Here is a 72089-nt window from a genome sequence, read left to right as displayed (position 1 = left end):
TGTGGAATTGTCTCATGTAGAGATTAAACGTTGTTTGAACTTTGGCCGAGGTCATTATTTACTTTTAATGATGTTTATATATGAATGATGTTTATATTGGTTTTGGGTCATCCTTTCCGCATATCTCATGTGATTGTGAGTTGGAGAGATGGTCGTGATGGCGGGAAGGGGTTTGGAATTCTCTCAAGCAGGGATTCAACCCGTGTCCTTATAAAAGGTCTTTGTCCGAGGTCACCGAGTCAGATCGGTGCAGCCGTTTGTGCGGCACCCGGGAAAACAACATCGTCACAATGGAAACATCGACACAATGAACGTTATGCGAACGCGAATGTTATGCAGGAGTCGAAACCTGAGAATGCTGGAGACCAAAGCTGAAATTGGAAAAAAATAAATAGCCTATTTAACTCCTGGAGATCCCAGGATTACCCACCCAAAATATCGTTGCGATCTGTTCAGCCGATTTTGCGGTACCTTCGAACGTACAGACAGACAGACAGACAGACAGACGGACAGACATTTGGTGAATTATAGTAAGATAATCTCCATTGCGTTAAATGCATTATTTCCAGCGCTTTACTAAGGCCTGTATTTCTCTTGGAATTTTTTTTAATTTTGCCTGCTTGTGCAGCCATTCGTGCACCACCTCTTGGACCTCTTTGTCAGATCGGAAAGTTGTTCCACCAAGCACCTCTAAGTAGCCCAAAGATGTGGTAATCCAAAGGGGCGAGGTCTGGCGATAGGGTGGATAAGGAAGACACTCAAAATGCAGGTCTTCGATTGTTGCAGCTGTAGCACGAGCAGTGTGGGGCCGAGCATTGTTATGCTGCAGCAAAACAACAGTAGTGAGTAGTCCACGACGTTTTGATCTGATTGCTGGTTTCAGATGATTTTTAAGGAGGTCGCAGTATGATGCACTGGAGACTGTGGTCCCTCTGGCCATGTAATGCTCTTCAAGTGGGCCTCGGCTATCCCAGAAGAGTGTCAGCATCACTTTTCCAGCGGACGGCTGTGTGAATAATTTTTTGGGCTTCGATGAAGTTGAATGGCGCCACTCTTTGCTTGCCCTCTTCATTTCTGGCTGAAAGTAGTGGACCCAGCTTTCATCCCCAGTCACTACACGCTGCAGGAAAGCATCACCTTGTGTTTCGTAACGTCACAGAAGTTATTCACATGCGTCCACCCGCTGTTCATTCAGTTCGGGTGTGAGTTGTCCTGGCACCCACCTTGCAGACACTTTGCGGAACCTCAGCACGTTGTGAATGATGTGGTGTGCTGAACCATGGCTAATATTCAATTCAGAGAGCACTTCATCCAGCGACCAGCATAATGCGCCGGTTTTCCCTTAGCACGCGCTCAACTCCTGCAATCATTTCTGGTGTGTCGGCTGTGTGAGGCCTCACACAGCCGACATACCAGAAATGATTGCAGGCCATCTGCCACACTGGAGCGAGCACCATCTGCCACACTGGACACAACTGTTAAACTTCCTGTCCCAGTCGTACACTTGCTGCAGCGATAAACATGCATCGCCATATTGTATCTTCATTCTGCGACGGATTTCACGAGTACTCACACCCTCACTTCCCAAGAAACGGATGACAGAATGTTGCTCCTCCCTGGTGCGTGCTTCTTATGGAGCCGCCATCTTGGAACTGCTCTACTGGCGCCATATGCTAAATGTTGCCAGATCTAAAACAGGCAAAACATGACTCTTACCCAGAGATATACAGTCACGTGAAAAAGTAAGTACACCCCATGTAAAGTTTTGACTTTTTCAACATATTTCAACATACAGCTATTTGATCTTAATTTCAACAATATTGAAAGATAAAGGTGATATAATATAACAAATATCATGAAACATTTACATTTTGTAGTCCATTGTATAATTTAAATAAACATAAATGCAAATTTCGCATGTGGAAAAAGTAAGTACACCCTTGGCTCTAATAGGTGGTATTTCCCCCTTTGGCAGAAACAACCTCAAGTAGGCGTTTCTTATGACTGTCTACCAGTCTCTGACATCGACTGGGAGAAATTTTTGCCCACTCCTCCATGCAGAATTCTTTCAGGCGTGCGATGATTGAGGGGTTTCTTGCATGCACAGCTCGTTTCAAATCCCCCCACAACATCTCGATGAGATTTCGATCCGGGCTTTGACTTGGCCATTCCAGAACCCTCCATTTCTTTCTTTTCAGCCATTCCTTGGTAGATTTACTGGTATGTTTAGGGTCATTGCCATGTTGCAAGGTCCACCTTCGGTTGAGCTTCAACTTTCCGACAGATGGCCTCACCTTATCCTCAAGCACCCTCTGGTACAATGAAGAATTCATAGTGAATTCTGTGATGGTGAGCTGCCCAGGCCCTGACGCAGCAAAGCTGCCCCAAACCATAATATTTCCACCACCATGCTTTACAGTTGGTATCAGGTTCTTGTGGTCAAATGCTGTCTTTGGTTTTCGCCAAACATGTCTTCTGGTACTGTGGCTAAATAGCTCTATCTTTGACTCATCTGTCCAGAGCACATTGTTCCAGAAGTGCTGGTCTTTGTCTCGGTGTTCATTGGCAAACTTAAGTCTTGCCCTGATGTTCTTTCTGGACAGCCAAGGTTTCCTCCTGGCACACCTCCCATGTAGATCAAATTTGTGCAGCCTCTTTCTAATGGTAGACTCGTGCACTTTGACATCAACAGTGGCAAGAGCTACCTGTAGTTCCCGTGATGACATTCTGGGGTTCTTAGAGACTTCTTTCAGCATCTTGCGGTCTGCTCTTGGGCTGAACTTGCTGGGGCGGCCTGGCCTGAACAAGTTGGCAGTTGTTTGGAATCTTCTCCACTTGTAGATGATCTTCCGGACAGTCGAATGATTGATTTCAAATTGTTTGGAGATCTTTTTTAATCCCTTCCCAGACTCCTAGGCATCTATAACCTTCTTTCTGAAGGCCTCAGAGAGCTCTTTTGATCTATTCATGGTGATGCCGCACACTTCAACAATAAAGACCAAACCAAACTAAATGTCTGAGGTTTAAATAAGACAGGTTCCTCCAAGATCCTCTCTAACGATGTTCTAATCATTTGCACCTGAGCTGGTGCACCTCATTCTAATTTTAGGTATTTGAAGTTGTCATAATGTAGGGGTGTACTTACTTTTTCCACATGCGAAATTTGCATTTATGTTTATTTAAATTATACAATGGACTACAAAATGTAAATGTTTCATGACATTTGTTATGTTATATCACCTTTATCTTGTCAATATTGTTGAAATGAAGATCAAATAGCTGTATGTTGAAATATGTTGAAAAAGTCAAAACTTTACATGGGGTGTACTTACTTTTTCACATGACTGTAACATATGTCATCTACAACTACACACATTACATTCTCGAATTTATATCGCGATTTCAAGGTTACTCATTGACTGGCCCTCGTGTGTGTGTGTGTGTGTGTGTGTGTGTGTGTGTGTGTGTGTGTGTGTGTGTGTGTGTGTGTGTGTGTGTGTGTGTGTGTGTGTGTGTGTGTGTGTGTGTGTGTGTGTGTGCTGCTCTTGCGCCTTCTCTCCATGTGGTCATCATAACTACCAAGTTTGATGACTTTCTGTACAAACATTTAGGAGGAGGTAGTGTGACGGACGGACGAAGCCGATTACAATATCCCACCGTTTTTACTAAAAACAATGTGGGGATTATAAAAACTGTTCTTTAAGTCACAAAATATATCTGATTATTATATCTGTGACACTGGAATTGTAGTCAAAGCAGTGGCAAGCAAATAAAAAAATTTAATGGTAAATATTACTTTTGTACTGAGGAATCTTTGATCAAATAATATTTGTCATGCTTTTTTCCTTGCCTTTTTGGTGGTTTGCTTATCTCTTTGTTCCTTTCTAATTTTTATTTAGATTTGCATTTATCTTTTTTTGTCTTTTTAAAATTGATTTGCACTTGTTGGGATTTTAGTGATGGAGTCTGTTATTTATTTATTTAGATATAATATCATGCTGCTTTTTGATGTCTTTATCACTGTTATTTTGCAGAATATTATGGAAAATGTGGAGAATCGGAATTCCACTTCAGGATTCGGAACACCTGTACTAAAACAAAGCACTATAACTCATGCAGTGAGCCAGCTAACTCCACGACAGAGTAATGGTGTCCCTAAACCAAGCAGCATGCGATCACTTGGCACCTGGCCTGCTGGTAGTGATCTTCAGGTAGGTACACCTTGCCTTCCTTTCATATTTTACATTAAAATAATACTGATCATCAGTGCCTAACCGATGACTTTCTCCCTGCAATAACTTTTCATATTTCCTTGCAAACAATGATTTTTTTTATTATTAAGCTCGCATAATTGTAATTGCCTCAACATGAGTGAGTGGGAGGTTGTTGTTTTTTTTAATTCCTGTTTTATTTGGTTATGTGAGACAACATACAATTGCTTGTGTTGAGGTGTATCCTTGTCCAGCTGCTCCTTCTCGCACTTCATTTTTCTGCTCTTCCATGAGCTTTTATATATGTATATATATATATATGTATATATATGTATAATTGTATATGTATATATATGTATAATTGTATATGTATATATATGTATAATTGTATATGTATATATATGTATAATTGTATATGTATATTGTGAGAAACCACCGGTGAAACCACCTGTTCTCACCCAGATTTGGTGCCCCGCCCACCGCGTGACGTGGCCTCCTTGGAGCCTCACGCGATCGGGAGGCGATTCGGCACGCGATTGGGGGAGGGTCAGAGAGCGCGGTCGCCATCTTATGCAACGGACGCGACTGGAAGGCTCCGAGTGGGAAATAGATAAAGGGATTTCCCTTAATCTTCACGACAGCCGCGTTGGGCTGATCGTTTACCGTTCTGTATTTTACGAGTGAGTAACTCCGGAAGAGAACGAGTGATTCCCGGATCTCGTGGATTGGAACCGTGAGTCAGATATTGCCTGCGTCGTGTTGGAGCTGCTGGCCGACCGTTCCTGCAGGCCTTGTGCGGTGTATTCCACTCTGTTACCCTCCGAGTCCCGGAGATCGTCGATTGGAACCGCGAGTGATCTTGCCTGCGTCCTGTTTGGAGCTTCTGGGGCCGACAGTTCCTGCAGGCTTTGTGCAGTGTATTCCATTCTGTTACCATTTATGGTTTTTGTGATCGAGCCAATAAAGCATCGTGCCTTACCCCTAGAAGGCCGATTAAAACACAATTGTGTTTATTGAGTTCTCTCTGTCCACTCCGTGGACTACTTGAAGCCCGGACATTAACGTCCGTATTCCGTGCTGGGAACCATTTCACAGCCGGGATCGCGACAAATGGGTTGCTCGTCCTAGGATCATTCAAGTAAGAGACATTCGAATTGAGACGGGAATTCTGCATCTGCATCTTCTTTGCATCTGCTCACCAGCGGACGCCGTCTTGGAGGAGCCTTCTCACCAGCGGACGCCGTCTTGGAGGAGCCTTATCGCCAGCGGGCGCCGTCTTGGAGGAGCCTTCTCGCCGTGGGACGCTGTCTTGGGTGGTGCTTCACTGCCGAATAAGTGAATAGCTTCGGATCCCTCCAAACAACCGACAAAAAAAAAAAAAAAACGTGAGTATTTGTACGTGGTATTTTTCTCATTGGCAATTTGATGTGCGGTGGTGATATTGTGTAGTTCGTGTCGTATTTCCCCAACAGAGCGTTGTGTTTGAGCGTTGTGTTTTGTGCCTTGTCTTATGATAACTCGTAGCCAAGCTATGTCGACCAGAGAAGTGAGAGTTCAACCTGATCATGTTGACAGTCGCGTGGGTGGCGATGCGAGCGACGCAATCAGCCTTGACCCAGTCACTAAACCCGATATGTTAGGAAGCGATTCCATCATGACTAAATGCATGCGTTCGCCCTTCTGGACCGGGCTGACTCCGGTTCAACAACTTGACATGTATAACAGGGAGAATGACAGGGCAGAGGCAGAGCGTGCGGCAGCAGAGAGAGAGCGTGAGAGAGAGAGAGCGTGCGGCAGCAGCAGAGGCAGAGCGTGCTGCGGCAGCAGAGAGAGAGCATGCGGCAGCAGAGAGAGAGCGTGAGAGAGAGAGAGAGCGTGCGGCAGCAGCAGAAGCTGAACGCGTCAGAGAGCATGAGTTGCGAATGTTGACTGAACGACCGCGGGCAGAGGGGTCTGCTGCAAGAGTCCCGGAAACTGTTCATGTTCGTTTGCCGGACTGGACGGGAGACACGAAGCCAGAAGCGTATCTGGAGATGGCGGAGAAGTTGTTGGCTGCCGGTGGCATTGATGAGAGCTTGTGGGTCGGCCATCTTGTGAGCCATCTATCTGAGAGGGCGAGGGAGGTATATGCGAGGATGGCAACCGAGGACGCAAACAAATACAGGGCATTGAAGGCCGAGATTTTGAACGCCTATGCGGTGTCCGCATGTATTTATAGGAGAAATTTTTTCAGCTGGACTCGTGAGTCCAGTCAAACCTATGAGGAACATTCGCGGGCCTTGTTGGAACAGCTGCAGAGATGGTTCAAGGGGAGCAAGGTTGAGTTACCTCAAGCGGTTGCGGAACTCCTGGTGCGTTACCGTATCGATCAACAGCTTCCGCCTGACTTAGCATTGTTTCTTGTCGACAAAGACACTGTTTCCTTGGCAGACTGCGTCAACCTTATTGATAAACATGTTTTGGTGTGCAAAATGCTGCAAGTCACGCAGTCGCGTCGTAAGACGGAGGAGTCTGCGATCAAGACCGCCCCCCGTCTGCCCGGCGGCTGGATCGAGGGGAGGGGTTCTCCGATGCCCTCCACTGGTGGCGGTCGCGAGCCGCAGACCAGGGCAGGGCCCTGGTGCGATTTCTGCAAACGCGTGGGGCACGGTGAAAACCGCTGCTTCTCTAATCCCGCTAGTCCGGCCTACCGAGGCAACCCTCCTGTTAAGTCGGATGGAGATCAGTGGAGCTCATCCGCCGGGCCCTCGCACACGACGGTGGCATCGGTGACCGAGGTCACTGCCACCGAGGCTAATTCCATTCATCCACTGTACCAGGATTATTCAGGGACAGCCTTAGTGAGTGGCCCTGATTCGATGCTGAAGTTTGAGGCCCAATACCTTCGGGATACTGGGGCGACACGGTGTGTTCTCCGGGCGGGGGTAGTTCCGGCCTCTCAGATGCGTTATACCGGCGAGTATACCCTCCTTCGGGGCATTGACCGGGTTCTTGGCCGGTATCCCCTTGCCCTCCTCGAGGTCCGGAGTGACATTTTTAAGGGTCCAGTGACCTGTGTGGTGGTACCCTACTACCCGATACCCGGGGTCTCCTTGCTGATTGGCAATGATGCCATGGCCAGGGAGGAGTCATTGACTCTGACCTGTGGGGGGGTCACTAGATCCCAGAGTAAACAGGCGGAGAGAGTGGCGGAGTCAGACATATCTTCACTCTGGCCCGAGGAGCCTAGCGCCTCGACTCCAGTTCCCGACGGTGACGTTGCGTCAGCTGAAGTCCACCCGAGCCTCCCGTCAAGCCACCCTCAGGTGCCGTGCTCCTCAGGGACCGCTCCCGCCATGTCGCGATTCAGCAGGAACGCTAATGCTAAGGTATATGTGGGAAACCTGGGCGATGGAGCAGCGAAAGCCGAGCTAGGGAGGGTCTTCGAACATTACGGACCACTCCGCAACGTATGGGTTGCTCGAAACCCACCTGGATTTGCAGTTGTTGAGTTTGAAGAGCCACGAGATGCTGAAGATTCGGTCAGAGCCCTTGATGGAAGGTTAATTTGCGGATCGCGTGTGTGCGTCGAGATGTCGAATGGCATGTCGCGGCGGCCTCGTTTCAGACGCCCTTTGGTCCGCAGGCCTTTCGACCCGAACGATCGATGTTACCAGTGCGGTGAAAGGGGTCATTACGCATGTGACTGTTGTTCTCGACACCGGAGGAGTACCCGCCGCTCTAGGTCTCGGCCCGTTTCCTTCCTGTCAACGCTTCCCCCAACTTGAGTTTGGCCCCCTTGCCTCTCTATTGTGCTTTGTGTGAAGTGTAACTCTTGTAGGGTAGATATTAATGTGGTGTATGGTGTTAAAATTTGTGTGTGAAAAAAAAAAAAAACCAAACTGGTTCATTGTTAACCTGTTAATGCCTGTTAATTGCCTGTGCGTTAATAATTGCGTTATTGTTGCGCTATTGCGTTGCGTTGTATTGTTGCGTTGTTGCGTTATTGTTGTTAATAAGTGTTAATAATTGTTAATTGCGTTAATTGCCTGTTAGCGATTACCGCCATCATCTTGCCATGTGATTTGCACCTACTACAAATACTGGTTTTAAAAACGCCGTCTATTCGACGGGGTTTTTACTTAGGGGGGGAGGACTGTGAGAAACCACCGGTGAACCCACCTGTTCTCACCCAGATTTGGTGCCCCGCCCACCGCGTGACGTGGCCTCCTTGGAGCCTCACGCGATCGGGAGGCGATTCGGCACGCGATTGGGGGAGGGTCAGAGAGCGCGGTCGCCATCTTATGCAACGGACGCGACTGGAAGGCTCCGAGTGGGAAATAGATAAAGGGATTTCCCTTAATCTTCACGACAGCCGCGTTGGGCTGATCGTTTACCGTTCTGTATTTTACGAGTGAGTAACTCCGGAAGAGAACGAGTGATTCCCGGATCTCGTGGATTGGAACCGTGAGTCAGATATTGCCTGCGTCGTGTTGGAGCTGCTGGCCGACCGTTCCTGCAGGCCTTGTGCGGTGTATTCCACTCTGTTACCCTCCGAGTCCCGGAGATCGTCGATTGGAACCGCGAGTGATCTTGCCTGCGTCCTGTTTGGAGCTTCTGGGGCCGACAGTTCCTGCAGGCTTTGTGCAGTGTATTCCATTCTGTTACCATTTATGGTTTTTGTGATCGAGCCAATAAAGCATCGTGCCTTACCCCTAGAAGGCCGATTAAAACACAATTGTGTTTATTGAGTTCTCTCTGTCCACTCCGTGGACTACTTGAAGCCCGGACATTAACGTCCGTATTCCGTGCTGGGAACCATTTCACAGCCGGGATCGCGACAATATATATATATATGTGTATAATTGTATATGTATATATATGTGTATATATATATATATGTATATATATATATATATATATATATATATATATATATATATATATATATATATATATATATATATATATATATATATATATGTATATATATAACTGTGAGAAATAGTAGAAACTCCACAGTACGAGCAGTGCGTCTCATCTGCATTAAATAAATAATGGGGAGATTAAATCGGACGCGGACGTAGCTTCAGGACGTCGATCTTTAATTTTCAACATGCTTTCGACCATTCAACATGAAAAATGGCCTCTAAACGGTGGTTTTTTTTTTTTTTTTCGACCAACAAAGGTCTTCTTCTTAGTCTACAGAAACAACAGGCATGTATATCAGACAAGTATGTCTAGTGATATGTGTGTAAGATGTATATGTGTAGAAAATGCGTACAAAAGGAAGAGCCACGCTAAAGCTCACTCACCGTCCCCAAGTTCAACGGAAGTGAAGCGCAGCTTACAGTTACCGTTCGCATTACAGTTCGGTGCACGTGCATATACAAATATAGAGATCTGATTTCAGCCTTATGCTGAAATCGTTTAAATTCATTCTTTTCCCTCATCCATCTACATTCAATACCCCATAATGACAAAGAGAAAACAGGATTTTAGAAAGTTTTGCAAATTTATTAAAAAGAAAAAACTGAAATATCACATTGACATAAGTATTCATACCCTTTGCTATGACACTTGAAATTTAGCTCAGGTGCTTCCCATTTCTCTTGATCATCTTTGAGATGTTTCTACACCTTGATTGGAGTCCACCTGTGGTAAATTCAATTGATTGGACATGATTTGGAAAGGCACACACCTGTCTATATAAGGTCTCACAGCTGACAATGCATATCAGAGCAAAAACCAAGCCATGAGGTCGAAGGAACTGCCTGCAGAGCTCAGAGACAGCATTGTGTCTCGGCACAGATCTGGGGAAGCCTACAAAAAAAAATTCTGCTGCATTGAAGGTTCCCAAGAGCACAGTGGCCTCCATAATTCTTAAATGGAAGAAGTTTGGAACAACCAGGACTCTTCCTGGAGCTGGCCGCCCGGCCAAACTGAGCAATCGGGGGAGAAGGGCCTTGGTAAGAGAGGTGACCATGAATGGATGTAGATCCACAATGCCAAACAGGCAATCGCAGCCTTCGCCCTTGACATATCTCCTGCCTTCGATACGGTCTGGCACCCCGCCCTGTCACCAAACTCTCCTCCTATGGTATCCATGGAAACCTCCACACATGGCTTGCCAACTTCCTCTTTCGTCACAGTTAACACGTGGCCCTGAATGGAATTCTCTCATCTCCCCTTTCTGTTCAGGCTGGAGTTCCCCAAGGCAGTGTTCTGGGCCCTGTGATTTTTCTGGTCTTCATTAATGTTCTCTGCGACTCTCTGGAAAATCCTCTGTATCTCTTTGCTGATGACCCCACTCTCTGCTGCTCCATATCTCAACCCTCAGATTGGCAGGCAGTGACAAAATCACAAACGGGTCAAACAAGTGGAACATGTCTTTCAATCCTGACAAATCTCATACTCTCACTTTGTCTCTCCGTAAAGACCATCTGGACAACCCTCCCATCTACTTTCTCAACAATCCTCTTGAAGAAGTTCTGTCACTCAAGCTTTTGGGTCTCACTATCTGCCATGATCTTTCCTGGGAAAACCACATTTCCAAGCTGGCTGCCTAAGCCAGTCGCCGACTGGGCATCCTCCGTCATGCGAAGTCCTTTCTGGGCACTTCTGAGCTCCTCACCACATACAAAGCTTTCATCCGCAACTCGATGGAATACTGCTCACCCCTCTGGGCTGGTGGTCCTGCCTCTCACCTAGCTCAGCTCAGGCTGTTGAAACCAAAGCATTCAGAATCATTGATATTTCCCGTGATGAAGCTGAATCTGAGGGCCTTTCTCTATCTCACCGCAGACAGGTTGGTGGGCTTTCTGTCTTCTACCAACTCCTCTCCGGCCTAGGTCCCTAAAAATTTTAAAGGAGGTTGGGTGTGACAAGGACCAAATGATTAGGTTCTGGTGAAGATCCGGATCTGGATCCTGGTACTACTCCAATTTTTTAAGTGATTCTTCACCATTGGGTGATAGGGCTAAAACCTATTATATAGCTCGATGTCTCAAATAGTTATGGATGGATTCGGAAGAATCATTGTGGACAGTTTGGATCTGTGACAAGGACGAATCGATTCGATTTCGGTGATGATCCGGATGCGAGAATTGTTTCATTTTTAAAAGTGGTGCTTCACCATCGAGCGATAGGACCAAAAATGATAAATAACATGATGTTTCAAAAGGTTGTGGGGGACCTGTGACAAAACTAGGTGGATGATCTGGGTAAGTGACAAAAGCAAGCTGATTCGTTTTTGGTTTTGGTCCGGATGCAGATCCGATCTATCAGTGGGATACAAAAAGTAAACTGTTCAGCCTGCCGTAGGTATGCGCTCTACCGAGTGACGTTCTAGTTTATTCTATGCTTTCCCTTTTTTGATAATTTCTCATTTTTACTTGTTTTGATTCAATTAATGACTACTTTGCCATATAAGGCTCAAAAATAGTCCACCCGGCTTGCAGTACAGTTGTCACTGATGAATGATAATTGAAAAAATGTTTTAATGAATGCCCTTGATGAAACTAGTACTCCATGAAACTTTACCAGGAAACAAAATCAGATTAAAAATGCTAAATTGCCAAATGATGTGATTTGAGCATGATCACTACTTGCCTTGTTTTTTAGGTGGTTACGAACAAACTCACACCGAGGAAGGACGAGAGCTTGCTGTCCAAAGCGATGGAATACGTGTTTGGTTGGTGATGCCTTGCTGTTTAGGTCAGAGAAGCAGAACTCCCCATGTTCTTTTTGCCCTCATTATGTTTGAACATTTTCAACAGCTGAAGCAAATTTTTCCAACGCATTTGCGGGAGAATAGCGATTCCCATTTTGGCATGCATATTTTAATAACAGCTTCTTTGGGAGCTCAGATCAGTTCAGGTGTTTTACTGAACATGCTTTGTCCATATGCGGAGGTGTGATGTGCGCACATGCTGTGTTAAGCACCCTTTCAAGGTCCTATTTGCACATATAACTGCTCTAAGCCGCTGTGCTGAGTCGTTTTCTCGTCGTACATTCTGAATCTATGTATTTGAGATTGCGTAATTTTGGGGAAATGTGTACCATTAATGCTGGATGCTGGATTAATGCTATTTATGCTATGTTTGCAAAACGGTTGAATGTTTAGACCCTCTTTCTCTTTTCTATCTTCCCTCCAGCTTTTTCCCCAACTTAACTTTGCTTCCTTTTCACAATTTCCTTTCTCAGATCTTTTCCAATCATCTCGCCTTCTTCTGTACATACTTGTATGGATGGCTCCAATGCAAGAACATAATATATTTCCATGTCGAATTTTTTTCCCCTCTTTCATTGTTTGTGATGGTAAAATGATGGTATTTGGTGCTATCGGTTGTGGTCCTGATATATGTTGCCTTTATAAGGTTTATGGTTATAACATACAGGTTAAACGCTGCAGTTTGACAATACAGTACCAGCAGAAAGAAGAGGAATCTGGTGCAACAAATCGGTTGGATTATTTTCAGCAACATTGAGGATCACGCTTCTACAAATTGTCGGTTTATTGATTCAGAATGCAAAGACCACTTGTTTTAAAACGCTCACTTGCACCTTGTGTGTTGTCTTCATCTCATAACCCAATATGATCTCTGAATTTGCCAATTTTTCCTGGGTCTGTGTAAAGTACCCTTTAAAACTTGTTTTTAATCTTAAATAAAACGATGTACAATCTCGCTAGTGTAATGTGTGCAAACTGTTTTATGGAATTATGAATAAAGTGTTTTGGAAACATTTATTGTTTTGGCTCGTTTGTTTGTTTGTTTGTTTGTTTGTTTGACTTGTATGCACCCCTGAACCGCTGTATGGCATGAGTTGAAATTTGGTGCTTCTACTTTGGGTTTGCCCAGGTGGGTTTTAGGCATTAAAAAGTATCCATGGTTGCAGAGCTTTGGGCGGTGAGAGGGGGTGGGGAAGGGGTGAGAGAGATGGGGGTGTGCAAACTCTCTGTATAAATGTGTATCTTCTAGTGGCTCCAGGTGGTGGTGGGAGTATACGACAAGTCAGCTGTGGATATGACTTGCAATTTTGCATTGTACACATGGCATAGTGCAAGTACTGTACTTTACTGACCCATGCTGGGGGGGGAGTATTACACTCCCTTAGGCATGGGTGCTTCTAGGTTGCATACTTTATCTAAAACTCATTTTGGAGCTTGTACATGCATCATATGTCAGACAAGGGTAGTTGGGAAACTTGTCAGACCGACTAACTTGTGCAGGCCATTTTTAAACAGGTGGTTTGTAGTTGAATTTGTTATGCAATTTCATAAATGTTACCCATGCAATCATGCATGAGTAAAGTAATATATTTTACTAGCCAGGTGCCTGTGCTACGCACGGGTGGGAAGCAATGGGCAAACGGACAATGCGGAAACGGCGAATGCTAAACCATTAATCGATAAATTCCACATTCCTGTGCCACTTTTAGTCGAACGTCAGGCATCGACAGCCGGTTCATTGTTTCTGTACACAGTCAATGGCAAAATGGCGAATGTCATGGGTGGAAACCCTCACGTCATTTTCTCATTTTTCTTTAAACTCAATATCCCTATATTTTGATTCCAAACAACATCCTTCCAATTGGTTCACGAGTTATCAAACAGAGTGACCACTATATTCGTCATGGGTCTGTCTGTCTGTCTGTCCGCAGCATAACTACCCGATGATATCATCCGATCTTGATGAAACTTGGGTGGGAGGTTGATATCATGATCTAGTTGTGTCCTGCCTAAAGTGGGCGTATTGCGCCCATTGTGGGTGGAGCGACGCCCGAAAAAGATGTCTTTTTAGGGGCTAATCGAGCAAGCTACATCTTCTCCGAGGGAGTTGGTGGAATCCGACAGGAGTTTCGGTATTTGGTTAGGCCAATGTCATGTGTCTAGCCCCACGGAGCTCGATTTTTCATTTTCGCCCCAAGGTCAAGGTCACAAGGTCACGAAATTTAGAAAAGTCGATATTTTTGATGGTTTTATTACATTGTTCGCTTCCTGATAGGGTGAAATGTCGTACATGATCTTATATTATCACATACATCATGAAATACAAGTTTTCCAACAAATTTCTGAATCTTTGACCTTTGACTTTTGAAGGTCGCAAAGGTCAAATTTTCAAAGTTCTCGGAATCAAACCGAATTTTCTGTATTGTGCAGCTAACTAACCTCATAACTGATTATACATTATTTTCTATCTCATTTCAAGGTCAGTAACCTTCGTTTTGACATTTCAAGGTCACAAAGGTCAAATTTTAAAAGTTGGCGGAATCGAACCGAATTTTCGGTATTGGCTCTTAAAGGCCTGCACACACAGCGCATTGGGGCCCTTTGTAAATAAGCATGTACACCGCATGTCGGGGGCCGACACCTGCCACGTGGGCCCCCAACCCCCCAGTCCGGGCCTGTTTCGGTTATAGTCCGTCCTTTGTCATTGAATACCGCTCGTTCGTGAACCATCGTCGTCTCCTGACTTGTCACAATTTAATACCATACCATTAATGTAACAAAATACAATGTTAAATCACTATTGTATTGAGATATTATCAAACTTGTGAATTGTCATCTGTTCACTTCCGGATTGGGAGCAGGTTCATATCAATCGAATTTCAAAATCACAATAATTGTATTGAAGAATTTATGAAATGTCCTACCTACCTTACGACACCTGCTGGGACCCCAAAACATTCCACAGGTTTGGCAGGGCTAGCCCCAATACTGAGGGAGTAGTTTCGGGACCGACAGACACTCATGCGTTATAATTATTTGTCATAAAATAAAATAACTTTTAGTTGCAGTAAATGATCGACAGATCACCTATATATAATGGAGCAAATGTATGTATGTCTGCTCTTCACATAATGGTTGGACAGCTGGCCTGATGCCACCCATAATTGTAACCTGAATATTTTTTTGAATGTCCACCATTTTGGTAAATCGCCATTCCCTTCCTACAGGTTTTCTGTTTAGTATAAAACAAGATAAGCAACTTTTAAAGGATCATCAAGTATTGAAAGAATGGGTCTTGTGAAGGCGACAGTACATATTGGCCTCAAGTTTCAGGCCTCCGGTGTCAGCCTGTGGACCAGTATAAATGGAATTATCTGAGCTATATTCAGTGCCTTCAAAAGGTATTCAAACCCCTTGACTTTTTCACATTTTGTTTTTACAGCTTCAATTTAAAATGGATTAAATTGTTTTTTGTTTTTTTTGTCACTGATCTACACATAATGATCCCCATGTCAGCGAAATTTTTTTTTTTTAATTTTTTACGAAATCATTAAAAACTAGAACGGGCACTCGGTAGAGCGCATACCTTCGCCGCAGCTACTGTTCTGTACTTGGCATGGGAGTGTAGGGAACAGAACAACAAAAATACGATTTTGACCTTTTCGTGACCTTGACCTTGACCTTTGACCCGATTGCTCCCAAAATCTAATCAAATGTGTCCCGTATAATAACCAATCATCCCACCAAATTTCATGCAATTCGGTTGAATACTTTTTGAGTTATGCGAATAACATACACACACACAGACATACAAATAAATACACAGCGATCAAAACATAACCTTCCGCTTTTGCGAAGGTAATGAAATCCCAAAATATCTAATTTACATAAGTATTCAACCCTGAGTCAATACTTCGGAGAAGTGCCTTTGGTAGCATTTACAGCTTCGAGTCTTCTTGGATATGTCTGTATCAGCTTTGCATATTTGGATTTGGGGAGTATCTCCCATTCTTCCTTGCAGATTTCCTCAAGCTCTGTCAAGTTGGATGGGGACCATCGGTGAACAGCAATCTTCAAGTCTTTCCACAGATTCTAAATGGGATTCAAGTCTGGGCTTTGGCTGGGCCCTTAAGGACTTTCACGTTCTTGTTTTGAAGCCATTCCAGTGTTGCTTTGGGTGTATGCTTGCTGTCATTGTCCTGTTGGAACGTAAATCTTTTCTGCCGTCTAGGGTCTTTTGCACTCTGAAGCAGGTTCTCCTCAATAATTTGCCTGTATTTGGCTCATTCATTGTTCCCTCTATCCTTACAAGTGTGCTAGTCCATGCTGCTGAAAAGCATCCCCATAGCATGATGCTGCCATCATCATGCTTCACGGTAGGGATGGTGTTACAGGGGTGAGGAGCTGTGCTCAGTTTCCACCATACTTTGCACTTTGCATTCAGGTCAAAGAGTTCAATATTCGTCTCATAAAACCAAATAATGTTTTACCGCATTCTCTGAGTCTTTCCCGTGCTTTTTTGCAAACTCCAGGCATGCTTTCATGTACCTTTTTCTTAGGCTTGACTTCCTCTGGCCACTCTCCCATGAAGCCTACATTTGTGAAGTGCTGCAGAGACTGTTGTCCTTTTGGCAGGTTCTCCCATCTCAGCCAAGGAACTCTGTAGTTCTGTCAGTGTCAGTGGTCATTTGGTTCTTGGTCATCTCCCTCACCAAGGTCCTTGACCAGTTGCTCAGTTTGGTTGGACAGCCAGCTCTAGGAAGAGTCTGGGTAGTTTCATATTCTTTCCATTTTCTAATGATGGAGCTCACTCACCATGCTGTTTGGGACTTTCAACACTATAAATTGTTTTATACCCTTTCCCTGATCTATTCTTCTTCCAAATAACATCTCAGAGTGTTATGGACATGTCCTTGGATTTCAAGGTAGAGTTTCTGCTCTGACATGCAGTCAACTGTGGGTTCTTATATAGAAAGACGTTTCTTTCTAAATCATGTCCAATCAATTGAATTGGCTGCAGTTGGACTCTACTCAAGGATGATCAAAGGAAATTGGATGCACCTGAGCTAAATTTGGAGTGTCATAGCAAAGGGGTTGAATATTTATTGACATGACATTTCAGCTTTTTGCATTTCAAGTAGCGGGGAGGTACCCTCAGAGTGGGAGCAAATTCAATTACCAAGTTTCTTGTGGAGCGCTTGCCAAGTTTCTTTAATTTAAGCACTCAAGCAAGCACAACATTCAAGAACGTTATTGGCCTGAACGTTACAGGCAATTCCATGTAACTATGGACATGGAGGTAAAATTTCAAACATTACTGAGAGATCATTTGAGGTTGGAATCATAAACATATGAAGACTACCATATTGCATAACAAACATATTGCATAACAAACATATTGAAACAAAATATAACAAAATTATTAACACATCACTATTAATTAATTAATTTTAATTTAATTAACATTAATTAATTATTGACATAACATACAATAACAAAATTATATTATTAACATAGCAAACATAAACATATACAGTCACGTGAAGAGGTAAGTACACCCCATGTAAAGTTTTGACTTTTTCAACATATTTCAACATACAGCTATTTGATCTTCATTTCAACAATATTGATAGATAAAGGTGATATAATATAACAAGTATCATGAAACATTTACATTTTGTAGTCCATTGTATAATTTAAATAAACATAAATGCAAATTTCGCATGTGTAGGGGTGTAAGTACACCCCTACATTTATCACTACTTCAAATACCTAAAATTAGAATCGGGTGTACCAGCTCAGGTGAAAATGGTTAGAAAATCGTTAGAGAGGATCTTGGAGGAACCTGTCTTATTTAAACCTCAGACATTTAGTTTGGTTTGGTCTTTGTTGTTGAAGTGTGTGGCGTCACCATGCCTAGATCAAACGAGCTCTCTGAGGCCTTCAGAAAGAAGGTTATAGATGCCTACGAGTCTGGGAAGGGATTTAAAAAGATCCCCAAACAATTTGAAATCAATCATTCGACTGTCCGGAAGATCATCTACAAGTGGAGAAGATTCCAAACAACTGCCAACTTGTTCAGGCCAGGCCGCCCCAGCAAGTTTAGCTCGAGAGCAGACCGCAAGATGCTGAAAGAAGTCTCTAAGAACCCCAGAATGTCATCACGGGACCTACAGGTAGCTTTTGCCACTGTTCATGTCAAAGTGCACGAGTCTACCATTAGAAAGAGGCTGCACAAATTTGGTCTACATGGGAGGTGTGCCAGGAGGAAACCTTTGCTGTCCAGAAAGAACATCAGGGCAAGACTAAAGTTTGCCAATGAACACCGAGGCAAAGACCAGCACTTCTGGAACAATGTGCTCGGGACAGATGAGTCAAAGGTAGAGCTATTTGGCCACAGTACCAGAAGACATGTTTGGCGAAAACCAAAGACAGCATTTGACCACAAGAACCTGATACCAACTGTAAAGCATGGTGGTGGAAATATGGTTTGCGGCAGCTTTGCTGCATCAGGGCCTGGGCAGCTCACCATCACAGAATCCACTATGAATTCTTCATTGTACCAGAGGGTGATTGAGGATAATGTGAGGCCATCTGTCGGAAAGTTGAAGCTCAACCAAAGGTGGACCTTGCAACATGACAATGACCCTAAACATACCAGTGAATCCACCAAGGAATGGCTGAAAAGAAAGAAATGGAGGGTTCTGGAATGGCCAAGTCAAAGCCCGGATCTAAATCCCATCGAGATGTTGTGGGGGAGATTTGAAACGAGCTGGGCATGCAAGGAACACCTCAAACATCGCACAGCTGAAAGAATTCTGCATGGAGGAGTGGGAAAAAATTTGTCCCAGTCGATGTCAGAGACTGGTAGACACTTATAAGAAACGCCTACTTGAGGTTGTTTCTGCCAAGGGTGTACTTACTTTTTCCACATGTGAAATTTGCATTTATGTTTATTTAAATTTTACAATGGACTACAAAATGTAAATGTTTCATGATATTTGTTATATTATATCACCTTTATCTATCAATATTGTTGAAATGAAGATCAAATAGCTGTACGTTGAAATATGTTTAAAAAGTCAAAACTTTACATGGGGTGTACTTACTTTTTCACGTGACTGTATACCATAATATACTCAAAGGCAAAAGTTATTGTGACACACAAACAACAAACAGAATCAGTGTTAAACTTTTACTGCCGCGAATGAAATGTTATTACATGGAAAGACAAATGTTTCAAGGTATGGTAACGATCAACAGTCCATAAGAACAGTGCACCTGGCATATGCAAATGAGCCACAACACAAGAGGGGGTTCACAAGCAAGTTCACACAGTCAGTAGCGAGTGTGTCCACCTTGTGCATTGATGCAGGCCTGGCACCTTCGCCTCATTGAGGCCACTAAACGTCGATGAAAGTCCTTGGGAAGATCATTCCATATCCGAGGAAGGATTTGGTGGAGTTCCTGCAGCGTTTGTGGAGGATTCGGATGACGTCGTAAACGTCGCTCCATTTCATCCCAGACGTGTTCAATGGGTGACAAATGAGGGGATCTTGCAGGCCAGGGTAACACATTAACATTGTTCTGATTAAGATACTGCTGTACAACTCGAGCAACGTGTGGTCTGGCATTATCGTGTTGAAACGTCACTCTAGGGCCGTTCTGTTGCAAAAACGGTAAAGCGGCCATTTGCAAAATCTCGTCTCGGTACCTCACAGCATTCAAGTTCCCCTCAATCAGAATCATTGGCGTTCTTGCTGCAGCTGTTATCCCACCCCAGATCATAACGCCCCCACCTCCAAAACGATCCCCTTCCAGAACACATGGCCTGATGTAACGTTCACCTGTGCACCTGTAGACACGTGTCCTACCGTCAGCTCGGTGAAGCTGTGCCAAATGGTGTTTCTATGGACGTTGAATCGACGAGCAACATCACGCTGCGAGGTACCAGACTGAAGCATACCTATAGCTCTCCATCTGTCATTTTCCCCGAGGCGTGGCATGTCGAACTTATTCCAGAACGATGAATAGAGGTGTTTTTCTGACTTCTGCACTTCTTAAGGCTGCATTGAGTGGAAATGATAAGCGTCTGGTTGTCTGGCCTTTTAAAGTGAACATTGCTGGCCATTTTCTCGAATATGTCATGCTTCTTGCAAATTTCGTGCAATTCGAACAACAACTGCTTGGTTGCGTTTCTTCGACCATTTTAACACACTCTTTCTCTGGTTCAAATCCAAAAATTCATTCACAAGATTACCAATGAAAAAATTCCATGTCACAATAACTTTTGCCTCTGAGTATATATCCAGCAAATGCAACAAAACTTGCGTTTGCTGCGTTTTTGCCTGATGAAGAACTGCTGAAATCGATCTATCTGGGTTCCTCCCAAAATCTTTGTTCCTTTCACATTTCTTTCTACTTTTTCATATTTCTCTTTATTCATTTTAATTCGTGCTTCTTCTTTATTTCTCTCTTTCTTTATCCATCTGCCTTTGGAGAAGTGAATTCTTGCAGTTTTTTTTTTCCTGGAAGTTTCACTTTGCTGCGCCTGGATGGGTTTGAAGGTAGAGGAGTAGCGGCTGAAACCCGAATCCTATTCAGGTTCCTGCTGATGACTCCATCTTTGCTAGTTACCTTTTTTTTTTTTTTTTTTTTTTTGGTTCCTTCTGACGTCTCCAATGCAGTATTTGGTTTTCTGTTTCATATCAATTTATTTCAATTGGATAGCTGTATAATGTTAGGAACAATATAATTTTACACGACCGACGAAATATACTGGACAAAATAAGTTAGGGATTATAATTTTCATTTCATTAATTTTGACGTGGAAAAATATTTTATTGGTATTCTCGATACTAAAACATAACAGTTTAGGAGTTGCGGAAGGAGAGAAGACGAGGCCATTTCGTAGGGTTCGAAACTTGTTTATTTGTACAGAAATCTCCAGCACACTCTAAACGCGAACGGAAGTGTTACAGCTTTTATAAAGCCAAAACCCTCTCCGGAGGGCGTGGCTCCCACAACCGCGCGTGCGTCACGTCCAACAAACCAAAAGCCCCACAGGCCCGTGCACGTGGATTAGACCAAACATAAGGTAACCGTCACATGCGAATAAGGTAACCGCTACACGCGCCCCCCCCCCTCCCCCCAGAATGCACTCCACGGGCGTGTACGTAGTTCGCAGGCGCGCTCGGCAGTGCCGAGAAGGCTCGAGCAGTGCTCGGCCTCGGTACGCGCGAAAAAACGCAGCCGTGGGGTTGAGCCGACCGAGGGGCTGCTCAAGTCCTCGGGGGAGGCTGCCGAGGTCCCTCGCGGGCCTCCCGAGGTTGCAGAGTCGGAGAGGTAGTTGCGCGAGTTGCAGCTTTCTACACGCGAGCTGTAGCTGTAGTTGTAGAGTGAAGTTGCGCGAAGGTGACGAGCAGCAGTGCGCGCGAAGGTAACGAAGCAGCCGTGCCGCCAACGTCAGTGCACGCGCAAGAGATGAGCAGCAGCAGCGCGCGCGAAGGTAACGAAGCAGCCGTGCTGCCAACCTCAGTGCACGCGCAAGAGATGAGCAGCAGTGCCACCCACATCTCGTAACTGCGTTCCTTCGGAGGGTCCTGGAGCAGGCTCGCCCCTCCGGTCGTAGAGGAGCCGAGCGCGGTGCGTGAACCACATGGCCGCTTGTCGTTTCCAAAACTCCGGCAGTTCGATCGAAGCTGCCGTGTTCGTTTGCAGCCCCCGAATCCGTTCGGGGGCAGCCGGGGTCACCAGTTTAGGAGTTGCGGAAGGAGAGAAGACGAGGCGATTTCGTAGGGTTCGAAGCTTGTGTTTTTTTTTTTTTTTTTTTTTTTTTTTTTTAGGGTTCAGTGCTCGTGGATTAGACCAAACATAAGGTAACCGTCACATGCGAATAAGTTAACCGCGACATGCGAATAAGGTAACCGCTACAACAGAACAATTTGTTAATAACTTGAAAAAGAATATGAGCAAGTTCATCCAACCATAACGGAGCAATTATTCGTTTCATCCCCAAAAATCAATGTGAAATTCACTATGGGGCCAATAATTCAGTCACTGAAAATGTCTTGCTAACAGTTTCAATAAGCTGTGTGTCCACCATGGGCTCCCATAACAGCACGACACCGCCTCGACATGCTGCGAATCGGGTGCCGGAAGCTTATTTGTGGGATCCTTGGCCATTCCTCAAGAAGCGCAGCAATCAGTTGCTGACGATTTGCAGGAAGATGTATGCGATCAGAAACACGACGCTGTAGCATGTTCCAAACATGCTCTATCGGGTTTAGGTCCGGAGAACGGCTTATGGTCTCCCTCTCAAGGTAATGGTCTACAACCCGAGCCCTGTGTGGGCGTGCATTGTCGTCCATTAAAACAAAGTCGTGTTCCACTGCGCCGGCAAATGGTCGAACAATGGGATCCAGAACCTCGTCCCGATATCGGACACCGGTCAGCGTTCCCTCAATTACGTGCTGGTCCGTCCGACCTTCAATGCCAATGCCAGCCCATACCATAACTGAGCCACCACCAAAACGGTCATGCTCAATAACACAACAATTGGCATACCTCTCTCCTGATGAGCGCCACACACGTCTACGACCATCATGGAAGTCAACACAAAAACATGACTCATCCGTGAAAAGCACAGGACGCCAGTTACGCAGTTGCCAATTCACATGGTCATTGGCCCAGTGGTTCCTTGCTATGTATAATGGTCATTGGCCCAGTGGTTCCTTGCTATAATGGTCATTGGCCCAGTGGTTCCTTGCTATGTATAATGGTCATTGGCCCAGTGGTTCCTTGCTATAATGGTCATTGGCCCAGTGGTTCCTTGCTTTGTATAATGGTCATTGGCCCAGTGGTTCCTTGCTATGTATAATGGTCATTGGCCCAGTGGTTCCTTGCTATGTATAATGATCATTGGCCCAGTGGTTCCTTGCTATAATGGTCATTGGCCCAGTGGTTCCTTGCCATAATGGTAATTGGCCCAGTGGTTCCTTGCCATGTATAATGGTCATTGGCCCAGTGGTTCCTTGCCATAATGGTAATTGGCCCAGTGGTTCCTTGCCATGTATAATGGTCATTGGCCCAGTGGTTCCTTGCCATAATGGTAATTGGCCCAGTGGTTCCTTGCTATGTATAATGATCATTGGCCCAGTGGTTCCTTGCTATAATGGTCATTGGCCCAGTGGTTCCTTGCTATAATAGTAATTGGCCCAGTGGTTCCTTGCTATGTATAATGGTCATTGGCCCAGTGGTTCCTTGCTATGTATAATGATCATTGGCCCAGTGGTTCCTTGCTATAATGGTCATTGGCCCATTGGTTCCTTGCTATAATGGTCATTGGCCCAGTGGTTCCTTGCTATGTATAATGATCATTGGCCCAGTGGTTCCTTGCTATAATGGTCATTGGCCCAGTGGTTCCTTGCCATAATGGTAATTGGCCCAGTGGTTCCTTGCTATGTATAATGATCATTGGCCCAGTGGTTCCTTGCTATAATGGTCATTGGCCCAGTGGTTCCTTGCTATAATAGTAATTGGCCCAGTGGTTCCTTGCTATGTATAATGGTCATTGGCCCAGTGGTTCCTTGCTATGTATAATGATCATTGGCCCAGTGGTTCCTTGCTATAATGGTCATTGGCCCATTGGTTCCTTGCTATAATGGTCATTGGCCCAGTGGTTCCTTGCTATAATGGTCATTGGCCCAGTGGTTCCTTGCTATAATGGTCATTGGCCCAGTGGTTCCTTGCTATAATGGTCATTGGCCCAGTGGTTCCTTGCTATAATGGTCATTGGCCCAGTGGTTCCTTGCTATAATGGTCATTGGCCCAGTGGTTCCTTGCTATAATGGTCATTGGCCCAGTGGTTCCTTGCTATAATGGTCATTGGCCCAGTGGTTCCTTGCTATAATGGTCATTGGCCCAGTGGTTCCTTGCTATAATGGTCATTGGCCCAGTGGTTCCTTGCTATAATGGTCATTGGCCCAGTGGTTCCTTGCTATAATGGTCATTGGCCCAGTGGTTCCTTACTATAATGGTCATTGGCCCAGTGGTTCCTTGCTATCATGGTCATTGGCCCAGTGGTTCCTTGCTATAATGGTCATTGGCCCAGTGGTTCCTTGCTATAATGGTCATTGGCCCAGTGGTTCCTTGCTATGTATAATGGTCATTGGCCCAGTGGTTCCTTGCTATAATGGTCATTGGCCCAGTGATTCCTTGCTATAATGGTCATTGGCCCAGTGGTTCCTTGCTATAATGGTCATTGGCCCAGTGGTTCCTTGCTATAATGGTCATTGGCCCAGTGGTTCCTTGCTATAATGGTCATCGGCCCAGTGGTTCCTTGCTATAATGGCCATTGGCCCAGTGGTTCCTTGCTATAATGGTCATTGGCCCAGTGGTTCCTTGCTATAATGGTCATTGGCCCAGTGGTTCCTTGCTATCATGGTCATTGGCCCAGTGGTTCCTTGCTATAATGGTCATTGGCCCAGTGGTTCCTTGCTATAATGGTCATTGGCCCAGTGGTTCCTTGCTATAATGGTCATTGGCCCAGTGGTTCCTTGCTATAATGGTAATTGGCCCAGTGGTTCCTTGCTATGTATAATGGTCATTGGCCCAGTGGTTCCTTGCTATGTATAATGATCATTGGCCCAGTGGTTCCTTGCTATAATGGTCATTGGCCCAGTGGTTCCTTGCTATAATGGTCATTGGCCCAGTGGTTCCTTGCTATGTATAATGATCATTGGCCCAGTGGTTCCTTGCTATAATGGTCATTGGCCCAGTGATTCCTTGCTATAATGGTCATTGGCCCAGTGGTTCCTTGCTATAATGGTCATTGGCCCAGTGGTTCCTTGCTATAATGGTCATTGGCCCAGTGGTTCCTTGCTATAATGGTCATTGGCCCAGTGGTTCCTTGCTATAATGGTCATTGGCCCAGTGGTTCCTTGCTATAATGGTCATTGGCCCAGTGGTTCCTTGCTATAATGGCCATTGGCCCAGTGGTTCCTTGCTATAATGGTCATTGGCCCAGTGGTTCCTTGCTATAATGGTCATTGGCCCAGTGGTTCCTTGCTATCATGGTCATTGGCCCAGTGGTTCCTTGCTATAATGGTCATTGGCCCAGTGGTTCCTTGCTGTAATGGTCATTGGCCCAGTGGTTCCTTGCTATAATGGTCATTGGCCCAGTGGTTCCTTGCTATAATGGTCATTGGCCCAGTGGTTCCTTGCTATAATGGTCATTGGCCCAGTGGTTCCTTGCTATAATGGTCATTGGCCCAGTGGTTCCTTGCTATAATGGTCTTTGGCCCAGTGGTTCCTTGCTATAATGGTCATTGGCGCAGTGGTTCCTTGCTATAATGGTCATTGGCCCAGTGGTTCCTTGCTATAATGGTAATTGGCCCAGTGGTTCCTTGCTATAATGGTCATTGGCCCAGTGGTTCCTTGCTATAATGGTCATTGGCCCAGTGGTTCCTTGCTATGTATAATGGTCATTGGCCCAGTGGTTCCTTGCTATAATGGTCATTGGTCCAGTGGTTCCTTGCTATGTATAATGGTCATTGGCCCAGTGGTTCCTTGCTATGTATAATGGTCATTGGCCCAGTGGTTCCTTGCTATAATGGTCATTGGCCCAGTGGTTCCTTGCTATAATGGTCATTGGCCCAGTGGTTCCTTGCTATAATGGTCATTGGCCCAGTGGTTCCTTGCTGTAATGGTCATTGGCCCAGTGGTTCCTTGCTATAATGGTCATTGGCCCAGTGGTTCCTTGCTATGTATAATGGTCATTGGCCCAGTGGTTCCTTGCTATAATGGTCATTGGCCCAGTGGTTCCTTGCTATGTATAATGGTCATTGGCCCAGTGGTTCCTTGCTATGTATAATGGTCATTGGCCCAGTGGTTCCTTGCTATAATCGTCATTGGCCCAGTGGTTCCTTGCTATAATGGTCATTGGCCCAGTGGTTCCTTGCTATAATGGTCATTGGCCCAGTGGTTCCTTGCTATGTATAATGGTCATTGGCCCAGTGGTTCCTTGCTATAATGGTCATTGGCCCAGTGGTTCCTTGCTATAACGGTAATTGGCCCAGTGGTTCCTTGCTATAATGGTCATTGGCCCAGTGGTTCCTTGCTATGTATAATGGTCATTGGCCCAGTGGTTCCTTGCTGTAATGGTCATTGGCCCAGTGGTTCCTTGCTGTAATGGTCATTGGCCCAGTGGTTCCTTGCTATGTATAATGGTCATTGGCCCAGTGGTTCCTTGCTATAATGGTCATTGGCCCAGTGGTTCCTTGCTATGTATAATGGTCATTGGCCCAGTGATTCCTTGCTATGTATAATGGTCATTGGCCCAGTGGTTCCTTGCTGTAATGGTCATTGGCCCAGTGGTTCCTTGCTGTAATGGTCATTGGCCCAGTGGTTCCTTGCTATGTATAATGGTAATTGGCCCAGTGGTTCCTTGCTATGTATAATGGTCATTGGCCCAGTGGTTCCTTGCTATAATGGTCATTGGCCCAGTGGTTCCTTGCTATAATGGTCATTGGCCCAGTGGTTACTTGCTATAATGGTCATTGGCCCAGTGGTTCCTTGCTATAATGGTCATTGGCCCAGTGGTTCCTTGCTATAATGGTCATTGGCCCAGTGGTTCCTTGCTATAATGGTCATTGGCCCAGTGGTTACTTGCTATAATGGTCATTGGCCCAGTGGTTACTTGCTATAATGGTCATTGGCCCAGTGGTTCCTTGCTATAATGGTCATTGGCCCAGTGGTTCCTTGCTATAATGGTCATTGGCCCAGTGGTTCCTTGCTATAATGGTCATTGGCCCAGTGGTTCCTTGCTATGACGGTAATTGGCCCAGTGGTTCCTTGCTATAATGGTCATTGGCCCAGTGGTTCCTTGCTATGTATAATGGTCATTGGCCCAGTGGTTCCTTGCTGTAATGGTCATTGGCCCAGTGGTTCCTTGCTGTAACGGTCATTGGCCCAGTGGTTCCTTGCTATAACGGTAATTGGCCCAGTGGTTCCTTGCTATGTATAATGGTCATTGGCCCAGTGGTTCCTTGCTGTAATGGTCATTGGCCCAGTGGTTCCTTGCTGTAATGGTCATTGGCCCAGTGGTTCCTTGCTATGTATAATGGTCATTGGCCCAGTGGTTCCTTGCTATAATGGTCATTGGCCCAGTGGTTCCTTGCTATGTATAATGGTCATTGGCCCAGTGGTTCCTTGCTATAATGGTCATTGGCCCAGTGGTTCCTTGCTTTGTATAATGGTCATTGGCCCAGTGGTTCCTTGCTATGTATAATGGTCATTGGCCCAGTGGTTCCTTGCTATGTATAATGATCATTGGCCCAGTGGTTCCTTGCTATAATGGTCATTGGCCCAGTGGTTCCTTGCCATAATGGTAATTGGCCCAGTGGTTCCTTGCCATGTATAATGGTCATTGGCCCAGTGGTTCCTTGCCATAATGGTAATTGGCCCAGTGGTTCCTTGCTATGTATAATGGTCATTGGCCCAGTGGTTCCTTGCTATGTATAATGATCATTGGCCCAGTGGTTCCTTGCTATAATGGTCATTGGCCCAGTGGTTCCTTGCTATAATGGTCATTGGCCCAGTGGTTCCTTGCTATAATGGTCATTGGCCCAGTGGTTCCTTGCTATAATGGTCATTGGCCCAGTGGTTCCTTGCTATAATGGTCATTGGCCCAGTGGTTCCTTGCTATAATGGTCATTGGCCCAGTGGTTCCTTGCTATAATGGTCATTGGCCCAGTGGTTCCTTGCTATAATGGTCATTGGCCCAGTGGTTCCTTGCTATAATGGTCATTGGCCCAGTGGTTCCTTGCTATAATGGTCATTGGCCCAGTGGTTCCTTGCTATAATGGTCATTGGCCCAGTGGTTCCTTGCTATAATGGTCATTGGCCCAGTGGTTCCTTGCTATCATGGTCATTGGCCCAGTGGTTCCTTGCTATAATGGTCATTGGCCCAGTGGTTCCTTGCTATAATGGTCATTGGCCCAGTGGTTCCTTGCTATGTATAATGGTCATTGGCCCAGTGGTTCCTTGCTATAATGGTCATTGGCCCAGTGATTCCTTGCTATAATGGTCATTGGCCCAGTGGTTCCTTGCTATAATGGTCATTGGCCCAGTGGTTCCTTGCTTTAATGGTCATTGGCCCAGTGGTTCCTTGCTGTAATGGTCATTGGCCCAGTGGTTCCTTGCTATAATGGTCATTGGCCCAGTGGTTCCTTGCTATGTATAATGGTCATTGGCCCAGTGGTTCCTTGCTATAATGGTCATTGGCCCAGTGGTTCCTTGCTATGTATAATGGTCATTGGCCCAGTGGTTCCTTGCTATGTATAATGGTCATTGGCCCAGTGGTTCCTTGCTATAATGGTCATTGGCCCAGTGGTTCCTTGCTATAATGGTCATTGGCCCAGTGGTTCCTTGCTATAATGGTCATTGGCCCAGTGGTTCCTTGCTATGTATAATGGTCATTGGCCCAGTGGTTCCTTGCTATAATGGTCATTGGCCCAGTGGTTCCTTGCTATAACGGTAATTGGCCCAGTGGTTCCTTGCTATAATGGTCATTGGCCCAGTGGTTCCTTGCTATGTATAATGGTCATTGGCCCAGTGGTTCCTTGCTGTAATGGTCATTGGCCCAGTGGTTCCTTGCTGTAATGGTCATTGGCCCAGTGGTTCCTTGCTGTAATGGTCATTGGCCCAGTGGTTCCTTGCTATGTATAATGGTCATTGGCCCAGTGGTTCCTTGCTATAATGGTCATTGGCCCAGTGGTTCCTTGCTATGTATAATGGTCATTGGCCCAGTGATTCCTTGCTATGTATAATGGTCATTGGCCCAGTGGTTCCTTGCTGTAATGGTCATTGGCCCAGTGGTTCCTTGCTGTAATGGTCATTGGCCCAGTGGTTCCTTGCTATGTATAATGGTAATTGGCCCAGTGGTTCCTTGCTATGTATAATGGTCATTGGCCCAGTGGTTCCTTGCTATAATGGTCATTGGCCCAGTGGTTCCTTGCTATAATGGTCATTGGCCCAGTGGTTACTTGCTATAATGGTCATTGGCCCAGTGGTTCCTTGCTATAATGGTCATTGGCCCAGTGGTTCCTTGCTATAATGGTCATTGGCCCAGTGGTTCCTTGCTATAATGGTCATTGGCCCAGTGGTTACTTGCTATAATGGTCATTGGCCCAGTGGTTACTTGCTATAATGGTCATTGGCCCAGTGGTTCCTTGCTATAATGGTCATTGGCCCAGTGGTTCCTTGCTATAATGGTCATTGGCCCAGTGGTTCCTTGCTATAATGGTCATTGGCCCAGTGGTTCCTTGCTATGATGGTAATTGGCCCAGTGGTTCCTTGCTATAATGGACATTGGCCCAGTGGTTCCTTGCTATGTATAATGGTCATTGGCCCAGTGGTTCCTTGCTGTAATGGTCATTGGCCCAGTGGTTCCTTGCTGTAACGGTCATTGGCCCAGTGGTTCCTTGCTATAACGGTAATTGGCCCAGTGGTTCCTTGCTATATATAATGGTCATTGGCCCAGTGGTTCCTTGCTGTAATGGTCATTGGCCCAGTGGTTCCTTGCTGTAATGGTCATTGGCCCAGTGGTTCCTTGCTATGTATAATGGTCATTGGCCCAGTGGTTCCTTGCTATAATGGTCATTGGCCCAGTGGTTCCTTGCTATGTATAATGGTCATTGGCCCAGTGGTTCCTTGCTATAATGGTCATTGGCCCAGTGGTTCCTTGCTTTGTATAATGGTCATTGGCCCAGTGGTTCCTTGCTATGTATAATGGTCATTGGCCCAGTGGTTCCTTGCTATGTATAATGATCATTGGCCCAGTGGTTCCTTGCTATAATGGTCATTGACCCAGTGGTTCCTTGCCATAATGGTAATTGGCCCAGTGGTTCCTTGCTATGTATAATGGTCATTGGCCCAGTGGTTCCTTGCTATGTATAATGATCATTGGCCCAGTGGTTCCTTGCTATAATGGTCATTGGCCCAGTGGTTCCTTGCTATAATGGTCATTGGCCCAGTGGTTCCTTGCTATAATGGTCATTGGCCCAGTGGTTCCTTGCTATAATGGTCATTGGCCCAGTGGTTCCTTGCTATAATGGTCATTGGCCCAGTGGTTCCTTGCTATAATGGTCATTGGCCCAGTGGTTCCTTGCTATAATGGTCATTGGCCCAGTGGTTCCTTGCTATAATGGTCATTGGCCCAGTGGTTCCTTGCTATAATGGTCATTGGCCCAGTGGTTCCTTGCTATAATGGTCATTGGCCCAGTGGTTCCTTGCTATAATGGTCATTGGCCCAGTGGTTCCTTGCTATAATGGTCATTGGCCCAGTGGTTCCTTGCTATAATGGTCATTGGCCCAGTGGTTCCTTGCTATCATGGTCATTGGCCCAGTGGTTCCTTGCTATAATGGTCATTGGCCCAGTGGTTCCTTGCTATAATGGTCATTGGCCCAGTGGTTCCTTGCTATGTATAATGGTCATTGGCCCAGTGGTTCCTTGCTATAATGGTCATTGGCCCAGTGATTCCTTGCTATAATGGTCATTGGCCCAGTGGTTCCTTGCTATAATGGTCATTGGCCCAGTGGTTCCTTGCTATAATGGTCATTGGCCCAGTGGTTCCTTGCTATAATGGTCATTGGCCCAGTGGTTCCTTGCTATAATGGCCATTGGCCCAGTGGTTCCTTGCTATAATGGTCATTGGCCCAGTGGTTCCTTGCTATTATGGTCATTGGCCCAGTGGTTCCTTGCTATCATGGTCATTGGCCCAGTGGTTCCTTGCTATAATGGTCATTGGCTCAGTGGTTCCTTGCTGTAATGGTCATTGGCCCAGTGGTTCCTTGCTATAATGGTCATTGGCCCAGTGGTTCCTTGCTATAATGGTCATTGGCCCAGTGGTTCCTTGCTATAATGGTCATTGGCCCAGTGGTTCCTTGCTATAATGGTCATTGGCCCAGTGGTTCCTTGCTATAATGGTCATTGGCCCAGTGGTTCCTTGCTATAATGGTCATTGGCGCAGTGGTTCCTTGCTATAATGGTCATTGGCCCAGTGGTTCCTTGCTATAATGGTAATTGGCCCAGTGGTTCCTTGCTATAATGGTCATTGGCCCAGTGGTTCCTTGCTATAATGGTCATTGGCCCAGTGGTTCCTTGCTATGTATAATGGTCATTGGCCCAGTGGTTCCTTGCTATAATGGTCATTGGCCCAGTGGTTCCTTGCTATGTATAATGGTCATTGGCCCAGTGGTTCCTTGCTATATATAATGGTCATTGGCCCAGTGGTTCCTTGCTATAATGGTCATTGGCCCAGTGGTTCCTTGCTATAATGGTCATTGGCCCAGTGGTTCCTTGCTATAATGGTCATTGGCCCAGTGGTTCCTTGCTGTAATGGTCATTGGCCCAGTGGTTCCTTGCTATAATGGTCATTGGCCAAGTGGTTCCTTGCTATGTATAATGGTCATTGGCCCAGTGGTTCCTTGCTATAATGGTCATTGGCCCAGTGGTTCCTTGCTATGTATAATGGTCATTGGCCCAGTGGTTCCTTGCTATGTATAATGGTCATTGGCCCAGTGGTTCCTTGCTATAATGGTCATTGGCCCAGTGGTTCCTTGCTATGTATAATGGTCATTGGCCCAGTGGTTCCTTGCTATAATGGTCATTGGCCCAGTGGTTCCTTGCTATGTATAATGGTCATTGGCCCAGTGGTTCCTTGCTATGTATAATGGTCATTGGCCCAGTGGTTCCTTGCTATAATGGTCATTGGCCCAGTGGTTCCTTGCTATAATGGTCATTGGCCCAGTGGTTCCTTGCTATAATGGTCATTGGCCCAGTGGTTCCTTGCTATGTATAATGGTCATTGGCCCAGTGGTTCCTTGCTATAATGGTCATTGGCCCAGTGGTTCCTTGCTATAACGGTAATTGGCCCAGTGGTTCCTTGCTATAATGGTCATTGGCCCAGTGGTTCCTTGCTATGTATAATGGTCATTGGCCCAGTGGTTCCTTGCTGTAATGGTCATTGGCCCAGTGGTTCCTTGCTGTAATGGTCATTGGCCCAGTGGTTCCTTGCTATGTATAATGGTCATTGGCCCAGTGGTTCCTTGCTATAATGGTCATTGGCCCAGTGGTTCCTTGCTATGTATAATGGTCATTGGCCCAGTGATTCCTTGCTATGTATAATGGTCATTGGCCCAGTGGTTCCTTGCTGTTAAGGTCATTGGCCCAGTGGTTCCTTGCTGTAATGGTCATTGGCCCAGTGGTTCCTTGCTATGTATAATGGTAATTGGCCCAGTGGTTCCTTGCTATGTATAATGGTCATTGGCCCAGTGGTTCCTTGCTATAATGGTCATTGGCCCAGTGGTTCCTTGCTATAATGGTCATTGGCCCAGTGGTTACTTGCTATAATGGTCATTGGCCCAGTGGTTCCTTGCTATAATGGTCATTGGCCCAGTGGTTCCTTGCTATAATGGTCATTGGCCCAGTGGTTCCTTGCTATAATGGTCATTGGCCCAGTGGTTACTTGCTATAATGGTCATTGGCCCAGTGGTTACTTGCTATAATGGTCATTGGCCCAGTGGTTCCTTGCTATAATGGTCATTGGCCCAGTGGTTCCTTGCTATAATGGTCATTGGCCCAGTGGTTCCTTGCTATAATGGTCATTGGCCCAGTGGTTCCTTGCTATGACGGTAATTGGCCCAGTGGTTCCTTGCTATAATGGTCATTGGCCCAGTGGTTCCTTGCTATGTATAATGGTCATTGGCCCAGTGGTTCCTTGCTGTAATGGTCATTGGCCCAGTGGTTCCTTGCTGTAACGGTCATTGGCCCAGTGGTTCCTTGCTATAACGGTAATTGGCCCAGTGGTTCCTTGCTATGTATAATGGTCATTGGCCCAGTGGTTCCTTGCTGTAATGGTCATTGGCCCAGTGGTTCCTTGCTGTAATGGTCATTGGCCCAGTGGTTCCTTGCTATGTATAATGGTCATTGGCCCAGTGGTTCCTTGCTATAATGGTCATTGGCCCAGTGGTTCCTTGCTATGTATAATGGTCATTGGCCCAGTGGTTCCTTGCTATAATGGTCATTGGCCCAGTGGTTCCTTGCTTTGTATAATGGTCATTGGCCCAGTGGTTCCTTGCTATGTATAATGGTCATTGGCCCAGTGGTTCCTTGCTATGTATAATGATCATTGGCCCAGTGGTTCCTTGCTATAATGGTCATTGGCCCAGTGGTTCCTTGCCATAATGGTAATTGGCCCAGTGGTTCCTTGCCATGTATAATGGTCATTGGCCCAGTGGTTCCTTGCCATAATGGTAATTGGCCCAGTGGTTCCTTGCTATGTATAATGGTCATTGGCCCAGTGGTTCCTTGCTATGTATAATGATCATTGGCCCAGTGGTTCCTTGCTATAATGGTCATTGGCCCAGTGGTTCCTTGCTATAATGGTCATTGGCCCAGTGGTTCCTTGCTATAATGGTCATTGGCCCAGTGGTTCCTTGCTATAATGGTCATTGGCCCAGTGGTTCCTTGCTATAATGGTCATTGGCCCAGTGGTTCCTTGCTATAATGGTCATTGGCCCAGTGGTTCCTTGCTATAATGGTCATTGGCCCAGTGGTTCCTTGCTATAATGGTCATTGGCCCAGTGGTTCCTTGCTATAATGGTCATTGGCCCAGTGGTTCCTTGCTATAATGGTCATTGGCCCAGTGGTTCCTTGCTATAATGGTCATTGGCCCAGTGGTTCCTTGCTATAATGGTCATTGGCCCAGTGGTTCCTTGCTATCATGGTCATTGGCCCAGTGGTTCCTTGCTATAATGGTCATTGGCCCAGTGGTTCCTTGCTATAATGGTCATTGGCCCAGTGGTTCCTTGCTATGTATAATGGTCATTGGCCCAGTGGTTCCTTGCTATAATGGTCATTGGCCCAGTGATTCCTTGCTATAATGGTCATTGGCCCAGTGGTTCCTTGCTATAATGGTCATTGGCCCAGTGGTTCCTTGCTATAATGGTCATTGGCCCAGTGGTTCCTTGCTGTAATGGTCATTGGCCCAGTGGTTCCTTGCTATAATGGTCATTGGCCCAGTGGTTCCTTGCTATGTATAATGGTCATTGGCCCAGTGGTTCCTTGCTATAATGGTCATTGGCCCAGTGGTTCCTTGCTATGTATAATGGTCATTGGCCCAGTGGTTCCTTGCTATGTATAATGGTCATTGGCCCAGTGGTTCCTTGCTATAATGGTCATTGGCCCAGTGGTTCCTTGCTATAATGGTCATTGGCCCAGTGGTTCCTTGCTATAATGGTCATTGGCCCAGTGGTTCCTTGCTATGTATAATGGTCATTGGCCCAGTGGTTCCTTGCTATAATGGTCATTGGCCCAGTGGTTCCTTGCTATAACGGTAATTGGCCCAGTGGTTCCTTGCTATAATGGTCATTGGCCCAGTGGTTCCTTGCTATGTATAATGGTCATTGGCCCAGTGGTTCCTTGCTGTAATGGTCATTGGCCCAGTGGTTCCTTGCTGTAATGGTCATTGGCCCAGTGGTTCCTTGCTGTAATGGTCATTGGCCCAGTGGTTCCTTGCTATGTATAATGGTCATTGGCCCAGTGGTTCCTTGCTATAATGGTCATTGGCCCAGTGGTTCCTTGCTATGTATAATGGTCATTGGCCCAGTGATTCCTTGCTATGTATAATGGTCATTGGCCCAGTGGTTCCTTGCTGTAATGGTCATTGGCCCAGTGGTTCCTTGCTGTAATGGTCATTGGCCCAGTGGTTCCTTGCTATGTATAATGGTCATTGGCCCAGTGGTTCCTTGCTATAATGGTCATTGGCCCAGTGGTTCCTTGCTATAATGGTCATTGGCCCAGTGGTTACTTGCTATAATGGTCATTGGCCCAGTGGTTCCTTGCTATAATGGTCATTGGCCCAGTGGTTCCTTGCTATAATGGTCATTGGCCCAGTGGTTCCTTGCTATAATGGTCATTGGCCCAGTGCTTACTTGCTATAATGGTCATTGGCCCAGTGGTTACTTGCTATAATGGTCATTGGCCCAGTGGTTCCTTGCTATAATGGTCATTGGCCCAGTGGTTCCTTGCTATAATGGTCATTGGCCCAGTGGTTCCTTGCTATAATGGTCATTGGCCCAGTGGTTCCTTGCTATGATGGTAATTGGCCCAGTGGTTCCTTGCTATAATGGACATTGGCCCAGTGGTTCCTTGCTATGTATAATGGTCATTGGCCCAGTGGTTCCTTGCTGTAATGGTCATTGGCCCAGTGGTTCCTTGCTGTAACGGTCATTGGCCCAGTGGTTCCTTGCTATAACGGTAATTGGCCCAGTGGTTCCTTGCTATATATAATGGTCATTGGCCCAGTGGTTCCTTGCTGTAATGGTCATTGGCCCAGTGGTTCCTTGCTGTAATGGTCAATGGCCCAGTGGTTCCTTGCTATGTATAATGGTCATTGGCCCAGTGGTTCCTTGCTATAATGGTCATTGGCCCAGTGGTTCCTTGCTATGTATAATGGTCATTGGCCCAGTGGTTCCTTGCTATAATGGTCATTGGCCCAGTGGTTCCTTGCTTTGTATAATGGTCATTGGCCCAGTGGTTCCTTGCTATGTATAATGGTCATTGGCCCAGTGGTTCCTTGCTATGTATAATGATCATTGGCCCAGTGGTTCCTTGCTATAATGGTCATTGACCCAGTGGTTCCTTGCCATAATGGTAATTGGCCCAGTGGTTCCTTGCTATGTATAATGGTCATTGGCCCAGTGGTTCCTTGCTATGTATAATGATCATTGGCCCAGTGGTTCCTTGCTATAATGGTCATTGGCCCAGTGGTTCCTTGCTATAATGGTCATTGGCCCAGTGGTTCCTTGCTATAATGGTCATTGGCCCAGTGGTTCCTTGCTATAATGGTCATTGGCCCAGTGGTTCCTTGCTATAATGGTCATTGGCCCAGTGGTTCCTTGCTATAATGGTCATTGGCCCAGTGGTTCCTTGCTATAATGGTCATTGGCCCAGTGGTTCCTTGCTATAATGGTCATTGGCCCAGTGGTTCCTTGCTATAATGGTCATTGGCCCAGTGGTTCCTTGCTATAATGGTCATTGGCCCAGTGGTTCCTTGCTATAATGGTCATTGGCCCAGTGGTTCCTTGCTATAATGGTCATTGGCCCAGTGGTTCCTTGCTATAATGGTCATTGGCCCAGTGGTTCCTTGCTATCATGGTCATTGGCCCAGTGGTTCCTTGCTATAATGGTCATTGGCCCAGTGGTTCCTTGCTATAATGGTCATTGGCCCAGTGGTTCCTTGCTATGTATAATGGTCATTGGCCCAGTGGTTCCTTGCTATAATGGTCATTGGCCCAGTGATTCCTTGCTATAATGGTCATTGGCCCAGTGGTTCCTTGCTATAATGGTCATTGGCCCAGTGGTTCCTTGCTATAATGGTCATTGGCCCAGTGGTTCCTTGCTATAATGGTCATTGGCCCAGTGGTTCCTTGCTATAATGGCCATTGGCCCAGTGGTTCCTTGCTATAATGGTCATTGGCCCAGTGGTTCCTTGCTATTATGGTCATTGGCCCAGTGGTTCCTTGCTATCATGGTCATTGGCCCAGTGGTTCCTTGCTATAATGGTCATTGGCCCAGTGGTTCCTTGCTGTAATGGTCATTGGCCCAGTGGTTCCTTGCTATAATGGTCATTGGCCCAGTGGTTCCTTGCTATAATGGTCATTGGCCCAGTGGTTCCTTGCTATAATGGTCATTGGCCCAGTGGTTCCTTGCTATAATGGTCATTGGCCCAGTGGTTCCTTGCTATAATGGTCATTGGCCCAGTGGTTCCTTGCTATAATGGTCATTGGCGCAGTGGTTCCTTGCTATAATGGTCATTGGCCCAGTGGTTCCTTGCTATAATGGTAATTGGCCCAGTGGTTCCTTGCTATAATGGTCATTGGCCCAGTGGTTCCTTGCTATAATGGTCATTGGCCCAGTGGTTCCTTGCTATGTATAATGGTCATTGGCCCAGTGGTTCCTTGCTATAATGGTCATTGGCCCAGTGGTTCCTTGCTATGTATAATGGTCATTGGCCCAGTGGTTCCTTGCTATATATAATGGTCATTGGCCCAGTGGTTCCTTGCTATAATGGTCATTGGCCCAGTGGTTCCTTGCTATAATGGTCATTGGCCCAGTGGTTCCTTGCTATAATGGTCATTGGCCCAGTGGTTCCTTGCTGTAATGGTCATTGGCCCAGTGGTTCCTTGCTATAATGGTCATTGGCCCAGTGGTTCCTTGCTATGTATAATGGTCATTGGCCCAGTGGTTCCTTGCTATAATGGTCATTGGCCCAGTGGTTCCTTGCTATGTATAATGGTCATTGGCCCAGTGGTTCCTTGCTATGTATAATGGTCATTGGCCCAGTGGTTCCTTGCTATAATGGTCATTGGCCCAGTGGTTCCTTGCTATAATGGTCATTGGCCCAGTGGTTCCTTGCTATAATGGTCATTGGCCCAGTGGTTCCTTGCTATGTATAATGGTCATTGGCCCAGTGGTTCCTTGCTATAATGGTCATTGGCCCAGTGGTTCCTTGCTATAACGGTAATTGGCCCAGTGGTTCCTTGCTATAATGGTCATTGGCCCAGTGGTTCCTTGCTATGTATAATGGTCATTGGCCCAGTGGTTCCTTGCTGTAATGGTCTTTGGCCCAGTGGTTCCTTGCTGTAATGGTCATTGGCCCAGTGGTTCCTTGCTATGTATAATGGTCATTGGCCCAGTGGTTCCTTGCTATAATGGTCATTGGCCCAGTGGTTCCTTGCTATGTATAATGGTCATTGGCCCAGTGATTCCTTGCTATGTATAATGGTCATTGGCCCAGTGGTTCCTTGCTGTAATGGTCATTGGCCCAGTGGTTCCTTGCTGTAATGGTCATTGGCCCAGTGGTTCCTTGCTATGTATAATGGTAATTGGCCCAGTGGTTCCTTGCTATGTATAATGGTCATTGGCCCAGTGGTTCCTTGCTATAATGGTCATTGGCCCAGTGGTTCCTTGCTATAATGGTCATTGGCCCAGTGGTTCCTTGCTATAATGGTCATTGGCCCAGTGGTTCCTTGCTATAATGGTCATTGGCCCAGTGGTTACTTGCTATGTCGGTAATTGGCCCAGTGGTTCCTTGCTATAATGGTCATTGGCCCAGTGGTTCCTTGCTATGTATAATGGTCATTGGCCCAGTGGTTCCTTGCTGTAATGGTCATTGGCCCAGTGGTTCCTTGCTGTAACGGTCATTGGCCCAGTGGTTCCTTGCTATAACGGTAATTGGCCCAGTGGTTCCTTGCTATGTATAATGGTCATTGGCCCAGTGGTTCCTTGCTGTAATGGTCATTGGCCCAGTGGTTCCTTGCTGTAATGGTCATTGGCCCAGTGGTTCCTTGCTATGTATAATGGTCATTGGCCCAGTGGTTCCTTGCTATAATGGTCATTGGCCCAGTGGTTCCTTGCTATGTATAATGGTCATTGGCCCAGTGGTTCCTTGCTATTATGGTCATTGGCCCAGTGGTTCCTTGCCATGTATAATGGTAATTGGCCCAGTGGTTCCTTGCTATGTATAATGGTCATTGGCCCAGTGGTTCCTTGCTGTAATGGTCATTGGCCCAGTGGTTCCTTGCTATGTATAATGGTAATTGGCCCAGTGGTTCGATGCTATGTATAATGGTCATTGGCCCAGTGGTTCCTTGCTATAATGGTCATTGGCCCAGTGGTTCCTTGCTATAATGGTCATTGGCCCAGTGGTTCCTTGCTATAATGGTCATTGGCCCAGTGGTTCCTTGCTATGTATAATGGTAATTGGCCCAGTGGTTCCTTGCTATGTATAATGGTCATTGGCCCAGTGGTTCCTTGCTGTAATGGTCATTGGCCCAGTGGTTCCTTGCTGTAATGGTCATTGGCCCAGTGGTTCCTTGCTATAATGGTCATTGGCCCAGTGGTTCCTTGCTATAATGGTCATTGGCCCAGTGGTTCCTTGCTATAATGGTCATTGGCCCAGTGGTTCCTTGTTATAATGGTCATTGGCCCAGTGGTTCCTTGCTGTAATGGTCATTGGCCCAGTGGTTCCTTGCTATAATGGTCATTGGCCCAGTGGTTCCTTGCTGTAATGGTCATTGGCCCAGTGGTTCCTTGCTGTAATGGTCATTGGCCCAGTGGTTCCTTGCTTTGTATAATGGTAATTGGCCGAGTGGTTCCTTGCTATAATGGTCATTGGCCCAGTGGTTCCTTGCTATAATGGTCATTGGCCCAGCGGTTCCTTGCTATAATGGTCATTGGCCCAGTGGTTCCTTGCTGTAATGGTCATTGGCCCAGTGGTTCCTTGCTATAATGGTCATTGGCCCAGCGGTTCCTTGCTATAATGGTCATTGGCCCAGTGGTTCCTTGCTATAACGGTAATTGGCCCAGTGGTTCCTTGCTATAATGGTCATTGGCCCAGTGGTTCCTTGCTGTAATGGTCATTGGCCCAGTGGTTCCTTGCTATAACGGTAATTGGCCCAGTGGTTCCTTGCTATGTATAATGGTCATTGGCCCAGTGGTTCCTTGCTGTAATGGTCATTGGCCCAGTGGTTCCTTGCTATAACGGTAATTGGCCCAGTGGTTCCTTGCAATGTATAATGGTCATTGGCCCAGTGGTTCCTTGCTGTAATGGTCATTGGCCCAGTGGTTCCTTGCTATAACGGTAATTGGCCCAGTGGTTCCTTGCTATGTATAATGGTCATTGGCCCAGTGGTTCCTTGCTATAATGGTCATTGGCCCAGTGGTTCCTTGCTATAATGGTAATTGGCCCAGTGGTTGCTTGCTATAATGGTCATTGGCCCAGTGGTTCCTTGCTATAATGGTAATTGGCCCAGTGGTTCCTTGCTATAATGGTAATTGGCCCAGTGGTTCCTTGCTATAATGGTAATTGGCCCAGTGGTTCCTTGTTATAATGGTCATTGGCCCAGTGGTTCCTTGCTATCATGGTAATTGGCCCAGTGGTTGCTTGCTATAATGGTCATTGGCCCAGTGGTTCCTTGCTATAATGGTAATTGGCCCAGTGGTTCCTTGCTATAATGGTAATTGGCCCAGTGGTTCCTTGCTATAATGGTCATTGGCCCAGTGGTTCCTTGCTGTAATGGTCATTGGCCCAGTGGTTCCTTGCTATAACGGTAATTGGCCCAGTGGTTCCTTGCTATGTATAATGGTCATTGGCCCAGTGGTTCCTTGCTATGTATAATGGTCATTGGCCCAGTGGTTCCTTGCTATAATGGTCATTGGCCCAGTGGTTCCTTGCTATAATGGTAATTGGCCCAGTGGTTCCTTGCTGTAATGGTCATTGGCCCAGTGGTTCCTTGCTGTAATGGTCATTGGCCCAGTGGTTCCTTGCTGTAATGGTAATTGGCCCAGTGGTTCCTTGCTATAATGGTCATTGGCCCAGTGGTTCCTTGCTGTAATGGTCATTGGCCCAGTGGTTCCTTGCTGTAATGGTCATTGGCCCAGTGGTTCCTTGCTGTAATGGTAATTGGCCCAGTGGTTCCTTGCTATGTATAATGGTCATTGGCCCAGTGGTTCCTTGCTATAATGGTCATTGGCCCAGTGGTTCCTTGCTATAATGGTAATTGGCCCCTTGCTATTTTTTTTTTTTTTTTTTTTTTTTGTATACAAGATCGAGGCTCGTGAAAGAGCGAACATTAATCACACAGAAAGACAAACCGACACATAAAACATATAACATAGGGAGCGGTAGACAAGATGGGGAGAGAGGGGGAAGGACACAAACACAACATTTGAGAGCAGGGACCGACAGACATGGAGAGATCTGAGAGAGGGCGAGGGCTTTGGGGGGGGGGGGGGGGGGGGGCGTGGGAAGGGGGCAGTGGGAGAGGTATAAAACATATGGACACTGCCAGGACTTCCAGGAAAGAAGTTGGAATTTCAAACAAGGTGGATCTGGGGTGAATTAGCGGGGGTAGAAAAGATCAAGGTTTTGGATGGGGGAAGATAAGAGATGGTGGTGAACAGCTGTTTTAAAGACCTGGAGGGAGGAGTGGGATTGAAGGGAGTGAGGTAGTTTGTTCCAGAGGCGGGAGAAAAGAGGAATGAAAGAGTGAAGGTGAGCGGAGAGCCGAGATTTCGGCAGTTTAACCATCAGAGGGTTGCTGGCAGATCTTGCTATAACGGTAATTGGCCCAGTGGTTCCTTGCTATAATGGTCATTGGCCCAGTGGTTCCTTGCTGTAATGGTCATTGGCCCAGTGGTTCCTTGCTATAACGGTAATTGGCCCAGTGGTTCCTTGCTATAATGGTAATTGGCCCAGTGGTTCCTTGCTATAATGGTAATTGGCCCAGTGGTTCCTTGCTATAATGGTCATTGGCCCAGTGGTTCCTTGCTGTAATGGTCATTGGCCCAGTGGTTCCTTGCTATAACGGTAATTGGCCCAGTGGTTCCTTGCTATGTATAATGGTCATTGGCCCAGTGGTTCCTTGCTGTAATGGTCATTGGCCCAGTGGTTCCTTGCTATAATGGTCATTGGCCCAGTGGTTCCTTGCTATAATGGTAATTGGCCCAGTGGTTGCTTGCTATAATGGTCATTGGCCCAGTGGTTCCTTGCTATAATGGTAATTGGCCCAGTGGTTCCTTGCTATAATGGTCATTGGCCCAGTGGTTCCTTGCTATAATGGTCATTGGCCCAGTGCTTCCTTGCTGTAATGGTCATTGGCCCAGTGGTTCCTTGCTATAACGGTAATTGGCCCAGTGGTTCCTTGCTATAATGGTCATTGGCCCAGTGGTTCCTTGCTGTAATGGTCATTGGCCCAGTGGTTCCTTGCTATAACGGTAATTGGCCCAGTGGTTCCTTGCTATAATGGTCATTGGCCCAGTGGTTCCTTGCTATAATGGTCATTGGCCCAATGGTTCCTTGCTATAATGGTCATTGGCCCAGCGGTTCCTTGCTATAATGGTCATTGGCCCAGTGGTTCCTTGCTATAATGGTCATTGGCCCAGTGGTTCCTTGCTATAATGGTCATTGGCCCAATGGTTCCTTGCTATAATGGTCATTGGCCCAGCGGTTCCTTGCTATAATGGTCATTGGCCCAGCGGTTCCTTGCTATAATGGTCATTGGCCCAGCGGTTCCTTGCTATAATGGTCATTGGCCCAGTGGTTCCTTGCTGTAATTGTCATTGGCCCAGTGGTTCCTTGCTATAACGGTAATTGGCCCAGTGGTTCCTTGCTATAATGGTCATTGGCCCAGCGGTTCCTTGCTATAATGGTAGAATTAAACCCACATACATATATCCGTAAATATAAGAACGTTTCGGACACCAAGATGAATGTTCTTCGATGTTTTCAGGCCGCACGTAAACAAATATTTGGAGGTGTATAATAAACCGACAACGAGCGTGGCTGTTACTTTCTTTTTCTTGGTCTCGCTCATTCTGTGTCACATTGTTTGTAGTTGTGTTAAATGAGGATATATATGTATATGTATATATATATATTTAATTATGTAAATTTAATATCAAGTGAAGGATTACCGGATCGGATGTAAACGAAAACAGGAACTTGGAAGGCGGCGGCACGTGCGTACAGTGTTCTGTAGTGTACAGTGCGCACTTTTCTTCGTTTGTTTTGTATCCTCAGGTTAAAAAAAATAAATTGTGTAAGAACAATGCTTGGCTTGTGATGTGTAGTGAATCATCACCACAGAGTTTGTACGGACGTAATGTTACTGTTAGACGGACGTAATGTTAGACGGACGTAATGTTAGACAGATGTAATGTTAGAACATTGTCAAGCGAGAATTTATGAATTATATTTGGTAATAAGAATCTAATCTAAGATATTAGAATCTATATTTTGATACAGGTAAAAAAAACGTAACATTTTATTCCCTTTTAAATGCCACATATTCGAATTTTATGCTATAAAGACATTAATACCACAAGAAGCAGGATATTGTATGGGATACCATGCCACCTGTGATCTGGTGTATCATGACGCTCACTCAGATGTTTTACGTGTGTAGCTCATGGTGATGGAGCAGGATTGGACCTCCTCACACCTGCGATCCCAGCCTGGCGTTGCACACATAAAGGCACAGTGAGTATGCACATGAAAGGTGTTCATTGCAATCAGGATGTCTCCATATTGACCACAAGTCTCTTTTGGGCACCTTGCCGTCATTTCATTTTGAGTGTAACGGTTGTGGCCGTGCTGTTTGTTTTATGCTAACTCTTGCTGTGGTTTGATCAGATATCTCACAACCAAGGAGCATTTTCACCAGGAGTTGCACACCTATAAGGAAAGCCTTCAGAACAGTTCCGGCAAAGCCAGTTGCAAGTCCAAAGAGGACGATGATACACCTGCAAAGAAGATATGCCCTGAGGCGGTAGCAAATGCGGCGGAGGAATGGCCCCCAGGTACAGGTACAAGTACATCACAGCAAGAGACCCAGGTGGTTGGGCAACTCTCATCCGGTGAACCTGGAGAGGTATTTGGAAGACCCATGGGAAAAGTTAGACCAGAGGTGCCTGTAGATGTGATGGAAGAAAGTGCTGAAGCACAAGATGGTGTTCATGAGCCCATCAAAACGATCAAGTTGCTGGAGATAGCCGAGACAAAAGGAGATAAAAGTGACATCAAGCAAAAGAGGGCACGAGGCCAGAATAAGCATCGTCCGCACATGAAACCGTCACACTATGATGACATCTCGCTTTGCTCTGCGTTCTGGCAGGTCAGTTTAGAAACGAAGTGGGTGTGTGTTACATATTTATGTGAATGTATGTGAATTACCATTCAGGTCCTTGCTTATCCGTGTGTAGTATATTAAGTTGTGGTGTAGTTGTTGTGGTTGGAGGGTCAGGAGCCCTTCGGAACCAGTGGCCGGAAACGGAAGTGGCCGGAAACGGAAGAAGAAAAGACACGAGGAGAAAAGGACGGGGATTCTTCTTCCTCGCCCCGCTCCGACAAAAGGTGGAAGCGACCTTGCGCTGCGTGGAAAACGCGCCGTTTCGAAACGTCTGGCGAGAGGAGTTACCTGGGCGGTAAATACCTTTTGACACGTCCAGTCACCGTGAGTTCGTGCACGAAACCAAGCGTCCGGGACAGTTTGCCCCGTCTACAAAGACGCGTACGGGTCCGCACGTTGGGCCTCACTAGCGTCGGAAGCCGCGCTGGGTTTTTGCCCGTCTACAAGGACGCGTAAGGGTCGCACTTGGGGCCTCGCGCACGTTGGACGCCGCGCTGGGTTTGCCCCGGGGCTTGGCAAGGAGGTGCGCTGCAGCCGCGGCCCCAGTACGAGACTGCACGTTGGGAGCACGTCCGCCCGGGGTTCGTCCAACCGCCCGTGTGCGGAGAGGAGAGACATTGACCACGGAGGGAGTCAGGAGTGGGGCTCACGTGAGGAATGTATAAGATTAAGATGGCCATCTTAGAGTTTGTGTAGATGAGTTCACATGGTTGTAATATTGATTGTGCCTGGTTGTGTATTGTTGATTGCTCGGGGAAAATCTCCGTGGTTGTGTCTTTGAAAGTGTTTGGTATCATTACCATTGGAAATATATACTTGCACATCAGTTGTCTCCTGGGTGAAATTCCTATGGATTGCGTGGCGAATGCGCCTATATAATACTATTTGCTGGCGAAGGTCCTCTCACGGTCCGGGGGTCACCGAGACCTGGTATGCACTGAGGGGACCACGTAACAGAATTGGGGGCTCGTCCAAATTACGATTTGCGGTTTCGCAATTGGGTCTACGTCCGGGATCTAAAAGTGTATAAAATAATAAAATAATAATATTTTTGGTAATTAAAATTTATTAATTAATTATTAATTGGTAATATTTTTTTTTGAGAAATTGGGGAAAGTCTTGGGGTGAAGGTTAACAGGTGTTAACGATAGGCACCATGGCGTTTGTGGCACAGAACTTTGGGGTAACCCCGAGTGAGGCACAGTTCCGAGCGTTGCTAAAGTCGGATCTCTTGAAATTGGCCAAACATTTTAACTTGGAGGTCCGAACTAATTTGAGGAAGGCAGAGTTGCAGGCCACGGTGATACAATCTATGGTGGGATTAGGAACATGGGACGAGTTAGCCTGGGAGTGGCTACCCGAAGAACCAGAAGACGTGGAGCTCCGGAAACTGGAGTTGCAATTACGGAGCCAGGAACGGATCAAAGAAGAAGAAAGGAAAGCAGAAGCGAGGAGAGAAGAGAAGCAAGCAGAGGAAAGGAGAGTGGAACGAGAACTCCAGGAAAGGTTAAAAGAAGAAGAAAGGAAAGCAGAAGAGAGGAGAGAAGAGAAACAAGCAGAGGAAAGGAGAGTGGAACGAGAACTCCAGGAAAGGTTAGCAGAAGAAGAAAGGAAAGCAGAAAAGGAAAGAGCAGAAGAAGAAAGGAAAGCAGAAAAGGAAAGAGCAGAAGAAGAAAGGAAAGCAGAAAAGGAAAGAGCAGAAGAAGAAAGGAAAGCAGAAAAGGAAAGAGCAGAAGAAGAAAGGAAAGCAGAGGAGAGGAGAGAAGAGAAACAAGCAGAAGAAAGGATGAAAACAAGGGAACTCGAAGCAGAGGAGAGAAAAGCGGAAAGGGAATTAAAGGAACGTGACATGGAGCTTCAGCAAGAAATCAAATGCAAGGAGCTGGAGTTAATGAGAGAACGGGGAGAGGCACCACCCTTGCTGACGGGGTCGACACCTAACCAGAAAACCTGGGATGTGGGCAGACATGTGAGGCTGGTTCCACCGTTCAGTGAAAAGGAAGTCGCGAAATTCTTCCCACACTTTGAGAAAGTGGCTCGACAATTAAACTGGCCGGAGGAGGCCTGGACCATACTCGTACAAAGTGTGCTGGTGGGGAAAGCTCAGGAAATTTATTCGGCGCTACCAATGGACCAATGTGCAGATTATGAGGTACTGAAGAAGCACATCCTCAAGGCCTATGAGTTGGTTCCGGAAGCTTACAGGCAAAAATTCAGGAATGCCAGGAAGAGGGAGAGTGAGACCCATGTGGAGTTTGCCAGAGTGAAAGAAAACATGTTTGATCGGTGGTGTGAGTCAAAAGGAGTCGGGAAAGACTTCGAGAAATTGCGGGACTTGATCCTGGTGGAGGAATTCCAGCAGTGTGTCCACGAGGACATCAAAGTGTACCTGCAGGAAAAGAAGGTACCAAAGTTGTGGGACGCAGCCACCATGGCAGATGATTATGCCTTAACCCACCGAATAGGGGTCCACGAACCTAACTCCTCGCCTAGATCTCCGCAGGGGAGGTGGGGAACAGCAGGTGCGGAGAACGACCATACATGGCGGCGGCCTCGAGAGGATTATGGGGACAACTATGATACCCCACCGGTTCGAAATCGGAGGGATGAGGGCCCAAGACAAACTTATAGTTCGGGGGGCCCGAGGCAGACCACGAGTTTTTCCTCCGGGCCTACTTGCGCTTTTTGCAAGAAACCTGGACACTTGATGTCCAGTTGTTACCGCATGAAAAGCGAAGACCCAGAGCGGAGTCCGACGACTACGACTCCAAACGCAATGGCCATTGTGAGAAATCGCCATCAAAAGGGTTACCAACCCTTTATTTCAGAGGGGTTTGTGTCACGGGATGGAGCCTCGACTAACCGGAAACCGGTTAGGATATTGAGGGACACAGGGGCACATCAATCTTTAATGCTTGAAGGCATTTTGCCATGGTCCGAGGAGACGGCAACGGGGGATAGTGTTCGTTTACAGGGGATCGGGGGCGGTGTTAGTGCTCCCCTTCATGTCATCCATTTGGAGTCCGATTTGGTGTCAGGACCGGTCACCGTCGGTTTACAAGCCACGCTTCCTGTAGAGGGTGTATCTGTGGTTATTGGGAATGATTTGGCCGGGGGTCAAGTTTATGGTAACCTGAGGGTTGGTAAAGAGCCCAGCAGGGAAAATAACGCCACACCAGCTCGGGATGGCGACAAAAGTGCCAAGTTATTTGTAGGGGGACTGAACTTCAACACAGAGGAAGAAGTTCTGACCTCTGTCTTCAACAGATATGGGCCGCTGGTGGAAGTGCGGTTGGTAAGAGACTGGGCAACGCAACAGTCAAGAGGGTTCGGCTTTGTCACGTTTGCCAGCACAAAAGACGCCAGAGAGGCAGAGAAGAATTGGAATGGCAAGGATTTGGAGGGTCGGACCATAACAGTAGGGAAGGCATTTCGTAGGCGTCGAGAGGTCTACAGGAGAGGACAACTGGGCGGTAGTTTTGGTGGTGGCCGAGAAGGAGACCGCTATTCATGGGACTACAGGGACCAGTGGTCCCACCCTAATTATTAGGGAAGTTCTGAGAAGTTGAAGCACTGAAGGCGGCGGAGCCGCCGAGCCAAGATTCCTACACGAATTAACCGTGAACGCCGTTCCTAAAGGCGTCCAGGTAGTGAACTTTCATGCACGGGCTAACCGTGAACTCCACGTTCCTCAAGGCGCCCATGTAGAGAACTTTCCTGCACGGACTAACCGTGAACTCCGCGTTCCTAAAGGCATCCATGTAGTGAATACTCGGCTTGGCCTCCCGGAAAAGGTGCTATCGAGTTGCTTAACTTTGGATCTTTGATCAACCCTTAACCTTCATTCCCAAGATACGGACGGGCCAAGTCAGAGGGTCCTGAGATGGAGTTTGATTTGGCAGGGACAAGGTCGTTGTTGGTACTTAGTCCAGAGGGAGTAATCTGGAGGGGTTGGGGTGAAATTTTGGTTGCTTTATTTTTAAGTGATAACTGTGCCCGGGGGGAACGGATAATGTGGGGGGGGTTGAGTTATCTGGTTTGTTTCTCCAAATTGGCCGGCAAAGAAAGTTTTCGCTGGGTTCAAACTTTCTTTCTTGAAGGGGGGGAGTGTTACATATTTATGTGAATGTATGTGAATTACCATTCAGGTCCTTGCTTATCCGTGTGTAGTATATTAAGTTGTGGTGTAGTTGTTGTGGTTGGAGGGTCAGGAGCCCTTCGGAACCAGTGGCCGGAAACGGAAGTGGCCGGAAACGGAAGAAGAAAAGACACGAGGAGAAAAGGACGGGGATTCTTCTTCCTCGCCCCGCTCCGACAAAAGGTGGAAGCGACCTTGCGCTGCGTGGAAAACGCGCCGTTTCGAAACGTCTGGCGAGAGGAGTTACCTGGGCGGTAAATACCTTTTGACACGTCCAGTCACCGTGAGTTCGTGCACGAAACCAAGCGTCCGGGACAGTTTGCCCCGTCTACAAAGACGCGTACGGGTCCGCACGTTGGGCCTCACTAGCGTCGGAAGCCGCGCTGGGTTTTTGCCCGTCTACAAGGACGCGTAAGGGTCGCACTTGGGGCCTCGCGCACGTTGGACGCCGCGCTGGGTTTGCCCCGGGGCTTGGCAAGGAGGTGCGCTGCAGCCGCGGCCCCAGTACGAGACTGCACGTTGGGAGCACGTCCGCCCGGGGTTCGTCCAACCGCCCGTGTGCGGAGAGGAGAGACATTGACCACGGAGGGAGTCAGGAGTGGGGCTCACGTGAGGAATGTATAAGATTAAGATGGCCATCTTAGAGTTTGTGTAGATGAGTTCACATGGTTGTAATATTGATTGTGCCTGGTTGTGTATTGTTGATTGCTCGGGGAAAATCTCCGTGGTTGTGTCTTTGAAAGTGTTTGGTATCATTACCATTGGAAATATATACTTGCACATCAGTTGTCTCCTGGGTGAAATTCCTATGGATTGCGTGGCGAATGCGCCTATATAATACTATTTGCTGGCGAAGGTCCTCTCACGGTCCGGGGGTCACCGAGACCTGGTATGCACTGAGGGGACCACGTAACAGTGTGTGATGATGGAATAAAGTTTAGACATATCCTTGGCTTTATTAGGAGGTTTACGATGATAAATTTTGGATTGACTTCCATTCCGTTGTGCAGATTAGAACATTTATATTTGTGGGTCTGTCTCAAACAATTCCTGTGTCATTAATTGTGGGAAATGGTGCTTATTATGGTTCCTCTTTCATGGGAGGCATTAAGTGGTTAGTCTTGGTGTCCTTTTGAAGATTTTTTTCCTCCATTTAATTTTTTAAATTCAATTTCCATTTTTTTTCTTCCAATTTTGAAATATTTACGGGTAATTTTCAAATTTATTTTTGTACACCGCACCTTTCCTATGCCATTTCCAGGTGCTGCATAACGTCATTGCCGGGCACCGAAGCGGGCTTGGCAGTGACGCACGCTGAAAGGGAGTACTCAGTTTTCACTCTGGTTGTTTTCTTGCTTTCTTGCAAAATCGAAGATTTTTCAAGTACAGTATATTGGTCGGTTCCGTTTGTGGTTCTGTCTGTTTGTTTGTCTGTCTGTCTGTTTGTCTTTGTCACCGGCCTACAGGTCACAATTCTAAACCGATCGTCACGAAACTTCACCCAGTTGTACAAGTCGTCCAAATTGAGAAGCCTATTGATTTTGAGGTCAAAGGTCATCTGGAGGTCAAATTTCTAAAATCGCCATTTTAAATCCGATTGACTTGAAAATTGAATAGCATTTGTATATCAAGTCACTAAATTGGGAAATGAACTTTTTTAAGGTTAAAAGGTCAAAGGTAAACTCGAGGTCAAATTAAATCATCACTTTTCTTCCTGTTGACCCGAGCTTTGATCAAGATTGTCAATTTTAATCTTGACGAAATGGACAATTAGCTGTATCAATGGAATTTTTTTTCTTGGGGGTGGGGGGGTGTATTTTGCAAGTATCGTGCTCCGTATGACGTCTTCTTGTGCACCGCACCTTTCCTATGCCATCTCCAGGCATTGCAAATCGTCATTGCCGGGCACCGAAGGGGGCTCGGCAGTGACGCACGCTGAAAGGGAGTACTCAGTTTTCACTCTGGTTGTTTGTTTGTTTGTTTTCTTTCTTGTTTTCTTGTTTTCTTGTTTTCTTGTTTTCTTGTTTGTCCGGGCGATATCTCAGCCATCCTTTGAGCTAGGAAGCTGAAATTTCGGCACAGTAGTGAGCAAGTGCTTTGTCAAAAACTTTATTTTTTGTTTTTTGATTAATCAATTAATTGAGAAGTTAATAATAATAAAAATAATAATAATAATAATAATAATACATTAATTTTATATAGCGCTTTTCAAGAAGCCCAAAGACGCTTTGACAGAGTACAAAAAACAAGTGCAAAAAAAGAAAAATCAATAGGTAAATAATCAAAGGAAGGAGAAGGAGAAGAGATAGTCAGGGGTTAAATGCTGTGGGTTAAATGTTGAATGCAGTGTTGAACAGGTGGGTCTTGAGTGATGTTTTTAATGTGGTGAGTGAGGAGGAGTCTCTGATGGTGTGAGGTAGTGAGTTCCAGAGGGTGGGAGCAGTGATGGATAAGGCCCTGTCCCCCCAGGATCTGAATTTGGTCCGGATGGGGGGGGGGGGGGGGTCAGGAGGTTGGTACCAGCAGAGCGGAAGTTGCGGGTGGGAGTCTGTCGCGAGAGGAGGTCAGTCAGGTAGGATGGGGCCAGGTTATGGAGGGCTTTGTAGGTCAAGAGGAGGATTTTGTACTGGATTCTCTGGGGGATGGGGAGCCAGTGAAGCTTGTAAAGGACGGGGGTGATGTGGTCACGGGTCCGGGAATGGGTGAGTAGACGGGCAGCGGAATTCTGAATGTATTGGAGTTTATTGGTGATTATTGAGGGTGAACCATAGAGGAGGCTGTTGCAGTAGTCCAGACGGTAGGTGATGAAGGCGTGGATGATATTTCATTATTAGTGATTAATTAAGTACTTATTTAATTAATCAAATTTCCTTTCTCTTCTGACCATTAACTGAGGCACCTTTTGAGTTAGGAAGCTGATATTTGGACATGCCAATGACCAGGTGATTTGGCTGCAAAGGCTATTTTTGATTTATTAATTAAACAATTAATCGATTAATTATTTAATTATTCGATTAATGACAAAAAAAATTTTTTTTTTTTAAGCTACAGATTCTGATGAAATGGTGGTGGTTTGTGTTCTCTGACCGAATTGATTAATAATTAAATTTTTTCATGATTATTATTTATTTATTTTCATTATTAATCATTTATTTATTTTCTTTCTCATTTGGCCAATATCTCAGGCACCTTTTGAGCTCGGAAGCTAATATTTGGACATGGGTGACCAAGTGATGTGACTATCAAGGATATTTTTGATTTATTGATTAATCATTTAATTGATTAATTATTTATTGATTAATCGATTAATTATTTATTGATTAATCAATTAGTTGTTTAATTTTTTATTAATGACTTATTTAATTAAATTTCTAAAAGATACATCTTCGGATGAAGCACTAGTGGTTTAGTTATGCTATTAGCCAATTGATTAAGAAAATATTTTGTGATAATCTTTTATTGATTTTAATTATACAATTAATCAATCAATTAGCGTACACCTCTCCCTTCCAATGCAGCCTCTATGAGCTGCACTGCGGTATTGCCGGGCGCCAAAGACGCCCCGGCAATGCCGCGCTGTGGGATATTTAATTATTTGGCATGGGGGCGGTGTACTTTGAATGTATCTGTACTTGTTATTTGCAAAATCGAAGATTTTTCAAGTATATTGGTCGGTTGTGTTTGTGGTTCTGTCTGTCTGTCTGTCTGTCTGTCTGTCTGTCTGTCTGTCTGTCTGTCTGGCTGTCTGTTTGTCTGTTTGTTTGTCTGTTTGTCACCAGCCTACACGTCACAATTTTCAACCGATCTTCACGAAACTTCACCAAATGCTAGAGTTGGTCAAAAGCAAGAAGCCTGTTGTTTTGGGGGTCAATAGGTCAAAAGGTCAACATAGGCCAAAGGTCACCAACTTTGCAAAATTTCTAAAATCCTCAATTTTCATCCGATTGACTTGAAATCTGAAGAGGACTTGCATATCTGGTCAATAAATTCAACCACCAAGTATTTTTTAGGTCAACATAGGCCAAAAGGTCAACATAGGCCAAATTTCTAAAATCCTCAATTTTCATCTGATTGACTTGAAAATTGAACAGCATTTGCATATCTGTTCACTGAATTCACCCACCAAGTATTTTTGAGGTCAACATCGGCCAAAAGGTCAACATAGGCCACATTTCTAAAATCCTCAATTTTCATCAGATTGACTTGAAATTTGAAGAGGACTTGCATATCTGGTCACTGAATTCAACCACCAAGTATACTTGAGGTCAACATAGGCCAAAAGGTCAACATAGGCCAAATTTCTAAAATCCTCAATTTAATTGACTTGAAATTTGAAGAGGACTTGCATATATGTTCACTGAATTCAACCATGTATTATATTTTAGGTAAACACAGGCCAAAAGGTCAACATAGGCCAAATTTCTAAAATCACCAATTTTCATTTGATTGACTTGATCTTCTCAGAGGATTTATATATATGGTCACTGAATTCAACCACCATCTATTTTTGAGGTCAACATAGGCCAAAAGGTCAACATAGGCCAAATTTCTAATATCCTCAATTTTCATCCGATTGACTTGAAAATTGAACAGCATTTGCACATCGAGTCACTAAATAGGGAAACTAACTATTTTTGATGTCAAAAGGTCAAAGGTCAACTCAAGGTGAACCTTCCAAAATCATCACTTTTCATCCTGTTGACCTGAGCTTTGATCAAGATTGTAAATTTTAATCTTCATGAAATGGACAATTTGCTGTATCAATGGAAAACTTTGGGGGGGGGGGGGGGGAGATTTTGCAAGCATCGTGCTCCGCATGACGTCTTCTTGTTGTACACCGCACCTTTCCTATGCCATCTCCAGGCATTGCAAATCGTCATTGCTGGGCACCGAAGGGGGCTCGGCAGTGACGCACGCTGAAAGGGAGTACTCAGTTTTCACTCTGGTTGTTTGTTTGTTGTACACCGCTCCTTTCCTATGCCATCTCCAGGCATTGCAAATCGTCATTGCCGGGCACCGAAGGGGGCTCGGCAGTGACGCACGCTGAAAGAGAGTACTCAGTTTTCACTCTGGTTTCTTTCTTGTTTTCTTTCTTGCTTTCTTGCTTTCTTGTTTGTTTGTCCGGACGATATCTCAGACCATCCTTTAAGCTAGGAAGCTGAAATTTCGGCACAATAGTGAGCAAGTCCTTTGTCAAAAACGGTATTTTTTTTTTTTTGATTAATCAATAAATTGAGGAGTTATTTAATTATTAGCGATTAATTAAGTACTTATTTAATTAATCAAATTTCCTTTCTCTTCTGACCATTAACTCAGGCACCTTTTGAGTTAGGAAGCTGATATTTGGACATGCCAATGACCAGGTGATTTGGTTGCAAAGGATATTTTTGATTTATTAATTAATCAATTAATCGATTAATTATTTAATTATTCGATTAATGACAAAAAAAAATTTTTTTTTTAAAGTTACAGATTCTGATGAAATGGTGGTAGTTTATGTGTTCTCTGACCAAATTGATTAATAATTTAATTTTTTTATGATTATTATTTATTTATTTTCATTATTAATCATTTATTTATTTTCTTTCTCATTTGGCCAATATCTCAGGCACCTTTTGAGCTCAGAAGCTAATATTTGGACATGAGTGACCAAGTGATGTGGCTATCAAGGATATTTTTGATTTATTGATGAATCAATTAATCGATTAATTATTTAATTATTCGATTAATTACTAAAAAAACAAGTACACATACATTCAAAGTACACCGCCCCCATGCCAAATAATGAAATATCCTACAGCGCGGCATTGCCGGGGCGCCCGGCAATACCGCAGTGCACCTCATAGAGGCTGCATTGGGAGGAAGAGGTGTTCGCTAATTGATTGATTAATTGTATAATTAAAATCGATAAAAGATTATCACAAAATATTTTCTTAATCAATTGGCTAATAGCATAACTAAACCAGTAGTGCTTCATCCGAAGACCTATCTTTTAGAAATTTTATTAAATGTCATTAATAAAAAATTAAATAATTAATTGATTAATCAATAAATAATTAATCAATTAATCAATAAATAATTAAGCAATTAAATGATTAATCAATAAATCAAAAATATCCTTGATAGCCACATCACTTGGTCACTCATGTCCAAATATTAGCTTCCCAGCTCAAAAGGTGCCTGAGATATTGGCCAAATGAGAAAGAAAATAAATAAATGATTAATAATGAAAATAAATAAATAATAATCATAAAAAAATTAAATTATTAATCAATTTGGTCAGAGAACACATAAACTACCACTATTTCATCAGAATCTGTAACTTAAAAAAAAAAAAATTCTTGTCATTAATCGAATAATTAAATAATTAATCGATTAATTGATTAATTAATAAATCAAAAATAGCATTTGCAGCCAAATCACCTGGTCATTGGCATGTCCAAATATCAGCTTCCTAACTCAAAAGGTGCCTGAGTTAATGGTACGAAGAGAAAGGAAATTTAATTAATTAAATAAGTACTTCATTAAACGCTAATAATTAAATAACTCCTCAATTAATTGATTAATCAAAAAACAAAAAATACCGTTTTTGACAAAGGACTTGCTCACTATTGTGCCGAAATTTCAGCTTCTTAGCTTGAAGGATGGCTGAGATATCGCCCGGACAACCAAGAAAACAAACAAACAAACAAACAAACAAGAAACCAGAGTGAAAACTGAGTACTCTCTTTCAGCATGCGTCACTGCCGAGCCCCCTTTGGTGCCCGGCAATGACGATTTGCAATGCCTGGAGATGGCATAGGAAAGGAGCGGTGTACAAAAAATTCAGTTACAGATTCTGATGAAATGGTGTTGGTTTATGTGTTCTGTGACCGAATTGATTAATAATTTGATTTTTTAATGATTGTTATTTATTTATTTTCATTATTAATCATTTATTTATTTTCTTTCTCATTTGGCCAATATCTCAGGCACCTTTTGAGCTGGGAAGTTAATATTTGGACATGACAGTGACCAAGTGATGTGGCTATCAAGGATATTTTTGATTTATTGATTAATCATTTAATCGATTCATTATTTATTGATTAATCAATTTTTTATTATTTTTTATTAATTACTTATTTAATTACATTTCTAAAAGATACATCTTCGGATCAAGCACTTGTGGTTTAGTTATGCTTTTAGCCAATTATTGATTAAGAAAATATTTTGTGATAATCATTGATTGATTTTAATTATGCAATTAATCGATCAATTATTGTCCACCTCTCCCTCCCAATGCAGTCTCTATGACTCTATGAGCTGCACTGTGGTATTGCCGGGCGCCGGAGGCGCCCCGGCAATGCTGCGTTGTTGGATATTTAATTATTTGGCATGGGGGCGGTGTACTTTGAATGTATCTGTACTTGTTTTCTTGTTTGTTTATTTGTTTGCTTGTTTGTTTGTTTGTTTGCTTGTTTGTCCGGGCGATATCTCAGCCATCCTTGGAGCAAGGAAGCTGAAATTTTGGCACAATAGTGAGCAAGTCCTTTGTCAAAAACGGTATTTTTTGTTTTTTGATTAATCAATTAATTGAGTTATTTAATTATTAGCGATTAATTAAGTACTTATTTAATTAATCAAATTTCCTTTCTCTTCTGACCATTAACTCAGGCACCTTTTGAGTTAGGAAGCTGATATTTGGACATGCCAATGACCAGGTGATTTGGCTGCAAACGCTATTTTTGATTTATTAATTAATCAATTAATCGATTAATTATTTAATTATTCGATTAATTACAAAAAAAAAAAAATTCAGTTACAGATTCTGATGAAATGGTGGTGGTTTATGTGTTCTATGACCGAATTGATTAATAATTTAATTTTTTAATGATCATTATTCATTTATTTTCATTATTAATCATTTATTTATTTTCTTTCTCATTTGGCCAATATCTCAGGCACCTTTTGAGCTGGGAAGCTAATATTTGGACATGACAGTGACCAAGTGATGCGGCTATCGAGGATATTTTTGATTTATTGATTAATCATTTAATCGATTAATTATTTATTGATTAATTGATTAATTATTTATTGATTAATCAATTAATTATTTAATTTTTTATTAGTGGCTTATTTAATTAAATTTCTAAAAGATACATCTTCGGATGAAGCACTAGTGGTTTAGTTATGATATTAGCCAATTGATTAAGTCAATATTTTATGATTATCTTTAATTGATGTTAATTATGCAATTAATCAATCAATTATCGTACACCTCTCCCTCCCAATGCAGCCTCTATGAGCTGCACTGCGGTATTGCCGGGCGCCGGAGGCACCCCGGCAATGCCGCGCTGTAGGATATTTAATTATTTGGCATGGGGGCGGTGTACTGTACTTTGAATGTATCTGTACTTGTTTCAATTTTCATTAAAAATTTCAATTGTTTATTTTTTCCCCAATTTTTATTTAATTTTTCCAATATTAGTCCAGGTGTCCGTGGTGTCCCACTTTTTCGAAAATAAAATGCATTTGTTTTTATTATGAGGCAGAATTTCAAGTGCTACTAATTGGTTAATATTACGAGTTGGCTATAAGGGAACCATCAGCGATCTCTGAGCGTAGCCTTATTTTAAATAAAATGCTGAGCTGAAAAAGACAATATGCTTTTATTGATTAAATTGGCCTCTTTTTCATGGGTCAAATTTCTGACACGGTTTCTTTGATACCCTATGCAGGGCTCAGAAGGAGAGTGTCGCTTCGGCAGTGGATGTCGCTTTGAGCATGACATCGAGACATACTTAAAGAGAAAACTTCCTGACCTGGGCTCCCAATGCCCAAACATCATGGCCTATGGTTGTTGTTCATTTGGGTTGACCTGCCGATTCTTTGGTGGGCACAAGGAGTGTATAACGCCGATAAGCCAAAATGCTCCACTGCATAAAGGTATCGCAGTGCGCAACTTACTCAATCGTGAGCTACAGCAGCGGTTACGTAAGCACTCTGAGCTCTTCACCAGGGCCGATGCCTACCTTGCTGCCATGGGAAAGACTCGCAGAGGTTTATCTAAATCCTCAGTCATTTCAAGCTCAGTGCCCAATTGTGGAGATAGTTTCGTGCACAATGAACCACTTTCCTTCTCATTTGAAACGACGGCGAACAATGTCGGAAGTGCAAACTTTCAGCCTAATGGTGATGTGCACACAATGGGAGCCCTGACGGATGAAGATGTGATACGGCTCCGACAACCCGAGAAGAAGTCTGTAAGAACAGATGTGCTCTAATGATTGATGACTTGTGGATCTAAAAAAATGAGTTAATCCCACTGCTCTGCAGGAATAGCGTTGATAAGTTTGTCTTCAGCTTCTCTTTCATTCCTGTGCTGGATTTTGGTGATGTAGTGCATGTGGTGATTACAGCTTGATGTGCATTGTTAATCTAAAAAATGATGAACGATAATTTTCACAACATATTTAGATGGTGAGATTAACATGGCTCAGCTATTTTGGGTAACTTGCTTTTTCCATGTTTACATCTCCAGGTTGACTTCCGTAACAAGCTATATCTTGCACCTCTCACAACGGTCAGTGATATCCATATATATGGTCCTTAACTTGTTCTTCAATACGATTTATGATCAACCCTGCATTCTCACACCATCCATATTTCTGAATGATGGGCTGGTGACTTTCACGGGTCAGCTCGCAATTTTCTATTCCTAAGCAACACGTACAAATTGCTGCTCCCTTTGTAAAATTGACATTATTTTGCATTGATGTATTAATACTGTACATATATATTTATAATCTTTGGTGCCTAACGTTGGGGACGAGAGAGATTCCTCGATAGACAAAACAGGCGGACTTATTTATTTATTTAAATATTTGAAGGTATGGAGTCTCAGACAAAGGGGAAACAATGGGACAACTACAATTGGGTGAACCACAGGCACAAGGAGAGGAATTGCAGGAAAAGGGTGAGAAAAGGGTTCAGCCCAATGGAGGAAAGTTCAGTCGTATAAATGGGAAGAACTACGAGATGGTGGTGGGCTGCTAATTGAATCCGGTGGGGAAGAGCTTGAGACAGCGGACTTGAGAAGACAGTTCCATAGGTGTGACTAGGGGTATCAAAAATAGAGGTGAGTGTTGAATTTGGACAAGGGTAGGGGAAAAGGAAGGTGTTTCTGGCAGAACTTGTGTAACCTGAAGGGGCAAAGTGGAGAGGTGAGAGGACCAAGAGTGGAGAAGAGAGCCAGTAAAAAAAAAAAAGGAAGACGAGAAGAGGCACAAGCCATCACATCTAAGAGAGCGTGGAAGAGGAGAAAATGAAGATGAAAGCAAAATAAGTGATTTATTTTGTGAACAGAAAAAGAGGGGAAAGATAAGGAAGCTGCTGGGGAGTTGAGGAAGAAAGGCAAAGACAGTGAGGGGAGAGAGGAACGTTTTCAGGGTTGTTTTTTTTGTTTGTGGTTTTTAATTTTTTTATTTCATTTTTTCATACTTTTTAATACATTTTTGTCCTCATATATTTTGTACCCATATATACTTTTGTACAAAATCGAAAATCCAATTTTTTTTTTTTTTTTCTTTTTCAGAAATGCTATATGGTGAGTGTAATGGCTAGATCAATGAGAATATTTGCAAAAATGGGGTGTTTGATGCACCCTAGACTGGACAAGATGCATACAGAATGAAACTCTCAGGAGGAAAAACTGGAAATTTGGGAGTAGGAGGGATTGGGGTGGTGGGGATGTGGATAATGAGGGTAGAAAAGGCCATGGTTTTGGATTTGGGACAGAGTACAAAATAGAATGGCACTCAGTAGAGAGCATACCTCCGCCTGATGAACAGTTTATGTTTTGTATCTCAGAGTAGACCAGAAAATCACAATACAGAATTTATATAATGCAGAAACATTCTTCACCAAAATTGAATCAATTCTTCTTTGTCAGACACCCAACCGGTCCACCAAGTTTCGTCCAAATCCATCCATAACTTTTTGAGATATCCTGCTATGTATAGTTTTTGGCCCGATCTCCCAATGGTGAAGAATCACTTTAAAAATTCTAGTAGCCGGATCCGAATCCGCATCTTCACCAAAATCTAATCATTTCGTCCTTGTGACATACGCTACATCTCTGCCAAATTTCGTCCGAATCCGTCCACAACTTTTTGAGATATTTTGTTCACAAACGGACAGACAGGGGTGAAAACATAACCTCCATCCACCTTCGGTGGCGTTGGTAAAAAGTACATTATTGAAAGTCATGAGCTTACCTTTTTGCTCCGGTGCAGGACAAACGCTCAATGTCAGCATCTTCTCTTTTCGTAGAAAGTAAACATACCCCTATGAACTTTTCGTTCATGAAATAGATTATCAATCTTATTTGCCGAAACAAATATTAACAAGCCTTCGCAGAGACATGCTAATAGTAAGGGAAACATATGAAAATCTGTTAACTAAATTGTTACCAAAAAATTTCTTCACCAATATGTTTGTAAAGGTGTGCAATAACATGTGTTAAAATGTTGAAGGTCAACTCCCGTGGGAAACCCAGAAAAAAAGCTGTTGAATTCGGGTACCGAAAAATTATTTTCGAGAATTTTAATTTTTTTTAATCGGCCCTTAAGTAAGTTATGAGGGGTCAAATAAGGGTTTTTCATGATTCTGAGTTGATTGTTAACATTTATATTTCACCACAGACACTCCTTTGTGGAAAAATAATTTCTAAATATATCTCATTTTCTACTTTGCAGGACATGGAGTCTAGCAATATGGATGAAGACGTTACTCCACCTGTGCTCAATTGCTTCATCTGTGCACGCTCGGATACACCAGCTGAAAGGCTCATACAGGCAACTCCAAAGGGATACTCAACTTTATTGAAACAAGCAGAAACTGTCGAAAATGTTACTGTTGTGGAACGTATGAAGGAGGCTCAAAAGGAAGGAAAACTGAGGTACCACCAGAAGTGTAAAAATGATCTGTACAACAACTTTGTTGCAACCACCAAGAAGTCAGCTCAAGCATCAAAGGCAGAGAAAGAGTCATCAAAGTTGAAGAGAAGACGCACTACTTGTGAGTTCAGTTCATCAACTGGCTGCAGTTCTAGAAGATCACAGTCAGTTGACCTCCTGTATAAGGATGTATGCATTCTTTGCAACCAACCAGCCCAGCTCTACAAAAATAATCCAGCACAAGCGAGAAAGAAATACAGAGTGCCAGATAATTTGACTGCAGATACACTGAAGGCAAGCTTGCTGAAGACAGCACGGAGTCGCGGGGATGACTGGGGCACTGAAGTCACTGGACGCCTGGAAGGGATCAACGACTTGGTAGCAGAAGAAACACTGTACCATTTGCGATGCAAACTTATGTTTGCGAGAGGTGACAGTTTGTCCAAGACTGATGAGGAAGGAAAAAGGAAGAGAGGACAGAGGAGTATTGATGAGGAGCGAGAGGCAGTTTTTATTGAATTCTGCGAATGGTTAGACTCAGAATTAGAGCATGGGGTAATGAACATGGACCAAGTCCATGAAAAGCTGCAGGAGTTTGATCAGTCACCAGAGAAGAGCCTTTCTTATTCAAAGCATTGGCTAAAGATAAAACTTCTAGAGAAATACGAAGACACCTTGTATTTCACAACACAGGAAAGAAGGGCAGATGTACTCTGTCTCAAAGATGGCACCGACAATATTCTGCGAGAGCATCATGCTAATCTTGACCATGGAGATGAGAAGACTCAGATCATAAAGACGGCACTCAAGTTCATATCCAATGATATTGCCTTGATTGATTTAGGTCCAAAGTCATACCCCACCACACACAGTATGACTGACATCGATAGTCAGCTGACACTTGTTCCTGCAAGCCTTCAGATGTTCTTGAGACCGATTGTCAAGACAGACGAAAGAGTTGCCGTTTGGGGGCAGAATTTTATTAAGGCCTGTCGACCGCGGTCTGGAGTATTGCCACACCAAATGGGGCTTGCCATACAACTTGATCATAGATTTGGGTCAAAATGGATGCTCGACAAGTTCCACCGGCTGGGATACACTGAGTCTTACACGGAGACACAAAACTACAAATACTGCTTCCTTAATAGTAGGAGTGGAGATGATGTTCCAGATACTTCTGGCACTCTTGACACCATTGTGGAGGAAACCGATGAACAGATCAATGATGAGGTTGCGGTTGATGCTGCGCTTGAGGATCAATCAGTGATGACAGCCAAAGTGCCAGCCAGTGAAAGTGAATTGTCAAGTAATGATCAGGTGGTCTTTATGGAGGTTGGGGAAACAAACAATGCAGTCACTCAGTTTGTTGGAGACAATATAGATTTAAACATTGTCTCTATTCACGGAAACACTCCCTTTCACTCAATGGGTTGGATCGAAGTCACCTCTCCGGCACCACCTTTGCCAGATCCACAGATAACAGCAGCTTTCCCCCGGGTGAAGTTGAAGGCACTCGACAAAGCTAAGATCCTGAGAGGAACTGAAGTAAAGATTATTCCATTTACGAACAGGAAACAGATAGGAACGAACGCGATCATGTTTCTCCCCCTCGCTGAGCTTTCCTCCTCCCTGGCTCATGATCAGCCAATCCTCACTCCAGGTGACACACTCTGGGCAGCGGGGTGGGTGATCAAAGCCAACACTGGATGAGCCAGTTCCAACACTGGACCCCACGGCTCCTGAGGAGCTATTGCAGTTCACGAGCTGTAATTGTCATGGAGATTGCAGCAACCGGCGATGCAGCTGCAAGAAGAATGGGGTCACGTGCATCTCGGCCTGTGGAGTCTGTAATGGCATTACATGCAGAAACTGCAGTCATGATGTTGTTGAGTCTGAAGAAGACATAGACAATGACTGTTGAAACTTCTGACATTGTGAATGAGAAATAACTCTTGAGTATTATATATGTATGTGAAATAAAAGCTACTTTGTGTGTAAATGTAAAAGTGAAAATATAAATGTTAACAATCAACTCAGAATCATGAAAAACCCTTATTTGACCCCTCATAAGTTACTTAAGGGCCGATTAAAAAAAATAAAAATTCTCGAAAATAATTTTGCGGTACCCGAATTCAACAGCTTTTTTTCTGGGTTTCCCACGGGAGTTGAACTTCAACATTTTAACACATTGTTGCGGATATGGGACTTGGCCTCCATATCCGCTTGTAAATATTCCCCTATTTCCCCAATACTCCCCAACTATCCCCAATCCCCCATTCCCTAGTCCCATTGTCTGTAAACAACACTCTGTAGAACCGACCTTCCCCTTCTTCCCCCATTAAATGTCGTGCCCAGGTCCACCGCATCTCACGTAGACAACTTTAGGACCTCTTGCTAGTTATTCTTAGTCTATGTCAGTTAAGGACTCGTTTCCATTAATTCTGACTCTTCGTTGCACCAGAATGTGATTGTATGGCACCAGTAGTGAGTTTAGGACCTCCCCATACCTCCTCCCATCTTCCTCATGAAACAATAACAACAACAACAACTACAACCACAGCGGGGGCGGCGTGGCCGCGGTGCGGGGAGTGGGCGTCCTCACTCCGGCTCGGTTAGCCGCCATGGCCCATGTGCTCCAGGTTACGGGGTTACCACGAAGGGGCTGGCTGTCAGCTCCTCGTCAGGGGCGGAGCCCGGTAACCCCCCGCAGCCAGTGAGAAGCGGCGGGCCGATTCCATCTGGGGCGGAGCTAACGAGCCGAGGGCGTGTCACTCCCCGCCGGATATGCGCAGCCACTTACCGGACGTGAGGTGAGATGCGCCCCCAGCTTGGAAAGACAAGTCGCGACCTCCGAGCGCTGAGCGACCTCCCCGCATCTTTGGACCGGACCGGGTCGATTTTGCCCCTGAGCCAAGGTGCACCTTGAGCCATCGAATACCTGCCCCTCCTTGCCATCAATCCCCGTGTGAGTCAGTTTTGTCCTGTTTATCTGTGGTCTGTCGGGAATAAGATAAGTGTGTCTAAGTGCCTATCTTCCTATGCTGTCTCTCTCATCCCTGTAATCTAAACGTTCCGAACTAATATAACCTCCTCCGGAGGCCTTGAGAACTGTACCCCTGGTGTCGTGTCATTTAACCTAGCCGTTGTGTCCTTTCCGTAATTGATTTAGCATAGCGCGACTCGGCCAACGTTCGAGTATAATCGGGTAACTTGTGCGAACACGGCGGCCATTCCGCTCGGCCCATCATAACATCTAAGTCGTGTCCGTAACAACATGTTATTACACACCTTTACAAACATAATGGTAAAGAAATTTTTTGGTAACAATTTAGTTAACAGATTTGTGAAATATCTCATAAAATGCCCTTACTATAAGATATTCCATTGTACTTTCTGAGTTGTGGTTGCATGATGCTTCCCTCAGTGCGGTAACCTGCCTTTCCGGAGAGTGTGTAAAAGGCTTGGTGCTGACATTACCTGTGGAGAGATGGCCATGTGCACAAACCTGCTGCAGGGCCAGACATCTGAATGGGCTCTGCTCAAGCGTCACCACTCGGAGGATGTGTTTGGAGTGCAGGTGAGTTGCTTTGAGAATCGTCCTCGATGCTTGATCCTGTTCGAGAAATTTCATTTTTTATGGAAATGAAGTCCAGGAAGATTTTGTGGTAGGTCTCCGCTAATAAGGCCATATGTGTAACATTTAGGTGAACATTTTTTTCTTCTGATTTTTTTTTCAACATGTATAATCTGAGATACAAGCATTCCTACAGGACACATTTGTTGACCTGTTGGACCAGAGTTACAGGATGGTGTCCTTTTGATAAATATCAAGAAGCTTGTACTGTAGTTGACCTTGAAGGAATTATCAATTTGGAGTATAGGCCTACTCTTTTGTCATGTAATAAGGAAGCTGCACTGTCCACTCAGCAAACAGCCTTTCAAGTGAATAATTTGAATTTGTGCTTAAAATTCCTTGTTTTGACCTCTGGTACACCATCTGCAGCTTGAAGGTGGTTTTCCCGACACGATGACCAAGTGTGCAGACCTGCTCAACCGTTCTATCGATATTGATTTTGTAGACATCAATATGGGATGCCCACTGGACCTGGTTTGCCACAAGGTAGGGCAGTTGGGTGACGTGTCTTATGAAAATATGTTGACCTAAGCTGAGGTTAATCAGAGGTTTTGTGTCCAGGGAGGCGGCTGTGCACTTCTGACGAAGTCATTGAAACTGCAGCAAATTGTGCAAGGAGTGGTATCGGTAAGCATGTGCCATGTGCGAATTCACCCCTGTTGCACCTTGTGCTGTTTGTTATGCAGACTTTGCTTTTTCCTTCGGCCGATCTCATTGTTTTTCTTTCTGTTCATGAACCCATCCGTCACGCATTGGGAGGTTGTGTGTGTGTATGTGTGTGTGTGTACGTATGCGTGTGTGTGTATGTGTACGTGTAAGTACGTGCGTACATGCACTCGCACAATCAAATTGGCAACAAACCTTTATTATAACACTAATTAATAATTGGTTGCAAGGGCAAAGTCACAGTAAGTGTATATACACTATGCAGTGCTTAGAGAAAGTCTACACCCCCTTTCAAAATTTTCCCGTGTTTTTCAAAAGTTAATTGGCCTCCACCTGTGTTTAATTGCAGTGATTCTGATTATTTCAGAATAAAATAAACTGTTCCTGTAGGTTTCCTCTGCTGGGTAGTGCATTTCACAGCAAAACCTCAACCATGAGCACCGAGGAGCTTTCAAAAGACCTCCGGGACAGGTTGTGGAAAGACACAGATCAGGGAATGGGTATAAAAATATTTCAAAGGCCTTGGATATCCCTTGGAGCATGGTCAAGCCAATCAATAAGAAGTGGAAGGTGTATGGTACCACCAAGCCCCTGCCTAGATCAGGCCTTCCCCCTCCAAATTGGATGACCAATCAAGGAGGAGACTGATCAGAGAGGCCCCCAAGAGGCCAATGGCAACTTTGATAGAACTACAGGCCTTTATGGCAAAGACTGGTCACTGTGCATGTGACCACAATACCCCAAGCACTCCACAAGTTTGGCCTGTACGGTAGGGTGGCAAGAAGGAAGCCATTACTCAAAAAAGCCCACCTTGAGTTCCGTTTGAGGTATGCAAAAACCACTCTGGAGATTCTGAAGCCATGTGGCAAAAAGTGTTGTGGTTTGAAGAAACCAAGATGGAACTTTATGGCCTAAGTGATAATGTTTCGTTTGGCACAAACCCAACACAGCACATCACCAAAAGAACATCATCCCGACTGTGAAGCATGGTGGTGGCAGCATCATGTTATGGTGATGTTTCTTATCAGCAGGGACTGGGGCACTTGTCAGGATAGAAGGGAAAATGGATGGAGCAAAATACAGAAAAATCCAAGAGGAAAACCGGCTGCCCTCTGCAAGAAAGCTGAAATTGGGACGGAAGTTCACCTTTCAGCATGACAACGACTCGAAGTACACAGCCAAAGCTGCACTGGAGTGGCTAAGGAACAAAAAAAAAAAAATGTCACTGAGTGGTCCAGTCAGATCCTCAATGTTCATCTAATCGAAAATCTGTGGCATGACTTAAAGATTGCTGTCCATCAACGTTCCCCATGCAACTTGACTGAGCTTGAAGTTTTGTGCAGAAGAATGTGCAAATATTGCCCAGTCAAGGTGTGCGAAGTTGGTAGAGACATATACCAACAGACTCACAGCTGTAAATACTGTCAAAGGTGCTTCCAGCAAGTATTGACTCAGGGGGGTGGACACTTATCCAACCAAGATGTTCTACTTTTGTATTTTAAATTAATTTTCTGAAATTTGTAGAATTTGTTTTTCATTTGGAAGTTGTGGGTTACGATGTGTAAATAAAGGTGGAAAAAGTCTGATTTAATGGCATTTAATTCCAGGCTATGAGTAGTCAGGTTCACTATGTTAACAAATATAATTTCGTTCAAAATTTTGTGAGATTAGCAAACCTGTACATTTTTGGAATCAGAGCATGGAGAATCCGAAAATCAAAGTTGGCAGTTGCACAGACACCTGCATGGCTGCCATTTTGGATTTTCAAAATGGCCGCCATAAATACATATTTTGCGCTATCTCGGCTTCTAGTCAACCTAGAAACTTAATTAAATATGCTAATCCTATGTTTTATGGGTCAAGGAATCCAATAAAGGCCTCAAAATAGTGCTCAGGATTATAGAAAAGCAACAAACAAAGGTAATTGAAAACCATTGTTTTTATATTTGTGATATAACTGTATTACATAATACATGATATTGCAAGTCCTTTGAAGTTATAGGTATGGGTTTATAAAGAAAGAAAGCAGCCTTGTTAGTTTCAGATTGAACTATAAGTCCTATACACAGGATCTACTAGGTCTATACCGTTCAGGAATATGCTTTTACAGATCTTCATCACTGTCCTGAGTGTCATTTTCGCAAAGGCGTCTATGCAAATGCCAACATTAATTTTTGGATTCCTCATGCTCTGAATATTCCAAAAATGTGTAGTTTTGATCATCTCCAAAAATTTTGAACGAAAAAACATAGTGAACCTGACTAAAGGCAACAAAAGGTGAAATTTTTGAAAGGTGTAGAGTGTAGACTTTCCATAGGCACTGTTGGCCTTATTAGCCCTTCCGCCACACACTGCGAGCTGGCCGGGTTTTGTAATCTCTTCCGTGGTTCTGTGTTTGCTATTTGAGCTTTTGTAATCATATTTTCAACAATCCTTTGGTTTATTATGAAAACATGGAGAGCACTAATTAATAAATAATTTTAATAAATTAGCTGTTGTTTTTGTCAAGCTTAGTTTGTGTACAAAGTGTACACGGACGGGCTATGCATTTTGGGATGCTCTCTAGTTAAACCTTGTAGTTACAGTTAGGGATGTTTGTTATTCTTGGCCCTTTTGGTTTACAAACTGTTCACTCATTTTACAAATAGGGATAATTTTGCCACTTAATTTTCTTTGATGTCTTATTTATTTTGAAGTGGTTAAATCAGAGTGTGAGCGGTTACCTACCAACGATGGTTTTTGTGGGGAGAATGCAAACATTAAAGTCCTCAGGGCAACTTGAAGTGAGAAATGAAAGATACGTGCTGTATCGGCTGTGAGCAGGTTTTGGATGTACCGTTGACCGTGAAGATGCGAGCAGCTGTGATGGACAAAAGCAATTTGGCGCACAAACTCATACCTCACCTCCGTGAATGGGGAACCTCCATGATTACGGTACAATGAGGTGGAGGGACGCTGAAAAGCATCATGGTTTGTCACCATTAAAGGACATGAAGGGGAGTTGATTGTGTGCAGGCAACCTTTCCAAAATGGACTTTTCATGATCCCCACTTTATATATATACGGAGACAAACGTCACATCCGTTACATTCGAACATTGTCAAAAAAATATGCAGCCCTGTTCAACCTGATGTACTTTCTTTTATGCAGCTTCATGGAAGATCAAAAGAGCAGCGTTTCACCAAACTCGCCGACTGGGATTACATCAAGCAATGCGTGCAGGTGGCAAGTCCGGTTCCACTCTTTGGTGAGTCAAATCGGGTTCGGAGCATCTGCTTTGAAAGCAAGAAAACTTTTGCCCCTTTTTCCTCTAATTCACATACTGCCGGTGTGCTTCTGCAGGAAACGGAGACATCTTTTCATTTGAAGATGCAAATAACGCTCGTGAGACTGATGTCGCTGGCCTCATGCTGGGCAGGTAACAGCCACGGGATGCCGAAAGTTGTATGGACAAAGGTAGAATACTACTCGGAATGAGTAGTGCAAAAAGGGTATGAATAGCAAAACCAAGCGGGTGACTAATGTTTCCGCCTATGGATCCAACGTGGAAGTAACTATCTCAATACCGGGTATGCCCACCTCCGGCAGCAATCATTGCATCGGGATCGAGGGAGTGTTTGCAGTACTCTGGGAAGTTAGAAACCGATTGTGTAGATGGGTCGTGTGAATGTATTGGTCCTGCGTGGGAGTCGTTATCGTGGGATGTCCACTTCTTGGCATGTCTCTTGTAGATCCAGTGGCTTGATAACGTATTCTGAGGTCATAAGCAGTTCCTTTTCTCACGTTGGGAAAGGAACTGTTTGAGCTCAAAAAGGCAGCCTTGCAATTTGACTGATGTAAAATTACAATTTGCCGTTATGGGACTCGACCTGTGCAATGCTGCCTCAAATCTGGATCGGCGGCCACGCTTGCCTTTATTTGTGACCGTAAATCTCTGTCTTCAAAGACCTGAGTGCCACCTCGTTTGGAGGTGACGTGTTGATATAACGTATGTGCATGCCATCAGCATCATGTCTCATTTAGGGTGGCGTCTGTTTGTCTGTTGTTCTGTTAGCAGGATAGCTCAAAGTTGTAGACGGATACGGACGAAATCTGGTTGAAATTTGGGTGTGCGACAAGGACGAATTGATTAGATTTGGTGAAGATCCTGATCCTGATCCATATACTGGAGTTTTTTTTGTGATCCTTCACCATTGAGTGATAAGGCCAAAAACAATGTACAGCATGATATTTGAAAAGGTTGTGGACAAGTTAAAACAAAACTAGCTGGACGAGTTGGTTAGCAGACAAGAACACGCCGATTAGATTTTGGTTCACGTCCGGATCCAGATGCGGCCTATCAGTCGGATACAAAATTCAAACTGTTCAGCCTGGCGGAGGGAGGCATGCGCTCTACCAAAATTGTGTTGCAGTTTGGATTTTGTTGATTTATTTGTTTAATTATCCGTATGTTTATTTATTACGTGGCATTTTTGCCATTTACTTGTAGCTCCGTTCTTTTATAACCTTTGCAGTACATTCATTCCGAAAACTCTCTTGTATCCCCCAGATGACTTTACATTGGATTTGCTTATCCCAATAACCGTGGGCCTTGGAAGTTTTTATTTTACCTCATGCCGAAAGTTTATTGAAAAGCTTCAAGTACATTTGTTACATTCATGACATTGACCGTCAACACCAGTGCAGTTTTACGTTAATTGCAAGTACATTAGTGGGTAACGAATGGATGACTCGCCAGTAGAGGTGATTCGATTTGAGGAATCCTGCACCATGAGCTATGTGCTCAGGTGCAAATGCAAAACAATTATAGGCACGCGTTACAAGCATTTACAGCGTTGGTAAAGACACCTGCTGATGTTTACACGTTCAACGTGACGCTGTACACTGCCACGCAAGAGGAAATTTAAGGAATTGAATTGTCAACGGAATATGTAAAAATGCTCCGACGACGACGTCACAATTCTGATCTGTAAAGCATCTGTGTTTTTCCATTTGCTCAGCATTTAGTTTGGTGCATTTTTATAGCCAAGTCCTGGGTTGCATCGTGTAGGGGCGCCCTCATCAAACCTTGGATCTTCACCGAGATAAAAGAGCATCGGCACTGGGACATCTCGTCAGGCGAGCGCTTCGCCCTGCTGAAAGACTTTACATGCTTTGGCCTCGAACACTGGGGCTCCGACACGCAGGGTGTCGAGAAGACTCGTCGTTTCCTACTCGAGTGGCTTTCGTTCCTATGCAGGTGTGAGACTTGAAAGCTTTTTCTTTTTTTATTCCTCCTCTAACATGCTGAACCAATCACTATGTGGTCTGGTGATTCATCCATCTGGTCGACCCGGTAACCCCTTCTCCTCTCTGCTTAGATACATCCCAGTGGGCCTCCTTGAGAGGGTTCCACAGCGCATCAATGAGAGACCTCCTTATTTCCTAGCACGAGACTCGCTGGAGAATCTCATGGCCAGCCAGAACGTGGCTGATTGGATAACCCTTAGGTATGAATCCCTTGGGAAAAGGGTCTCTCTCATCAGGGTTGAATGCGCGTCTCCAGCAATCCTATCCTCCTCCATCTCTCGACAACTTTGTCGGTAAAAGGGTGATGGTGTATTCATTCAGTACTTTCTCTCTCTCTCGCCCCACAGTGAGATGCTGCTCGGTCCAGTTCCTCCTCACTTCAGCTTCCTCCCGAAGCACAAAGCAAACTCTTTCAAATAAATCCTGCCGAAAGTTAACCTCGTCACTTGTTATCATAATGATATGCAGGTAATGGCAGCATGAGGGAATGTACGCCTTCATATCCAACACTGGTGTGGTGTTTACATGAGCCAATCGCCTTGCCTTCTGATATATTTAGACATCATATTGATGAAATGTTTTTGGAAGGAGCTAAAAAATAATAATAATAAAGTTAAATGTTTTATACTAATTTAAAATGCAAACCCTTCAATCGCACTCCACGAAGTTTCTAGAACACCTGCCACACATGCCTTTGGCACAAAATCAGATGTGCGTGAACACCATTAAAATCAGTTTTGTTTGCTTGCGTCTGGTGCCACGCGTCATCAACGTTGTTCAATCAGATTTCAGCTCCACCTTTTTGAGATCCATTTTAAATGATGGAAGTAAATATTTACTACAGCAACGTTTGTATTTCATTAATTATTTACTACAGCAAGGTTTTGATGCCGTCGCATATAGTTTTAGGCATACAAACTATCATTGAACTGCTTGCCTTTTATGTATTGTAACTTTATAAAATAAATCTTATTTGGGAATGAGATGTCACCACTACATATTTATTTATTTGTGGCTCACCTGGAATGTAGTTCCGTGGAGCTTATGCGATGGCGCGTTGTCCATCTGTCAGTCCGTAAACACTTGCAACTTCTTCTCTGAAACCACTGATAGGATTGTGACTAAACTTGGCACAAACGATACTGTTATGTCGGTGGGTAGAGGAATATCTAGATCCAGGTAGATCTGCATAGGTAGGTACTCGACTGTCGTGATGGGGAATCTACCTGTAATAAGTTCTATGTTTAGCCATATGTCGGAATAAGTTGTGTCTGTGTCCCCGCCACGAGGGGGCTGAGCATGCTAATTAGTGCAGGGATTATGGATAAAATTCCCTCGTGTGTCGTTCCTTCTGTGAGCAACCCAGTGTCCCTTATGGCAATACATCCTATAGACACCTAGATAGGTCCATTAGTGCACACATTAAATAATTCCACGCCACCACAATGACTTTGGACGAGCAACAGGCAGCAGCCACGTAGTACGCCAACATAGGCGACAAACATCGTGTCAGGCAGGCTGGAACCACGCCCAGGGAACGTGTGATTGGTTGGGGTAAGAAGCGGCACACTGATTGGCCACCGACCGTTGACACCTCGGCCAATCAGTGCGGAAGGCGCGAACACTCGGCCAATCAGTGCGGAAGGTGCAAAACCACTACTTAGAAGCAGGTCGCTGATTGGAGGGGAAGGTTGGGTGGCGTGAGAAGGCGGGAAAGACCACAAAGAAGGGAGGGACTGATGGGGAACGCGAAAGAGTTGACGAGAGAGCTGACAGAGAGAGCGCAAGTGACAAAACGACTCGCTCGCGGGCATTGTCGTCTTCCTTGTGTTCTCGTCTTGGTGGTGCTCTTGGGGGCTTGGTGCTGGGGGCGAGGCTGGTGCTTGGAGCGAGGCTGGTGCTTGGAGCGAGGCTGGTGCTTGGAGCGAGGCTGGTGCTTGGAGCGAGGCTGGTGCTTGGAGCGAGGCTTGGTGCTACGAGCAAATGGGACCTCGCGTGTGACCGACGGGCAGGCGAGCGAGGCGTGCCGCTGAGCGGGTGGCTCGGGGCCTATCGGAGCGTGAACGAGGCGGACGGAGGCCTGCTTCGCGCCAACATCGGAGCTGGACGATTCCTGACGACGTTACACACCCAGATAGATAAGCTCGCACCCACGAATGCACAACACGACGATTATTTTATTTAATTCATTCCCCTGTACTGTTGTCGAAGTGAGGTGTGCGGGATCCCAATTTAGAATTAGGTTTTACCGTCGCATTTCCTTGTATCGGGTTCCGCATAATAAATCCATTATTTTTGTACATTTTACCTCCCGTGCTCGTGTGAGATTAATTTGCAGGGTTGAAGACTGCTCGGATCGCACCAGGTAAGGGCTCGCTGCTTCTTCCTCTTCCTTCTTCCTCCCGTGCTGGCACAGTCAAATCCGCAATTGATCGTCTCCTCCATTTAAGTCCGTTTGGCCATCCGCGAGCCCACGGTATTAATCGAGGGATTCGCGCGACAAGACTTATGTTGCAACTCAAATCTGTTCATGGCATTAAAGGAAATCTGAGTCTAAGGGGGAGGGGGGGGGGGGGGTACCGGGGATCAAAGTCGATCCAGGTTTGACCCCCTCGCACCCCCCCCCCCTCCCCTGAAATAGGAATTTGCTTTTTCCCTCCGAAACTACACACACAAGTTTGATGAAACTTGATCACAACTTTCATCACTTGTTATGTACCAATGTTTGTTCAAGGCATTAGAAAAATCG

At 44.7% G+C, this 72089-nt stretch overlaps 2 protein-coding genes across 5 annotated transcripts in view; both read left to right on the top strand.

The window, feature by feature from the left end:
- Window positions 1–12937, top strand: part of NUP35 (nucleoporin 35) — a 68694-nt gene extending 55757 nt beyond the window's left edge. For 2 of the 4 annotated variants that reach the window (XM_068126616.2, XM_078785839.1), the window contains exons 8-10: window positions 4035–4211; window positions 11814–11906; window positions 12396–12937. In XM_068126616.2, the coding sequence (XP_067982717.2) occupies window positions 4035–4211; window positions 11814–11891 (255 nt within the window). In that variant the 3' untranslated portion in view covers window positions 11892–11906; window positions 12396–12937. Of the gene's footprint in view, window positions 1–4034; window positions 4212–11813 lie in introns of all 4 variants that reach the window. The other 2 variants (XM_068126615.2, XM_068126618.2) reach the window with 1 other exon arrangement.
- A 29537-nt stretch (window positions 12938–42474) lies between these two features.
- On the top strand, window positions 42475–70325 carry DUS3L (dihydrouridine synthase 3 like). The gene is made up of 14 exons (XM_078785837.1): window positions 42475–42508; window positions 42955–43028; window positions 43182–43662; window positions 56533–57057; window positions 57336–57377; window positions 63176–63328; window positions 63755–63871; window positions 63947–64012; window positions 66875–66985; window positions 67202–67298; window positions 67394–67469; window positions 69102–69290; window positions 69412–69540; window positions 69688–70325. Exons 2-14 carry the CDS (start codon window positions 42958–42960, stop codon window positions 69758–69760), a joined length of 2130 nt encoding a protein of 709 aa, XP_078641963.1. The 5' UTR covers window positions 42475–42508; window positions 42955–42957; the 3' UTR covers window positions 69761–70325.
- The last annotated feature ends 1764 nt before the right edge of the window (window positions 70326–72089 follow it).

Source organism: Myxine glutinosa, chromosome 10, assembly GCF_964187855.1.
Source record: "Myxine glutinosa chromosome 10, kmMyxGlut1.1, whole genome shotgun sequence".
In the NCBI taxonomy this organism is placed as follows: Eukaryota; Metazoa; Chordata; class Myxini; order Myxiniformes; family Myxinidae; genus Myxine; species Myxine glutinosa.
This window is presented reverse-complemented; position numbering and strand designations above follow the sequence as displayed.

What these genes read in the sequence shown, in the direction of transcription:
- DUS3L (XM_078785837.1), top strand. Translation starts at nt 42,958, where the DNA reads ATGGTGATGGAGCAGGATTGGACCTCCTCACACCTGCGATCCCAGCCT. An exon ending in ATCTTGCACCTCTCACAACG is followed by an intron (nt 57,378 to 63,175) that starts GTCAGTGATATC and finishes TGCTTCCCTCAG; the next exon opens with TGCGGTAACCTGCCTTTCCG. An exon ending in GGGGAACCTCCATGATTACG is followed by an intron (nt 66,986 to 67,201) that starts GTACAATGAGGT and finishes TCTTTTATGCAG; the next exon opens with CTTCATGGAAGATCAAAAGA.